Source organism: Gymnoscopelus microlampas (genome assembly GCF_963454915.1).
Source record: "Gymnoscopelus microlampas genome assembly, chromosome: 9".
Taxonomy (NCBI): domain Eukaryota; kingdom Metazoa; phylum Chordata; class Actinopteri; order Myctophiformes; family Myctophidae; genus Gymnoscopelus; species Gymnoscopelus microlampas.
The window spans coordinates 44601539-44673627 of NC_139946.1; the positions used below are offsets into that span (position 1 = coordinate 44601539).

The window sequence follows — 72089 nt, forward strand, 5'->3', positions numbered from 1 at the left end:
GGGGGGCAAGACGGTGAAAACACAGCAAATTCCTCAGTGCTTATGTAGCTACTTGTAAGTTGTAACTCTGGGAGTACACTCTCAGAGTTTTATTTATTCATCAGGGACAGTGTGCATTAATCAACATGTCAGTTTTCACATGCACGTACTGTAAATGAGCCAGAGTTAGCCTAAAGCTAATTTTCATCTGTAGTCCCTGAGCAGGCTGTTGAAAAGTGGTGATATAGCTATCCATACAAAAACAGACATCGATACAATACAAGACAAGTAGACGTAGTACAGGAGACAGAACAATTAGAGTAAAATATGAGAAATGACACCAATGACAAATAGAGCTGATAATTACCCAAGATTACAAATTTGGTTAGCTCTTTAAGAGCATCTCTTAAGGTTGAATTTGAAGGTCAAATAGTTGGTGGTCTCTCTTACTTCGGTAGGGAGACTATTCCAGTGACGCACCCCCATGTGACTCACGCTCTCATTGGCTGCTGACAGATCTCAGAGTGTGGCTGAAATCCGCCTGCCCCTGGGTGACTAATTACACTCCTCTGAGAGAAATACAGCAGCTACAGTCAAAAATAACACATCTAAAAGCATCTACACGACTTCATCTATTGGGATATCTAAGAATTCCATGTCATTTGTGCTAGCGGTATGGAGCATTCTTGTGGCGACCCTGTTCTCACTAATTTAACTGTACCACCCACTTCTCTACAATTGCTCATTCCTTTCTATTCTTCTTATTGTTATTTTCAAGCTGCGTTCGCTTCCCGCATTCGCGCGTCTTACTTGTAATTTAACACTTAGGGATTTACTGCATAGCAAATACCGTGGTAAGCCAGGCAGTAGTTTTCAAGATATCTTGTTTGGGACTAAAGTATTGGACAGACCAGCCAACATTGCCATCCTTAGAGCCTCTCCGCTAGCTCACTAAAAGTACCTTTCACCGAGTGCCGCGCTATGAGCTTGTAGATCTGCTATTGTTTGAAAAATCGTGAACATTTTGTGCAAACCTTTCAATATATATTTTTAAAGGAACAATCTTTGCTTCTGGGGGTCCCTGGCGCAAAATATTTTGAGATGGGAGTCCGTGGCCAAATACATATCATTTTGGGGGTCTTTGACACTAAAACGTTTGAGAACCACTGCTCTATACTGTACATTCCATCCCTCTCCTCCTCTCTCCATCCATAGACAGACACATCTGTCTCTTCACCGTGTGTCTCCATTCATTGTCCCTCACCACCATACACTCCATCTCCTTTCTCCTCTCTCTCTCCTTGGCTTCTCTCTCACTGTGTGTGTTCCACATCCATTCATCACCCAAATTCCCTCACAGAGCATTTAATGCCGACCGGGAGCCACATGAAAGCACTTGAGCGCTTTGCTGCAGCATTTGGTGCATGCATGTCTTTATGTGTGGTGAGACTTGAGTGCTTGTGTGTGTGTGTGTGTGTGTGTGTGTGTGTGTGTGTGTGTGTGTGTGTGTGTGTGTGTGTGTGTGTGTGTGTGTGTGTGTGTGTGTGTGTGTGTGTGTGTGTGTGTGTGTGTGTGTGTGTGTGCGCGTGTGCGCGTGCGTGTGCGTGCGCGTGTGTTGTGTGGGCATAACCACTGCCAGAGGGAAATGTGGAATTAAGGACTTCATCTGAAGTTACATACTCTCTCTCTCTCTCTCTCTCTCTCTCTCTCTCTCTCTCTCTCTCTCTCTCCCCCTCTCTCTCCTCTCTCTCCTCTCTCTCTCTCTTTCTCTCTCTCTCTCTCTCTCTCTCTCTCTCTCTCTCTCTGTTAGCCGCACACAGGTGTATATTAAGCATGGCTGGGCTTGCCAGCTAGCTAGCCACACAGCAGCAAACATCTTATTTGTGTGAAACACTAGATGACTTTCACTGTCTGCCCCCGGGTAAGGCCATTATCACATCATACTGTAATATCCTAGTGGTTTTCAAAAGATCCCCACTGGCCCCCCGGGTCACAAACTTAGTTTGAAGACTCGGGTAACGAAATGCACTCTGTTTTTTAAGCCATTAACCTACTAGCATGCAGTATGTTGAGCCTTTCATTGCTCCTATACCTCACATTAACACATAGCCTACCTAAAAGCTAAGTTATGGCAGCATAGACAATAGCTTTAGTAGGCTACGGCTACATACAGTAGTACAAACCAGAGTGTTAATGCATTTAGAGTTAAATTAACACTTTGGGTTTATGGAAGGTCAGAGACTAATTTCCTGATCCTCCAGAATGACCTATGACGGTGGTTTTCAACCAGTGGTCCGGGGACCACCAGTGGTCCTTGAGGGAGAACCAGGGGGTCCCCAGCAAAATTAGTTAATAGCGTCACAATCATTTTTAACCACTTAGCTTTGGCTATTCAAAAATAGCAGATATACAAGCTCATAGCGCGGCACTCGGTGCCGCGCTATGAGCTTGTAGATCTGCTATTTTTGAAAAACCTTGAAAAAGTGTGCATATCTTTGAATATTTATATTTTTCAAAGCGAAAATTAACTGATATCTTTGTTTCTGGGGGTCCCTGGCACAAAACATTTTCAAATGGGGGTCCGCGGCCAAATGTATATCAATTTAGGGGTCCTTGGCATGAAAAAGGTTGAAAACCACTGACCTATGAGGACGAATGGACGAATGGACCTTGTCCCACTGACTGTACCAGAGCTGAGTTGTGGCTTAATGCAGTAGTACTCAAAGTGGGGTCCAGGGACCTCCAGGTGTGCTTGAGGGTGTTCCAGGGGAACCCCCAAAAATGTGTTAATATTAGCCTAGCTTCAAAATCAGATTAACCACTTTAACCCTTTATACGTTGGTTATTTGATAATAGCCGATATACAAAACAATCTTGGAAACAAGGGAAAAATCAACATTTCACAAATCTTGTATTGGGGGTCCCTGGCACAAGATATTTCCAGATGGGGGTCTGCGGCCAAATACATATTGATTTGGGGTTCCTTGACACGAAAAAAAGTGTGATGTACCCCTTCTTCCCTGCTTAACAACCATAAGACTACTCCATAAAACATCAGGATGGGCACACACACACACACACACACACACACACACACACACACACACACACACACACACACACACACACACTTCCATGGAATTATATCGGTTTGCATAGCCTGGTAATACCTAGTTTTAAGGGAGGGGGAGAGACATGCAGATAAACATAGCATATGTGTGTGTGTGTGTGTGTGTGTGTGTGTGTGTGTGTGTGTGTGTGTGTGTGTGTGTGTGTGTGTGTGTGTGTGTGTGTGTGTGTGTGTGTGTGTGTGTGTGTGTGTGTGTGTGTGTGTGTGTGTGTGTGTGTGTGGGGGGGGGGGGGTTGCATGACTCTGCTCTGAGGTAAGGGCATTCCTGAAGAGCCGCATGTTCACGTGCGTGTGCGCGCGCACACCAGCCAGTAATAAATCACCTGAGCAGCAGCTCATCATGAAGCACAAAAAAATACATAAATACAACAAACAGTCACCTCTCTGCTCGCAAAATAGCATCTACTATATGTTTGAATTCAAAGACTTTTAATGACTTTTCAGTCATGATCATGCATTAGATCTGATGAGTCAGTTGTAATTCCGTTCCGCGATAGCATGCACACCACTTGTTCAATATCTTTAATAAATAGAATAGCCTGTACTGTATGTTTTTTTTTTTTGATGAAACAGGAGGAATTAATAACGCATGCAATGCTGCATGTTGTTATGCATTGAACTTGAAGTGCCTGCTTTATAAATAAACGACTTACCTTGAGGATGACAAGCGACGCAGCGAACAGCCTGGAATCAGTTCTGTAGGCTAAGGTTACTTACAGTGACTCTGCTGCGAGAAATGAAGATATAAACCTGGCTTTAACATAAACCTCGCTTTTTCTGGTTGCATTTGGAAAAGAATAATCCAGGAACAAAGTGAAATCACGGCTACGGGCTACTACACACCTTGTTTAACCTGCATGGTGGCAACACTGTCTACCTGTAAACCTGACCCCAACATCTGAGGATCTGACTGACAGAGAGAGAGAGAGAGAGAGAGAGAGAGGGGGGGGGGGGGGGGGGGGGGGGGGGGGGGGGGAGACAGAGCGCAAGAGAGGAAGCGGGGGGGTTCGTAGGGTAGCCATGGATCACACGACGGCCATCGTCTGTCACGACCGTCATGGATGAACTTCAACCTGGTGTTTGCACTTTTTCCCTTTCTGGCCCGTACATCTACATAACGTTCATATTTCAAATATAAAGCATTGACCCCATGGCCACAGATATTTCAATACTGTACGGGCCCTCGGAAGTACCTGTATCTTCCGTATTGTTCAATAAAAAGCATTTTATCGGTGACCATTTTCTCATAGAGCTATGTATCAGAGTGCAATACACCTCCCAACCGATAGGGTCACGTAATTGAAAGCGCATGGAAAAATGCGAAGAAAATGGCCACCAATCAGATTGAAATGCTTTTTATTGGACAATACGGAAGATACAGGTAATGTTAAGAGCCCGTACCGTATTGTAACATATCTGGCCATGGGGTAATTACTTTACATTTGCAATTTGAACGTTTATGTAGTTGAACGGGCCGTAAATGGAAAAACTGCAAACACCAGGTTGAAGTTCATCCATGACGGTCATGATATGACAGTCATGTATCAGGGCTTGATCGTGAGGGGTGATTTATATTAGTTGGGTGTCGGTGTCGCGCTCGCGCACCAAATAGCCGACCTGCAAGCTCACAACGCACCACCGCGCAATGCGCTGTGAGCTTGTAGATTTGTTGTGATTCATTGACATGTGGTTGTTGTGGTAAATCTATTTACAGGATCAGATGAGACACTTTAGAGGAAATGAAACTAAGTTAGGGATTGCTGACTGTAGGCAGTGGTGGAAAAAGTACTCAAATGTTTTACTTAAGTAAAAGTACCAATACTGCAATGTAGAAATACTCCATTACAAGTTAAAGTCCGGATTCAAAATGTACTTGAGTAAAAGTTCAAAAGTATTGGCATCAGGTCCCATTCACAAGTTTTGTATACAAATATTTTGAAAATAGCAGATCTACAATCTCACAATACATTTGCCATGAGACACATTGTGATGCTTGGCCGAAATGTATAGGACTGAAGTGGTTAATGTATGTTTTATAATAATCAAAATCTACAAAGTAACATAGTAATTATTAATCCAATTGTAGTGCAGTAAAGGTAGGCTACAATATTGCGTTTGAGGCGAGGCGTAGTGGAGTAGAAGTTAAATAATTGAAAATACTAAAGTAAAAAATACCTAGAAATTGGACTAAAGTACAGTACTTGAGTTACTTCGTTACTTTACACCACTGGAAATAAATCACTTAAAGATCCTAGTAGGCAGCTAGCATCAAAGGCAGACAGTTAAGCTAAACCATATAATTTGTAATGGTACAAAGTATCACACATTACCATTACATCATCACCATTATTGGTCTATAAAAAGTCCCCTCATGTCATCAAGAGAATATCTGATAATAATTAACTTAGTGGAACCATGGTTCTGATCAACCTGTCAACAGAGGCAGCTCCACGGATCATGTTCAACCCAGATTTGGCTCAACAAAGGGAATTAACTCGTCCTCATGCTATGCAACAAAAATGTGGAATGCCCTACCAAAAGGAGTAAAGGAGTGTAAAACTCTACTCACTTTCAAAACTGCCATAAAGAAACGCCTTAGGAGGCTGCAATTCGAAAATGGGCTGGCCCCTGTCAAAGTTTTAAACCAACCCCCCCAACACCCCCTCCCCGAACTTTTCCTTTTTTTTCTCTTGTACATATTTTTTATTTTTCATACCAGTAACCTGTAAGCTGATTGTATGACGGTCTGTATAGTAGTGTCAGTGTGTATATCTGTCTGTCTCTTATATGTCATCATGATTTGTGTGCGTGGGGATCTCATTTTAAACAAGCTTAGTGCTTATGAGTCTTCCAGTGTAGTAGACCTTGTATTGAATTTGTACTTCCATGTACTGTTGTTCTCATGTCTTACTAAATAAAGTACATCAATCAATCATATTTTTTTTCAGTCCAGGTAGGCTATAACTAGATTAGAAGACCTACCTCATCTCTTTCTCTGTTTGTCCACGCCTGCCCTCGTGTGGTAGTGCTTTGCAACTACCAAAATAAGCAGGTAGAGCGTTGTGATTTTCCAGTTATCGAAGGCACGACACTGTCCAAAAACCCCATATGTATCTATTTTAATGTGAGTGTGTAATCAGGTGAAACAAAAGTTTCATCAAAGTAATTTAGTTTGGAGTTCGGACAAAAAGGACACAGAGAAAAGACAATCGTGCAAAACTTTAGCCAGCCAGATCACACGATGGTCGTCAGTCACGGCCGTCATGGATGCACTTCAACCTCGTGTTTGCTTTTACTTCCTTTATGGCCCGTACATCTACATAAACATTGAAATGTCAAATATAAAGTGCTCACCTCATGGCCACAGATGTTAGCATTATGTACGGTACTCAAAAGTACCTGTACTTTCCGTATTATTCAATAAAAAGCATTTTAATCTGATAGGTGACCATTTTCTCCGTATTTCCTCCATAGAATTTCAACAACGCGACCCTATCGGTTGAGAGGTGTATTACACTCTAATACATTATAATTCAATACAAAAATAGCCACCAATCGGATTAAAATGCTTTTTATTGAACACTACGGAAAATACGGGTACTTATGAGGACTCTTACAGTATTGTAACATCCATGGCCATAAGGTAAGCCCTTTATATCTGACATTTGAATATTTATGTAGATGTACGGACCGTAAATGCAAAAGTGCAAACACCAGGTTGAAGTTCATCCATATGACAGTAATGTTTCAGGGCTAGCAAAGCATATACTTTATTTTCTTCTTCTTGTTTATGTTTTAGAAAATACGAATACAACATCTGGCATCTTATGCAACAAATAGTAATCTAAATATTTAAATGAAAGGTTAAACATAAAATATAACCAAAAATAGCGCATTTCAAAATGCTGAAGTATATTCGACTGGGCGGAGCCCGGTGGACGCCCCGAGAGGCCGATAACCAATGAGAACATTGAATTTAAAACAGACAGGAAAATAGACCAATGGGTGACGCGAGAGGGCGGTCCATAACGTTATTGTGGTTGAATGACCACTTCCTACTTTGCAGCGTGAGTGAGTGGATGGAAAGGGAAAACATAAAGCTGACAACAACCATATAACTCTATGGCAACAACCGATGTAGTTAATGACACAAGTTAACAGCTATTCAAAGTGTCACTACCTGCATTCACAGAACGAGCGTGAAATGGAGTCTATATTTTAAGTGTATTTTCTTCTGATTTGGACCAACCAACTCATCACAAGACTGCATGTGATATCGATTAGAGGTGAGACTAGACCCACCCACATACATAAGAGGAACAACAACAATACATTTATGTGTGTATAGTTGTGTATTTATGTGATATAAATACAGTTATCGCATGTGATATCGATTAGAGGTGAGACTAGACCCACCCACATACGTAACAGGAACAACAATACCTAGAATGTCAACGTATATAGTTGTGTATTTATGTGATGTAAATACAGTTATTACTTTAGGAGATCTACATTTACGGCCCGTACATCTACTTAGACGTTCAGATTTCAAATATAAAGTGCTGATCCCATGGCCACGGATGTGACAATTATTTACGGGCCCTTAGAAGTACCTGTATCTTCCGTATTGTTCAATAAAAAGCATTTTAATCCGATTGGTGGCCAGTTTCTTCGTATTTTCTCCATATGCTTTCAACTACGCGGCACTATCGGTTGGGAGGTGTATTGCACTCTCTGACACGTTATAACTATGAACAAAGATTGCCACCGATCAGATTAAAATGCTTTTTATTGAACAATACGGAAGATACGGGTACTTCTGGGGGCCCGTACATAATTGTAACATCCGTGGCCATGGGGTCGGGTTGGGTCAGTACTTTATATTTGAAATCTGAAGATGTACGGGCCAAAAAGGGAGAAAGTACAAACACTATATTGAAGTTCATGACAGTCATGACAGTCATGGATCGTTGTCTGTCTGTTTGACATTAAAGGCTGGCCGAGACGAGGAGAGAAAGAGGCTGCTAGGACGAAGTAACTGGAAACGTTATGGTTTGTATTATACCAGTGGTTCTCAAACTTTTTAATGTCAGGAACCCCCAAAATTAAGATTAGAAAATATTTTGTGCATGGGGAGTGGGGGACCCCCATACAAGATTAAAATGTTTTTTTCAAGATTCTTTTGAAAATAGCAGATCTACAAGCTCACAATGCTATTTTCAAATAGCCGATGTATAGCTTTAAAGTGGTTAAACTGATTCTGATGCTAAATTTAAAAGAAATTGCTGGGACCCCCATCACTTAAAAAGTGTCTTTATACAGTAACTGACTCTTAAAGGTAGGGTAAGTGATATTTTTGGGTTAAAACAAAAAGTATTTTGTTAAAAGGTTAAAATACTATATTCTGATAGTAATCATTGCTATAGAGTGTTTGTTCAGTAACAAGAGTCTCCCCGTCTCTCCAGCTCTTTAATAAACAGAAAATACATTTTTCGGTAGGTGTCAAAATCTCAGCCAATCAGGAGAAAGTACCCATTTTTAAGCTTAATTTGTATAGTGTTCCAGTTCCAATTTTGCATGCTCATTTCTTAGTGTCATCACTTCCAATTTCACTTGTTTAATCTGTATCCTGATTGAGTTCTCTGTCCTGGTTGGATAAAATTGGAAATGAAACTGAAACTGAAACGAAAATGCATTTTCTGTATAATAAAGAGGTGGAGAGACAAGGAGACTCCTAATACTGAACAAACACTCTATGGCAATGAGTACTATCAGAATATAGAGCTATTTAACACTTATTTTAACCAACGCAAATCACTTACCCTACCTTTAAGTTATGGTAGTTACAATGTGCTGTTCTGCTGAGCTTATAATGCATTATGATTGACCAGCAGTTATAATACGTCATAAATACATTGTTATACATTGTCATACATGGTTATACACATTTATAACAGAGTGTTATTAATGTATTATAAATGGAATAATGTAGGTTTAAATCGTAAACATTTTTAAACCGAATTTTCCTCCAGGAAGTCTTGCTGTGAAGCCTGGAAACACTGATCAGCCTTGAATGTATGGATTGTAGATGCTAGATTGGCACACCACCGAAATAGGGGGGAAAGAACTACATCACCGTGAAGCTAAATTCAACCACTGACCTAAGCCACTACTAGGGTGTGGAATAAACATGGTGCATGTCTACAACTGCCATCCATTTGCATCCCAGCACATCGTACAGGTCAGTAAAGGTTCTGCCTGCACTCATTTTAAAAGGGTGTTACTTTGCAATACACATTTTAAACAATACTGTCTGTCTGTCTGTCTGTCTGTCTGTCTGTCTGTCTGTCTGTCTGTCTGTCTGTCTGTCTGTCTGTCTGTCTGTCTGTCTGTCTGTCTGTCTGTCTGGACTCGACTCGACTCGACTCGACTAGATACGCTTTTTTTTTTTATCCCACGATCTTGTAACCCATTTTTCACCCAGTGCCAATTGCCTATAAGCTTGTAATCCTGGGCGCTACTCTCCTTCTGCCAGCCTGGGGAGAGCCCCGAACATACAGAAAGTCTAATATAATCTATCTATCTGATGTACTCTTCTTCAGGTGGAGCAGGAGCCCGGGCTGGTGTGCTGTGGCGGAGGAGCCCTGTTTGTTGTTGCTGCTGGAGGATGCAAGGTCTGTTTGGCTGTTTCTTTTTATTATTATTATGATGATGATTATTATTATTATTTGTTCATTTCAATACAAATATATTAATACAAACGATGAGCCCTGATACAGAATGAGTCGGCCATTTAGTGGGTGAAGACTATGGCTTGCATATCCTATATATGCACTGCTGCACATCATCATCATATCACCTTCCTCTAGATGTCTTGTACCCAGTGATATTGCCAACAAGGCATTTAAATCCTCATAAAGGCATAAACGCTCCTCAATGACCACACAGCCAGTGCCTTATGGCATCATGAGTGATCCATGCATGAGTTATTTTATGTCATTGGTCAAGGTCACTGATTCATCAAAGTGTTACTTTAGATATCTGTCAACCAGATTGACAAATCAAACACAAAACAAAGCCAGTACATCTCCATTATTGTATGTGTGATGCAAAAGCACGGAATGTAATGTCAGAGTCCATCGGTTGTTCTGAAGTCATAATAAACTGAACTAAACCAAGGTGGAGGCCTACAATGTGGACCAGGAGGGATGTCCTCTGATATGTCGCTTTGCCACCATGGGCACTGTGAAGAGCATCCACCACAGCAATATAGGTGCGTCTCTCTCTCTCTCTCTCTCTCTCTCTCTCTCTCTCTCTCTCTCTCTCTCTATCTCTATCTCTATCTCTATCTCTATCTCTCTCTTTCTCTCTCTTGTGAACAGGATGAGACAGTTTTCTACTTGTTTGTTTGTTGTGTCTGGGGATGGGACGATATGAATTACATGTCATGATTATTGTGGCGAAAATAATTGTGATTAACGATATTATCGCGATAATCAAAATATGCTTAAAACTTAAAATGCCACTTTGTTTTAACCACTTGAACCCCCAGCATCCCTATACTGGGGGGAACATTCACCAAAAATAGCCGATCTGCAAGCTTGCAACACGTTGTGAGCTTGTAGATCTGCTATTTTTGGAAGTTGTACTGAATTTCCAGCTCAACAAAAGCTAATTCACTTGACATAGTGTACAGTATGATGAAGGACAATTTCACGATAACTTAAAATCTCTGCAATACGATTATTGTGAGTGTTCTTTATCACGATAATAATCGTTATATATAACGATTATCGTCCCATCCTTAGTTGTGTCTCATGTTAAGCAGGGTATTAGACTTTGTTGAGGCTCTCGTTCAGAAACTGGATGACACCTTTTCCTCTTGAAAGTTCTATTTTTGGTCCAAAGTACAGCAGCAAGAGAAGAACTGTTATAACACTGGTAGATTTTGTGTATGGGACTGTTCCTTTAAACGCTCTCTCTGATCTCCTGCCTCTCTCCCCCTTTAGGAGTCACATAGCTAAATAGAAACTACATGACATAGTTTAAACGTTGAATGTGTCAGTGTGCTAGTAGGTGAGAAATGGTGGATTCATTGTGCTAGTGTAGTATGCGATTGAGAGAATGAATGAACACACTTTGGCCTAGTAGTATGAGTATCCCCTCTTCTTACTGAGTCCTGTCTTTTCTCTGCAAACTATCTAGGAGACTACTTGGTAACTATTGAGGAGAAGAACAACGCCACGTACCTAAGAGCGTACACCAATTGGCGGTGTCAGGTAGGCACTATGATTGTGTAAAATAGTGAATTTAAACTCCTACATTCTAAATCATCCCACTTTTATCATGGACGTAGCTCCAACATGACATTTTTTAAATCATTGTTAAATCCCAATCATAAACACAATACATGGTCTTTTCCCCTCCACTCTCTAGTTAGAAAATTACACTACGAAACTGTACTTTTGATCAGAGTCATGTACTGTATACAGTGTGTGGTATTTATTTATTTTTCGGCACTGGAAATACTGTGTTCTTTAAATTGTGTCTGAATAATCCCGTAAGGGATGGGCTGTGAAAGACAGCCAAACACAAAAATGAAATTATTCATCCATTCATTCATTCACAACATGATTGGGATGGAGGGAGACATACTGTATAATAATAGTCCAATAATTGAGCAAGAAGTCTTGTAAAGTAGCTCTTCCTCAGCTCTACTATAGCATGTTTGACTTCCCAATCATCTACGACAGTACAACACTGATGATGATGATACTACAGTGTAGATTGGGACCCCCAACACACATAAATGGTTGAGTCCCTGGCATATCTTTCCACTCAAACAGAGAGCGTCTCCTTCCCAAACCCCAATGGTTCTAATCAGCCCCCCGCCCACAGGAGTGGCCCAATTCACTCACAACTTGCTACAAAAATCGCTCATGAAAAAATATATAATCTCCTACATTCCATTTTCCACCTTCACATCTGTCTCCTTCTCTAATCAAAAAGTGCTATATATTTCATCTCGCACTTTACTTCCGGATGGTTCGTTTTGCACCTTTTTTTCCCACATCGGTCACGGGAAAGAAATAAGCGCTGCCGTGGTCTATGGAAACGAGCCCAAAAGTGCACCCAAATAAGCCCAAAATCGCTTATACAAACAGTCAGACCTGGCAACGCAGCCTACGCCAATCATGTGTGAGAGATCTACAAGCTATGGGGCAGTGACGCCACCGTATCTTAGCAACAACGACAGCGCTCACTCTCATTGGTCGTGTCATGCCAGGAGCAGTCTCCAGACAATGACATCGCAGAGAGCTTGCTGTAGCCATCACATTCAGTCACAGCAACGACGGACAGGGAGCTGTGATAGTGGCATGTAGCTAACGCTAACGTGGTTGTCATGCCTGCAGCGGCTGTGCAATCACTTTGTCAACAATGCACGTTCGTGTGGTGAATGTCAATATTGCTGCTCAGTTAGTCCATTGTAGATGGTGTATGTTTGTGTGTGTCTTCTGGAGAACTATGTCGCTCCACAGCAACTACAGTAACTAACGTAATGGCAGGACCGCCCCGTGCAACGCATGTTAGGCTGCATTATGGTCATGTAGTAATTTCAGATAATTTCGCTCCAATTAGAGCAGTGCTTATCAACCCTTTCAGGCCGCCCCCCCCCCCCCCCCCCCCCCAAATAAACGTAATTGATCTGGGCACCCCCCCATTTTGTTTGACTCCATTCCACAAGTAAATATTGTGAAAATAGCAGATCTACAAGCTCGAAACGCCTCACGTTGAGAGGCTTTGTAAGCTTGTAGATCGGCTATTTTCTACATGATTGCCTCTTTCTTAGATTATTTGACAATGTGGCCAATGCTTTTATAGTATAGTTTGTTCACTACTTTTGTTGCAGAAATGGTAATTTCCTTTACTTTCGTTTTTTTATTGTCTCCGCCAGGCCGAAAGGCATGGCGCAAGACCTGTCCGTCCGTCTGTGATAGCTAATCTCTCACATCGTTGACTTGATCGCAGCGAAACTGTGCACACACACTCCCTGGATGCCAATTCAGAACCTCTGCCCTATTTCTTTCACATGGCCCTGTTACAGTGCCACCAGGAGGCCGCTTTTTGCTAAACACCTTTTCTCACAGTACTCCTACATATTTTGCCCAAACATCACGCAAATCGGTACACAGTATCTCCACAGTCATTAAAAAATAAACCCTTTCAGATTTCTCATATTCCATCTTGATTGGCTAAAATGGCTTCCAAAGTCTGCAGGACTGCTCCGTTTGGACCAAAATGCCTCACATTATGAACACAGCATGCACTTTACGTGCAACTTTGCACCCACATTCCCACTATGCCGAGGAAGAAATTCCACTTGAGATTTCTCTAATCAGCCTCATGGTGGCGCTATAACAGCCCGATGTGGAGAGTCAGTGAGAGCTGGATAAACGAGGTAAAATGTGTCAAAAGGAGTCTGTACGGCTGTCGATAAATGAACACATGACGTCGGTGGGAGAGGACATATTGTGTCTTTTGGACAAACAGCAGCCTAATGTCAGAGTGTTTGTGTTGGAGCGTCTCAGTGCGGCTGCAGAGTTCATGTGCAACCTCTTCCAGAGAGAGACAGAGACACTAGAAACTCTGCTGGAGAAAAAAAAAACACTGCTGGGCATTGACTTTCATATGGACATTGATCTACACACTGCAGGTATATCTGCTACACACACAACATCAAACTACACACTACAGGTATGATGCAGCGTTTGCATTCCAGCCTGCATGCCAGCGTACTTCCCATATGGTTTCAAGGTGGGCTAAACCATATGGACCCCATGTCAGCAATGTCAGCGGCATCCACTTCAGTCCCAACTGCGATGCCCATGCAGGCTATAAGTAGCTTCTACCTGGCCCTTAGGTGGGCCCCAACTAGCCATGTTTATGTGGGACCAAGGCGGGTCCTAACTGGGTTTGCCCATGCAGGCTTTAACTGGGTTCTACCTGGGCCCTAGGTGTACCCTAACCAACCAGAGTGCAGTGCCCATCGCTCCAATTGTTGTGACGTCAGGGCTCTCAATACTGCACATTGGTGGAGGAGGAGGGGCCGCAGGGCGACCGCACACATCGCTGAACCAATGGTAGCCCACGGATGTTTCCTCTGGGGATTTACAATCTGCCCCTCTATGCCACATATCATCCGCACTACAGGGTCTTCACTGACCGAGCCACGGCCCCACTGGCCCTCAGGACGCTACGCCACTTATATGAGCTGCCAAGTGGCCGCGGGCGCTACGTGGGCGTGGCCGCGGGCTAGACGCTCGCCCCCGCATAGCGGGGGCGAGCTTCTAGTCTTTTCAACTGGGGGTCCGTGGGCTAATATGTGTCAATTTGGGGGTCCTTGACGCCAAAATGGTTGAAAACCACTGATCTACGACTATCTCCTCTTCTATTCTTGTGTCTTTTCCTCTCTCTGTATCAACTCAGGCGGAGGAGAAAGCCCGTGTCGGGGTGCGTTTGTTAGGACATCTGTTACGCGGAGCGTCTGTGCGGGGCGGGACTCAGATGGAGATCATTGAGATCCCCATGTCGGTGCGACCCCTTGCTGTGGCGTGCTGCACGTTAACTGGGGACCTTGTGGTGGGCTGTGCCGGCACCCTGGTTCTGTTCACTTTGAGGAGACAGAACCAGCAGAACCTGGTAAGGATGGGTTTCTTTATTGGGGAAGGGGGGTGCAGCAGCCAGAATAGTGGGAGGAAAAGCATTGTTTTCATTTGATGGCGTTAAAAAAAAGGGGGTCTAATAGCATGATTTTCTGTTCGGCTGACACGGTCAGAGACCATACCGGCGCCAATACGTCATTTTACGTCATTTTATACGTCAGTTTATTCACCATTCCATTTTCCTATTAATGGCTTTATTTGGGAATTTTGTATTTGTTTACATTAAAATGTTACCGAACCTACCAGATTAATTGAGTCAATGTTGGCTAAACATTGACTCAAAACACCATTAGTAAGTCATTTACGTTAGAATTTTGTTCATAATTCAGTATTTTTCTCCAGGGACTATTGTCAGCTAGACTTTTCATATCAGTCTGTGCTTTTAAATGTATTAAAAGCTGCACTAAGTTTCATGTCCTACCCTAGATTCTAACCCGGGTCTCCATGCGCAAGTGCTGCCATTTTTATCACTTGTTTGACATTAAAATATTGTAATGATATATCTTAACAAACAGAGCCAGCAGAACATTCAACCCCTTTGGCCGAGCTCCCAACAGAACTCCAGTCAGAGCCAAGGTAATTCACACGGAGAGGGTATATGCTGTACACCCCAAGTATGAATGCTATGGAACTGAATGCAGTTGTCAATAGATAAATAAATGACAGACAAAGCATAGGTCTTTATTTTTATTTGATCATCTGTGATAAAATAAAGCAATAATTGCTGTACTAAAGCAAATGGAATTAGGTCCTGATCTCAAACTGAGTTGCATCCGAGTTGTATCTGAACAAGTATGACTTAACAGAGAAAATACAGCTGACTCTCTTATGAGTATCTCCATTTTGGTTTCTGCTCCCTCCACCAGCCTGACCTCTCCTTGTTTTCTCCTCCTCCTAGGTCAGAACTCCAGTCCAAACCCCAACTTTTCTGTCCTGGATTTTGAACGCTCTGTCATCCTGCATCTTACTGGAATTTTACCTGATCAGGTCTACCTTCTCTTAGTCTGTCCTCTCCTCTCTGCACTTATGAGCAACATTTTGCCACAGCTCACAATTGCTGTATATTCTTGGAAGATCTATTTGTTTTTGTCAGGGACAGTACAAATAGACCTTGTGACATGTTAGCTGCTTTGCTATCGGTTATGCCAACATTTATTTGCCCTCCTTATAGGTGGCCCTGTGTGGCGCGTACGTGGCCGTTCAGGCAGAGCTAGAGGTGCTGGTCCTCAGACTAGATGGGACCCCTGACACCAAGAATACGGAGGAATCCCCAGAGAAATACCAAAGAGGTAATAGCACCTTTTATCACTCTCAGGAGGACCTTCATCAGCGACTACCCACAAAACGATGAGTTAGTAGCTACCCTGGCACACATGGTGCCTTCGTTGTGGATTATTCTAATCATTTCCCAAAGTGTGTTTGAGCCTGGGATCCAGATTAAATGTTCAACATGGTTGACACTACAGTATCATTTGTAATGGGCCTTCATGGCCTGTAGTTGCTTGCATAGGGCACAATGTACTGTTGCTAAAGACTGTTTCCATTTTTTGTGCTGTTTGTCTCCGCCAGGCCGAAAGGCATGGCGAGAGAGTATGTTTTCCCCCCTGTCCGTCCGTCCGTCTGTCCGTCAGTGGCGTTCCCAGAAATTACATTTAGGGCAGGCGAGATTCAGAGCACTCGGGGGGAGACAGAGCACTCGGGGGAAAATCTCGGGGGAAACAAGTTAACAACACAACAACACTACCTGACTACAAAACCGAAAAACGTTAATAAAAACAATAATAAGTATAATCAATGTATGCATTTTTATTCAAAAAAAAACAGCATTACAGAAAAGGCAAACATGATGTCCTGCACAAATGATTGACTCATTTCAACATTGCGATTACAACAGTAACAATAACAGCCAAATCAAATAGTTTTCAAGCATGTAGTGATGTCTCAAAACATGAGACGACGGGGCTTGCTGCCCTTGAAAATATCTATAACTGAATCGTAGTTCAGACCTTCAGTTAAATCTCTCTCAAACGCTAGGAGACACAGACTAGGCGAGAGGTTGTCATTGTACTTCTGCGTGTACTTTTTATGCCAGGTGAGTACAGGTGATGGCCCAGACCCCCACTCCTGGCACTCCTAGTACCCCATGAAGACAATGGCATACATGATTTGCATCACTATAGGCGCGGGTCGCTCTGCTGAATGGATACGGTAGTGATTGGCTGCCTGCCCGCGTGAATGACGGCCGCTGTCTGTCAGTCTTTTACTTTATTTTCTAGGTGTGGCGAGATTTTAGTTGGGCAGGCGGCCGCCTGCCTTGCCTCTATGGTGGGTAAGCCACTGCTGTCCGTCCTTCTGTCTGTCTGTCCGTCTGTGGACAGCTAATCTCCCGCACCGTTGGCTTGATCGCAGCGAAACTGTGCACACACACTCCCTGGATGCCAATTCAGAACCTCTGCCCCAATGTTTTCACATGGCCCTGTTATAGCGCCACCAGGAGGCCGCTTGTTGCAAAAAAAAAACATTTCACAGTACTCATACAGATTTTGGTCTGGTCTTCTGGTCTTTCAGATGTTTTATATTCCATCCTGATTGGCTAAAAATGGCTTCCAAAGTTTGCAGGACTGCTCCGTTTTGAACAAAATGCCTAAAATTATGAACACAGCATGCAATTTCCGTGAAACTTTGCACACACATTCCCACTATGCCGAGGAAGAAATGCCACTCGAGATTTTTCTAATCAGCCTCATGGTGGCGCTATAACAGCCCGATTCGTGTTTTTACCTATAACTACACCAATCTGTGTAAAACTTTGTATGCGCACTCCCTAGAGGTCAAGGAAAAACCTTTGCCCTGCATTTTTCACATTTGCCTTTTATAGCGCAACCTTTTATAGCCGCCTTTTATAGACTTAACATATTTCTTTACATTACTCCTTCCGATTTTATCCAAATTTCACGCAAATCATTACACATGATCTCTATAGTCATGTGATCAAGACGGATCTGTTTAATTTTTCATATTCCATCCTGATTGGCTAAGATTCACATCTGAAGTTTGCAGGAGTGGCCCGTTTTGAACAAAATGCCGCAAATCATGAACGCAGCGTCCGATTGCGGTCAAACTTTGCACGCACATTCACACTATGTTGAGGAACAAATGCTACCCTTTTAACATTTGCCTGTTATAGGGCCACCAGTAGGTCTAATTTAGCAAAACACATTTTTTGAACAAAATGCCTCAAATCATGAATGCAGTGTCCGATTGCCGTGCAAGGCCTAAGAAGAAATGGCACCCTTTTCACATTGGCCTATTATAGCACCAACAGGAGGCCACGATAACCTACCTGACCTGGCGGAGACCGAGGAGCAAATTTTCTTGTGTGTTCTGTTTTTGTTGATATTTCATGGCCGCGAGTTCCCACCTGATGTTGTGTGGGAGTTCAGACTGCTCCAGATTGTACTGAATAACTGCTAGCTTGCATAATGTCTTCATACTAGGACTAAAGTCTAAGACGTACAGATCATCAGGTGTCGCCCATCCTCCAAAGATCACGATACGATCTCCCACCAAGCAACAGCACATATCATGCATCCTTGAACAGGGGCCTTTCCCCTTGGACTCGACCTTCGTCCAGGAGAAGGTTTCTGGATTGAATCTCCACATAGCCTTGAAGTCCTGGTTCCTGCCCCAGCCACCAAATATGTACAATTGTCCCTTGTAGGCGAAGGCTGAATGCCCCCTGGGTGTTTCTGAAAGAAGCTGTGCAGAAGGTGTGCTCAGCCAGCAGTTGGTCTCTGTGTCAAACACTCTGATGTTGTTGTTGTAGACCCCCACATCCCCAAATACAAACATCTTTGTCCCGATGATGGTGGCAGAGTGACTTGATGAAAAAGGTGGTGGAGTTCCTCTGGTGTTAATTAGAGACCAGACCATTGTGGTGGTGTCCAACTTGTAGATGTCATTAGTGCGTCCAGTCAGCTGGGTGATTCCTCCATAGATATACATGACCTTCCCCAAGGCACAGGCTGAGTGGTACTCCCTTGCCACTGGAACAGTTCCAGAAACCTTGAGATTGAACCACATGTTGGTGTCAACATCGAATGTATAAATAATGTTGCAGTAAGGAAAACCTACCCAGATATACACCAAATCTTCTATCAGAACAGCTGTGTGGTTGTAGCACATGTTAGGAACTTCGACAGGACGTTCTCCTCTTCCATTTCTCACTGGGGGCAACTTGCTCCAGCACAAAGACACTGTGTTGAAGATGTGGACATCAATCTGATCACTTTTATTCAGGTTACTGTATCCTCCAAATGAGTACAGCTTGTGTCCTACTACGACAGCAGCATGGTCGAAATTCTCATGTCCTCCTTTCAGATGTATCGTCCAGCGAAACATTTCACACAACGGCACCACTGTGGATCAGTACAACTAATTTACAGAGCAAGCTTTTTGAAGGCAGGTCAATGTGTTGGTACGAGTAGCAAAATGATATTTAGTTTAATGGACAATTCATTTTAAAGGAAAATTAACGTTTGTGTGATGACGATTTTGTTATGTCATTGCGTGATGATGTCATTATGTAGAATATCTAATTGTCTCCGCCAGGCCGAAAGGCATGGCGAGAGTATGTTTTGCACCCTGTCCGTCCGTCCGTCCGTCTGTGTACAGCTAATCTCCGGCACCATTGGCCCGGCCGCTGTGAAACTGTGCACACACACACTCCCTGGATACCAAAGCCGAACTTCTGCCTGAATTTTTCAGATTGGCCTGTTATAGCGCTATAGAAACCATCATCGACTGATTCTTTAACCAGATCCCAAGCCACTTCGCGAATATGCTTTAGGCTGTGGCAATCGACTATTGCTGGAATCTCTTCGATGCTTCTCTCTCCGTTAGTGGTTAATCTCTCTCGGAGTCGCTGCTGGGACTGCCCTACCGAGGTGTGTCGAGCCTCTCTTATACTGCTGGCTTGCGGTCCTGACATCACTAGGGTGATGTCAAATAGTGTCAGACGTCTCCCTATATGGAGCTGCCTTTGTCAGTTATGCCCAAATATGGGACCATGACGTCAGTCCTGGACGTGATGGTTATGTCTATACATGGAGTTTCTGGGAAGGGTTCGCTGATGTCAGACTCCGTACATATGGCACGTTTAGGTCTCTATGACGACTTGCAGGTCGATTGTCTCCATCTATGGGGATCTTCATATATACTGTAGGCTAGTGCTGGCAAATATGCCCTGAATGTTTTCTACAAGCGCCACCAGAAGGCCGATTTGTGCAAAATACCTTTTTGGATATCACTCCTACAGATTTTGTCCAAACCTCACGCAAATCGGTACACAGTATCTCTATAGTCATGTGATTAACACGGATCTGTCTGATTTCCCATATTCCATCCTGATTGGCTAACATTGGCTTCCAAAGTTTGCAGGATTGGTCCGTTTTTAACAAAATGCCTCAAATCATGAACGCAGCGTGCAATATCCGTGAAATTTTGCACGCACATTCCCACTAGGCCGAGATAGAAATACCACCTTTTTCACATTGGCCAGTTATAGCGCCACCAGCAGGTCTAATTTAACAGAATACATTTTTGGAACAAAATGCCTCAAATCATGAATACAGTGTCCGATTGAACGGCCTAAGAAGAAATGGCACCCTTTTCACATTGGCCTATTATAGCGCCAACAGGAGGCCACAATAACCTACCTCCGAGGAGCACTTTCTCTAGTTTGATCTTTGGGTTCGCTCACGCTGACCAAAACCTTTTTTTAAATGCCCCCAAAACCCTTCACCTTTGTGTGTGTGTGTGTGTGTGTGTGTGTGTGTGTGTGTGTGTGCGCACGCGCACGCGCGTGTTTTACCAGTAGATCACGTTGAGGATCCACCTGACTTCCTGCTTCTCCCACGACACCAGGAGTTGTTAGGCGACCGAGCCAGAGAGAGTGGCTTATTGGTTACCATGGAAAAAACTGGGCTGGAGGATAAGGGTCAATATACACTGTCCTATGTTCTGTACAGGTGTGTCTGTCTGTCCATATGCTTTGATTAAGCATGGACAGTTTTAACATTATTTTAGTCAGTATTGCATGTGAGATATTGTAACTATTATTGAAAACAAGTCCCAAAAGTATGTGTTTTGTTTATGAGATTCATCCTGTCATTGTCTGCTACAGGCGTTTTGCTCCAGACTTCTTTCTGGGCTGCAGTGTGGAGGAAACCAGACTCCACTCCTTACAGCTCCACCCGCTGTTCACTAGTGAGTATAACACGAACGAGAGGTTTTACACCTGAACAATCTCTCAAATAACTTTCTGTTTTCCCTTTTTATTTCTCCCCGATTTTTACTGTAATTACAATCCACCCCTCGCTCTTTTCTCCTTTTATCTTGTCTCTCTGCCATAACCCCCACCCCCCCTTATCTCTTACTTTCCTCTCTCTCCATTTCTTCCTGTAGGTAAGCAGTCGGTGTGTGATGAAGAGCCAGCTTGTGTGTTCTGCTTCTTCTCCCTCCCCACCACTGGTTATCTCTACAGTCTGAGGGGTGGAGTCGAGCTGCTCTCAGCCTATCAGTACCCAGAGAAGGCCCTGGAGGCGGTGCTTACAAACCAGTTTCTGCATGTCATCACCAAGTTAGTATGATCTTTTGATCTTTTGATTGTGTTTCATCCAGCTTTTCTATGGACTCTGTCCACGAGCAAAAACCATGACTTGTAATAATGCTGTTTAACCCATTGATACCTGGAACGCATCTGTGCCACTTTAGATGTCTTTAGCTATTCAAAAATAGCAGATATACAAGCTCATAGCGTGGCACTGAGTGCCGCGCTATGAACTTGTAGATCTGCTATTTTTGAAAAATCTTGAAAAAAAGATTTTTTTGTTTTTTTTTCAAAAACTGTTAGGATTTAGATTTTTTTTTAAGAATCGCCCCAGGTCTTAACACATTGACTGCCAGACGCGTAGATCTACGCGAACCGATTTAAAGCCGCAGCGTGCCAGTCGCGTAGATCTACGCGACTCGCATTTCCCATGTTAAATCGAAAAAGTGCACTTTCCGGAATTTTTTTCGACCCATTTCCGGTTCCGGGGCCGACCGGAAACGGAATAATACTGGTTCCGTTTTTTTCGCTCGCATCCGTTTCCTGTCTAGGCATCAGCTTAGAATCGATTTATCTCCCTTGTGGTTTTCCTCACCGCATCGTCCTGTCTAACGTTCTCGCATGTAACTTCAAAATGGAGGCACGGATCGGCTCGCAGTTTTTTGTTTTTGTTTTTCACGGATCCCGTGTTTGTGTCGAACCAAATGAACGCGGATTTTAAACGGATTTAGCGGGGGCTATGACGACATGAAAAAAACAAAAAAACAACAAAAAGAGCTTGGCACTGGTAGGTACATTATGAGATTAACCTCTGGCAAAAATTATGACCAAGTATGTGCTATATCACTAAGGTCAAAATGATTAGTATTTCAAAATGTGTTAATTAATTAATACTCTCGCTCTCCAGATGTTCCCAGTTAATATGAAATTGATATTCATTGTGTGTGTGTGTGTGTGTGTGTGTGTGTGTGTGTGTGTGTGTGTGTGTGTGTGTGTGTGTGTGTGCGCGTGTTTGTGTGCATGTCAGGAATGCGCTGCAGTGCTTTTCAGTGCGCTGTGCAGCAGTTGCAGCCAGAGCTGAAGACCCCTACATTGATACCACCATGCGGGTAGGAGCTCCTAAACGATACTTACCTGGGGGATTGATTAACGTCTAGAAAGGATAAGGTTGTTGCTTTAAACATGTATTGGTTACCTCATGGTAATCAGGCAACAGTCAGGGCTGATAAGCCTAAATCCCCACTATGTTCTATGTTGTGTATTAAGTGTGCTTCAGTAGCTTTTGACTAGTGACAGCCGTTTTAGATAGTACTGTACAGCAACAACAACCATGTTACCTGTTTACTAGTAAGACCCCCAAATAACAGGACCAACAACATAATCTTCATTGTAATCGCTGCCTAGTGGACTTCACTGCACACTCAAGTTCTAGTAACACTTTCTAAAAAAACATGTTGTACTTGAATGCAAAATGTCTTAACCAGAAATCGCTTTACTGTTGCATATACCAGTGGTTCTCAACCTACCCACATCTTTTTGGGGGGGTCCCTAGATGACAGTAAAGTGACAATTTAAGGACGTTTAAGACCTTTTTAATAAAAAAAAAGACCATTACTGCATCAAAAGTAATCAACAAACTATAAAAACTGGTCAAACAATGGCCAAATTGTCAAATAATATAAGAAAAGGGCAAAAAAAATTGAAAATAGACGATCTACAAGCTCACAACGCCTCGCGTTGTCAGGCATTGTGAGCTTGTAGTTTAGCTATTTTCACAATATTTATCTGTGGAACCGAGTCAAACAAAATGTAATGCCTCCTACAATTCACTTTTTCAATGCTTGGAATTGCAGGGGAGGGGGTCCCCAGTTCAAATATGATTATTTTGGGTGGTCGTGGGCTAAAAATGAACATTTTCCTATACCATCATATAAATTCACAACTTTTAATAGGGTACATGTAAGACACTATCTCTGTTTTAATGTGCTTCGCCCCGCTGAATGCTTCTTTTTCTTTCACAAGGCCTGTCCGCCCTGCAGTCTGGAGGTGTGTGCGCTCAGGATGCAGCTGTTCATCGGCCTGCGCTCCGTGTGTGTGTACGACCGCCATGTCATCCTGTTCTCCGCCGCAGACACAGAGACACCGGAGGAGGCCGAACGCAACACACAGCGCAGGAGCATGTATGGCACACACACGCACACACACACACACACACACACACACACACACACACACACACACACACACACACACACACACACGCACACACACAATACACTGCAAAACACATAGAGGAACACACTTCTACATAAAGCATTGAGTTCTTATTCTTACGATGCGCTTCAGTTTACACTGAAGGTGTGAGCTTGTGTTTGTGTGTGCACGAACATGCATTTATTACGTGTGTGTTTTATCTAGGGTGTATGTGTGTGTGTTATTGTAGTGAGTTGAAAGAACACACCTTGCTGACCGGTATTTTCCTGGCGGTGGGACTCGATCCCTCGACCACGCCGGCTCTGGAGAGCCTTCTGTCTCGCCCCTTCTCGCCCTTCCTGTAAGAGCCCCACCCCCCTTGTCAGTTGCCACGTCCTGTCCAAGCTGCAACGCCACTCCGTCACCGGCCACAGTGGTCACTCTCCTTTGAACTGCTATGTATCAGTGGTGGAAAAAGTACTCAGATATTTTACTTAAGTAAAAGTATCAATACTGCAATTTAGAATTTTGTGGCTGAAACCTCCAATTAAAGCATTGATTGGTGACATTTATTGCAATCATAATGCACAGTGATAGTCAATTTATTGGTGATTACGTCAAGAAAGTGACACTGAGAAAATTATTCAGTTATAATAATTAGTTAAATATCCATAATCACTAAACTCGAAGATAAATGAATTCTGTTTCTGTCTTGTATAAGACCTTTGAATGAGTTTTAGTGTTTGGTATCGATCCCAGTAATCTTCTCTTTGTCACAAAACAGTGTTGCAAGATCATGATGTCCCCTTTCAGCACAAGAATGTACAACTGATAACTCTAGCTAAGCATCTCAAAAAGCCACAAATACTCTGATAGCAATAATGATCAAATCTTAGACACACATCTTTAGACTACATTTTTGTGATGTTTTAAGTGGTATTGTTTGACTTTGCAGCTTGGTCTAGAGACTCCCTGTTGTTTATAGTCCCAGCCTGCCCCGAGCTCAGTCAATCCTAACCTGCCTAACTGCCCTTGGCGTGCCGTGTGACTATGTACTCACTATAACTAATCACGTTTGGTTTGGTTGGTTTGGTCCTAACATACACTTACAGATCCCATTGGAATAGTGCACACAAAGACATACCGCTGCTTGGGCAAGTTCATAAAAGTTCATTTCACTGTGAGTCTTGTGACACATGAGACTCACGCACGCACGCACGCACGCACGCACGCACGCACGCACGCACGCACGCACGCACGCACGCACGCACGCACGCACACACACACACACACACACACACACACACACACGCACATACAGTACAAATTCTTCTCAAAGAGCGTCACATGAAACTGTTAATCCAATAAGCCAGTTAACAAGCAGCAGAGTTATAGCAGAGTGCTGCCTTGAGCCTCAGGCTCACTAACTGTTTGTCCGGTCATGTTGTGTTTGTAACTTGCTCGTTTATATGTTTTATGTAGCAGCATAAAACCTGTCTAAATACCTTAGACAGTGTTCTATCCTATGATGATGATGATTATGATAATAATGATGATTATCTGGTGTGGGGATAACATCTACATCATAATAGAAGTACCTGCAGTCACACTAAAGGCCCCTCTTCTCTGGTGTGGTGGCTTTTATTTAACAGTTGACAGTGCATTCTTTCTTTCACCTTTATTTATTCAGGAAGGACAATTGAGAGCCAGCTCTCTTTTACAATGACGACCTGATTACAGTGTACAAAGCATACTATTTAAACACAATACATTGCATTGTGTATGTGCTGACTAGTGTACAGTATATGTACACATTTTCTAAAACAACAACAACAGGGTATAACTTGGCTCAGATGATGTGTAATGTGCTCTATAAGTATAACATGTGGTAGTAAACCATATTCTATGTGTCCTGCAGACAATCTGAATGTCACCCTTTCAGTTATTAATTATAAAATGTAACGCCTGGAAGACGCCTAAATAATAGACCAGTATCATGTCTGTTCTAAAATAGCATTTATCTTCTATTTATTTGGTCATTCATGTACTACATTTCAATTATAATGACAGCATTTTAGATAGATTGACAGCAGTGAAATCTGAGAAACACAATCAACCTGTTGGGTGTTCATCCTTAAAGCTATAATCCGTAAGTGTTGTGTATCGCAGACAGAGAAGGGATAAGGATGTCCTGCTGAACACGCTGTCAACCCATTAAAACCGGGAAAGATTTTAGCGTTGGCTATTCAAAAATAGCAGATATACAAGCTCACAGCGCGTCACTTCGTGCCGCAATGTGAGCTTGTATATCTGCTATTTTTGAACATTTTTTTAAAATCTTGAAAGTGTTTGAAAAAGTTTGAATAATTTTGACATTTTTAACACTGTCACTAAACATTTTGAGATGGGGTCCGTGCAGCCAAATACATATCAATTTGGGGACCCTTGGCACGGAAAAGTTTGAGAACTACTAATTCGCTATTATCGGCCTCAGGTCTTAATGGGTTAAGCAGGTTGTATGTGTTGAGTATGGATTCTGCAGAGCCGTAAAAGACAGAGAGTCGCGTCACGCTTTGATCTCGCCGCAAGGCGGGCCTCTATGGGCTGTATAGTTCCAAACGTTGGAACTTCCTCATTGAGATAGACAGAGCATTTCCGCGTTCCATTCTTACAATGGGTGAGTCTATGCTAGTGACGTGCTAGTCTCTTATACGGCTCTCTGATTCTGAGACTAAAGGGTTAAACTCTGTGCATGTGATTGTACTTCCTGTTACCTGTCCTCTGTGTGTCCTCTGACTCCTCCAGGAGTAAGAAGTGGGCCAGCTCTCGTCCCAGAGAGGCCAGCAGTGTGGGGCACGGCTGGAACCTCTATGTCATCGACACGGTTTCCCCAATGGAACTCTATCATGAGATGGTATACACTCTATACCACCAGACTGACACACACACACACACACACACACACACACACACACACACACACACACACACACACACACACACACACACCCCAGCGCGTGCGCGCTGCTAAGACACTTGTGGACTACTTCTTAAACCAGGGGTCTTCAGCAGGGGGTCCGGGACCCCTAGGGGGTCCTCAGAGTTACTACAGATCTTTGTGTGATATGATTTTTGTTTATTTTTTACTTGAACCCTAGCAATCCCTTTTCTGAGGAGAACTTTAGCCAAAAATAGCCGATCTACAAGCTCACAACGCCTCGCGCTGCGAGGCGTTGTGAGCTTGTAGATCGGCTATTTGTTTGCAAAGAGGTATAGGTGTATAGGGAAAAAAGAGCAGACCAAGTAAAAAATAAGAAGTTTAATCGGAGACACAATTTTATACAATACAGTGGGGGTCCATGCTTCATCTCTCTCGAAGACCCTTGTCTTAATTAAACCATTGTTTAAGACTTCATTTTTTTTTAAGTCTCCACTAGTGTGAAAGAGTGTAATTTTGTTTGTGTGTAAATGTTTGTGTATACAATGTTCGTATTGTATTTCTCTGAATGTGTTCTAACGCCCAAGTGTCATTTTGTGCACACATCTGTGTGTGCGTGTGTTGTGTGTGTGCATGTGTGTCTCAGCTTGAATATAGCCAGCGTTACGCAGAGACAAACCCACAGCCCCAGAGCTGTTGCCACCTCCTCAGTGAAGCCCACCTCCTCCTTCGTGCTGCCTTGCTGGAGCCTCCCATGGCCAGCTCTGTGAAGCCCTCCAACACGCTGAAGAACACAGACTGCACCGATGCAGAGAGAGACACCGGCACGCAGATGGACGGACACACAGACCAAGAGACAGAAAGACGAGAACTCGAGGATGCCTTCAAGGAGAACTGCGCTCAGCTTGGAGACTGCTTCAGCAGGCAATACACTCTTAATTTAGCAAAATGGACCGATATACGTAGGCCAAGTTTGTACGATAACACTCAGGATTAGACGGTGTACACTAGAACCTGACCGTTTTTTTGACAACATCAGCATCTGCAATTATGTCCCAATCATTATAGGTGAAAACTGAAAATGTTCCAAAATTGTTGCTTTAAAAGCTCACACCACGTCACATTTGTGACGCGCTGTGAGCTTGTACTGTAAATCAGCAATTTTTGACTTTTTGAATAGCGCTTAGGTTGTTATTTGTGGTTGTTTGTAATTATTTGTTGGCTAGTTAAGTCTCCTCAAATACAAACTTTATTCAAATCCAAGTTTTTCTAATTGATTAGAAAAGTTCAGCAATCCTCTGACATAATATCGGTAATCGTAGTCTCGGACTCTCCAAAATTGGGATTGGCATGATCCAAAACTCTGCCGTGGGTCGGGCTCTGGTGTACACACAGCCATAGACACACACTCACACTGCCTTTTCTTTCTTTTTTTTTTGGAGCATGACGTTGACATCTCTCCTCGCTTTTCCTCTGCTCTGTTCTTTCCCCTAGGAGTGGTCAGAGGGACTGCCACTTAGCTCTGCCTTACTATAGGATGTCGGACCTGTCGATCACAGATGTTATCTCCAGGAACCGCCCCCTTCCCAGCAACCCATGTTCTTATGGCCCAGGCTTCCTGTTTTACCTGAAGCACTTCCTGTTAGAGGACGCAGACCAGATCCTCAGCCAGGTGCAGTACCACACACACACACACACACACACAAATTGTAACCTACCGATGAAATGTAACCGAAATATCAAAAAGGTAATATTCATGACATGGCATTTGTGTCTGCAGGAAGCAGCTGATGAGGTAATAGATGTCTTCAGCCAATCGGAGCCCTCACAGCTGGTGAGCGTGTGCGCGAGCCCCGGCATGGCGAACGCCAGTCCCACCACGGTGTTGATTCGGTTACAACACGTGGAGGACACCACAGGCGTGTCCGTTCCCCTGACCCTCACCATGGCAGCCATGGCCCTGCGCCTGGACAACCTACCACAGTACACACAGCTGATCACTAGGCATGCTGAGGTCAGTGGGGGGGGGGGGGGTAGGGTCTGTGGTGAGCATGTGACATTAATACAGATTTAAGCAATGTTGGGAATTTTTGATTCTTTTTCCAAAATCTTCAAAAAAGTTCGGCATTGGCAGCTTTAAAGCAGTTTTAACCCTGGGACTACACTGGAGCGTGTGTGCATGTTTACATGACTTGATTTTACAGTACTTATTTTACATACACGTACGTTAATTATACCATAGGCTAAAGTTTCTGATGTTCATGGACTACTATATTAACTGAATACACTGACTTTACCTGTTAATTGACTTTAGCAGCTGATAAAGTCAGTCAGTCATCATCTCATTTAAAATAAGTAGTAGGTCAGAGTGGCATATTGTTGGTTGCCTGAAATTCAAGTGCTTTTTCAAGATTCATGTTTTTGGAGTAGCCAACTAAGAAATGGCAATGCTTGGATGCATAAGCTCATACAAACAGACTCCTGTCTTATTTAGCAACCTACACTCTTGCGGCTGTGTTGATTGGCCAATGACCACAACTGGATCTTTCCGTACATATATGTTTCACACAGGGTAGGCATGGAGTAAATGTTTTTTCTGCCTTCCCCAGCCAAGAGGCAGCATTATTGTGGAAGAACGCAGATGGCCGGAACACCTCAGATACCAAACAGGCTCAAATTGTTAGGCTTCGCTATGAGAAGGCCAACAGACAATGATCTGTAGTGAGTAAGGAGACGGGCAGTCAGACAGACAGCATATAGGTCAGGCAGCAAATAATTTGATTTAATCAAACAAACAACATCCATGCATGCAAACATGATCAGATTAGTGTGTTGAGAATGCTGCTGAAGAGACATTGGCCCCGATTCATAAAGAGAGTCGTATATCTGGTGTAAATAAAGTTCCTAAAGGAGTTCGTATTTTTGGTACTCACAAACGAACGTGCAATGCAAAAAGGGGTTTGTATATGACAGAGACGTGCGTATGACCAGTGCGTATGACCAGGTGTGATGATTACTCTGGAAGGCTGAATCCAACAGCATCCAACTTCAACGTCACCGGGCTGAACCGTGCTAAACAGTGTTGCCATGTCCGCTCATTATAAGCGAATTTGGGCTTATTTTTCTGTAAAGTTGCTTGTAAATATTGGTAGCTGTGGGATAAGGTTTTTGGGGCTTGTTTCTAAAGTGTAGTTGGTTATTTGGGCTTGTTTCACAATTGTTTCATTGTTTTAACCGGTGGTTCTCAAATATTTTTATATTATATACCCCAAGTTAATATGTATGCTAATATATCCCTATAAGCCCCATCTGAAAATGTTTTGTGCCAGCTGGAGGCAGATTTGTGTTGTTAGAATGATAAAAAAAATCCTCCAAATCTTCCACATTTTATTACACGATTTTTGTTTTTAAATAGCAGATCTACAAGCTCACAACGGTTTAATTAAAGTGCTTATAATGGCAAGTGCCAGTTGCTTCTTTTGGGCTTGTTTTCCTAGACCTGGTTGCTTATTTCTCTCACAACATCTGGCAACGCTGATGCAAGTTTGAAGTTCAACTCCGCCTCGTCTAAAGATACCAGATGCGTTGTCGCATCGCCTTGACAACTGTTCTGTGTGGAAGCGGATCACGTAATAAATGCTCTCATGTGTAATGAGAATAAAGAAGTTTACAAGGTTTAACCCCATTACCAAATAAAAGGCTAATAAAACGTGGAAAGGATATTATAAGAGGCAAAAAGATTATGTTGAAAATAAATCCAGGGCATAGCGCTTTTATCCGATAATGGACCAGAGCTTATTGATTAAATTAGTTAATTTTGGATATCACTGTCCGTCGGAATGGGGAATAGTTCTGGACACAGCTTTCATCCACTTCATTTTTCCTCATCCAGTGGAACGCTGCTATCCGATTATGGACCAGAGCTTATTGATTACTTACTGATTAAATTAGTTATTTTTTGATTAATATATCACTGTCCTACGTCGGAATGGGGAATAGAAAAAAAAAGCGGTGGAATCTACATCATGTCTAAGCAATACATCGTTTGACATTTATTTTTTATTTTTTTATATATATGTGTTGACAAATGTTGGGCACATACATATTTTATTTGAGGTTTGCCACTGTTGTAATTGATTTTGACATGAAGAATAAAGCATTCTAAAGACATACGCACATTTCAGCCCTGGTACGCCAGCCTCGGGGCTGACCTGAGAACGTGCGCACCTGACGCACAAAACACAGACCAAAAAATCTTTATGCATCAGGTGGATATGTACGACTTGTCCTAAATGCCGGTACGTACAAAATATGGTCGCAAATCCCTTTATGAATCGGGGCCAATGAGCTGGTTTTATTCAGTGAAGAGTCAGCAGGCACCGACCAGCACTGAGTTCCCAAAAGGCGACATCACAACACATTTAACCCATGTAGTGTTTAGGAAAACAATACAACAAAACAACAAAAACACACTAATAATAAGTCATGATTTAGTTTATTGGTTTTGGGTGTATTTGTCACTAGATTTTGCACAGATGTCAGATGTTTCACGCGCTAGTTTTTGTTCTGTTTTTGTTCCCATACCCGGGAGATACGGGCCTATCGGTTGTTTGGCAAGAGCCAAGTTGCTATGGTTGGTCTCCCCTCGTCCCCTTTGATGTGGAGTGTGTGCAAGTGGTTGTCAAGTTTCAACTCGGCTCGTAAAACTATGACTAAATAATAAATATACTGACAATTTCGTCAACAAATAAAAACTAGACTAAAATGTTTGGGAGAGACGAGTGAAGCAGAGATCAAGTAGAACTAAGAAAAGTCATCATGGGTGCGCGTGGGTGTCACAGACCGAAAATAGCAGATCTACAAGCTCACAATGCGTCATAGCGCAAAGTGTTTTGAGCTTGTAGATCGGCTATTTTCGGCATGCAGCTAAGTGAAAATCTGCCATTTCGGTGCCATCACAGCCCTGCCAAAAATCTATTTTACTCGACTAAGTCAACTGTAGATTTAGTCGACTAAAATCTTATGATATTTAGTCGACTAAAACTAGAATAAAAGTAAAACATTTCAGGTGACTAAAAAATCAACACTGGTGTGTGTTTGTGTAGATGCTGCTGGTGTATGGCTTCATCGAGGAGCCCAGGCTGTTGCTACACGGTGGCTACTGGGGCCAGGACACACAGATGCAGCCCACGGCGTTGACCCGACACCTCACACGCACCCAGCCTGGACTGCTGGTGGCAGCCATGGTGGCTCTGCACGAGAACAGCAAAGTACAGCTGGAGCAGGCTGACCGCATCTTCAAGGTACAGTATATGGTTTCTGTAAAAAAAAGAATATGTAGAGTGTAGACAGTACTTTGTCCCATCATATCGTTGCTGTCGGTCAGAAACCTCAACTTTTCATGTTTCTTCTTCGTAAATGAACGCCCTACTTACTTGTAGATCTACTATTTTAGCAGTAACCATTTTGGCCATACAAGATCAGGTATCCACCCGACGGAGACGATATATGACAAATACATGGAGTATGCTAGCAAAATAAAAATAAAAAAACAGGAAATGGAATCCCCTGGATTATTTTAAGAACTAAAATGAATTGTTTTGGGAAACAACTAAACTTGTAGAGAACGGTCCTTTTTCACACCTACTGGGACAGGTGCGTAGGAGCAGGCAACCAGTGCAACATGAAACAAGAATTAATTGGATATAAACATATCCAATTTGACTGTGTGTGTTGTGCATGACATCCATGGCCTTACAGAAATATAGCACTGGCCGTTTCCTTTTTTACAGCCACGCCCCCTTTCCTGGGTATACAGTATAACTGTAAATGCACGGCTCTTTTTTGACGGCCGTCTATAGGACTGCGTGTTACACACACAGTCAAAAATGGAAGTCCCGCACACTGTCTTCACTTACAGCAGTAGTTAAATACAACGTTTCGGTCTAAAGGACCTTCATCATCAGTATCTCAACTAGACTAAAAGCAAACAAAGAAGAGGAAGCTTGTGTGTACCTTGTTTTTGATGCCACCGTTCACTATACCACTGGTTCCCACACTTTTTAGCTCAAGACCCAAAACAGAAATTAGACGTTTTCCCGGTACCCAAACTGGTAAAAATAGCAGTTCTACAAGCTCACAACACGGTGTGAAGCGACGCGTTGTGAGCTTGTAGAACGGCTATTTTCACTACCCCGTTTTACTTTGTTTTCTCTTATATTTTTTTTCATGAAATTATTTAGAAAAAACATTGAATTGGTTTTCTAATTCATGATTTTTTTTTTTATTGTTTTGAATTATTATTTATTTTTTTATGTTTTGAAATTTACTCGCACCCATAAAAATGTGTCCGCGACCCACAAATGGGTCCCGACCCACTGTTTGGGAAACAGTTGACTATACTGTGTGCTCTGCATGGTCCTGTAGGATCTGGGCTGTGAGGACGGGCTGTTGGTGGACTTCTGGGAGGCGGTGCTGATGGCCTCATCGCAGGACACCATCATCCAGGAGCTCCTCTTCCGACTGGCCTCCGTCTACATAGACCGGCTGACCCAGACGCAGCCCGACACGCGGTCCAGCCTGCCGCACGCAGCCCCCGTCTGCAAGTCACTGAAGACCGCCGAGGATCTGGTACAGTGGCGGATTATATATTAACCCATTAAAGGGATAGTTCACCCGAAAAAAATCTATGGATTAGTCACCCCATGGAGACTTGAATTCATGGATATGTTTTTGTTTTTGTCGAATTCCTAAGCCAATAATGTGATGCCCAGCGGGCCGCTAGGCAGCGGTTCCAGTAGGAGACCCAAAGAGAGACTGGTCATCAAATTATTGGCTTAGGAATGCGACAAAAACAAAAATATTGGGTGACTAATCGATAGAAAAAAAGTCATTTTGGGGGTGAACTATCCCTTTAAGACCTGAGGTCGATTCTACAAAGGCAATACAATAACCAGTAGTTCTCACAGTGTCAAGATTTTTCAAGAATGTTCAAAAATAGCAGATGTACAAGCTTGCAGCGAGGCACGAAGCGACGCGCTGTGCGCTTGTATGTCTGCTTTTTTTTAATTGTCATAGCAAAAATCTAAAATGACAGAGATGCTTTCACCGTTTTAATGGGTTAACCCATTAAGACCTGAGGCCGATTCTACAAAATGCCTTCTAAATCAGTAGTTCTCCTCTCTGCATTTGAATGACAAGGGCCCCCAAAATGATATGTATTTGGCTGGGGAACCCCATCTGAAAACGTTTTGTGCCAGGGACCCCCCAGAAGAGAAGATTTGTGTTAAAAAAAAATGCTAAATTATTAAAATAAATTCAAACACTTACTGTACAAGACTTTTCAACAATGTTCAATAATAGCAGATTTACAAGATTGCAACGTGGCACGAAGTGACACGCTGCAAGCTTGTGGATCTGCTATTTTTGAACCCCCCCCCCCCCCCCCAGAACCCCTGGGGACCCCACTTTGAGAACCAATAGTCTAGCCATCTATAAGAGGCATGTGTTTCTGGAGCTAATGTTTCATTGTGTTTGTGTGCGCGTGCGCTTGTGTGTGTGTGTGTGTGTGTGTGTGTGTGTGTGTGTGTGTGTTTTCAGATTAACTCGTGCTCTCACTATGGCGTGCTGTACCCTTGGCTCAGTGTTCTGACTCCAGCTCTCACTACCACTTCCCAACAGCAGGAGGCACTTCACAAATTACAGGTAATACTCAGTAATCTTTATCTGTCTTTCTCTTTCATTCTACCATCCTCTACGGCAAGTGGTTCTCAAACATTTTGTATACATATGTATTTTCAAGTCAAGGACCCCTACATTTATATGTATTTGGCCGCGGACCTCCCCATCTGAAAATATTAGGTGCCAGGGACCCCCATAAGGGAAGATATGTGTAACAAATTTCACAATAATTCTAACCTTTATCACAATTTGTCTAGATTGTTTATGGTCTATTTGCAAATTTGTCTGGGCACCCCCTGAAACCACCTCAAGGGCCCCTGCCCTGGGGGTCCACGGACCCCACTTTATAAGAACCCCTGCTCTACAGCTCTGTACTGTCTTAATTTGATATACAGAGTGCCGCGCTGTGAGCTTGTAGATCAATTCTTTTTTTAATCTTAAGAATTTGTGCAAATATTTGAATATATATCTTTTACAGCGAACATTTTTAACTCAAATCTTTGCTCCATGGGGGTCCCTGGAAATAAATATTTTGAGATGGGGGTCGGCGGCCAAATACATATAATTTTGGGGGTCCTTGACATGAACATTTTTTGAAGACATTTGTAGAATCCCCAGAAGCAAAGATGTGAGTTACAAATGTTTGCGTTAAACATGTATATAAATTCATGAGCTTGTATATCTGCTATTTTCTAATAGCCAAAGAAATCTAAACATGACTGTAAATGTCTCTCTCCAGTCCCTGCTGTGTGGTCCGTCTCTCTCTGTGGGCTCTGTGGTCCCTCTGGTGGACCGGGTGTCCTCTGAGGAGACCCTGTGGGGCCTCAGCCTGCACGTGCTGTGTGCCACCAGGAGGGGGCAGTACGAGAGCAGCATGGAGAGGCTGCTGGACCGGTGCCCTCAGGCCATCATACCCTACGCCAACCACCAGCTCCAAGACACACACATGGTCAGTGTGGTAGAGCAGGAACCCTGGACCATTTTCACCGTTGCTCCATGGTTCAGACTCCTTGTACACAATACCACATACCACACCTTAACCACTTAAATCCTCTTTACTTTTCATCATGTTTTTATGCCTGTCTAGAGGTCTGACACAGTACTATATGGAAGGTCTGGAGATATGCTGAGGTGGGGGTGGGGGGTGTCTATACCAGGGGTCTTCAAAGTTCTTCAGTCCAAGGGCCCCTTAGGTGCGAGAGAGATGAAGCAGGGACCCCACACTACATATTGTATAACATTGTGTTGCAGATTAAACTTTTTCATAGATTTGATAGATAGCTTCATAGACTCGTTTGACATCTCTTGTCAATGTGTAGCGTTACAGCACATTGACATACTACACAGCCCGTTACTACAGGGGGGGGCCCTCTGTAGTAACTCAGGACCCCCTGTTGAAGACCCATGGTCTATAGTGCGTACCAAAAACTCCTGAATGGTGCGTCAACAAGTGTCATTTGGTAGCGCGGACATCTTTTGTGGGGTATAAACCAGGTTGACTTAACATTGCCCCCCCCCAAGTATGTCTGCAGCTACTATGCCACGGCCCCCGTGGTGACGAGACGTTGGCACGCACTATACACACAATGTATCGATCTAATTGGCAGATTTTGGTCTGCAAGGATTGGAAATACTTTAGTAAAGTAAAAGTACCATAAGGACCCTCTTGTCTGCCTTTTGACTTATGGATAAAAGCTAATGTGTTTTGTCTTAACCTTTCTAGGCGTTATGGTGGCAGAAGCTCCTCCCAGAGCTCTGTGATAGGACCAGAGCGGCCTCAGACAACGCCATTCTACTGGCTGCTCTCAAAGGTACATGTGATTATTATTACTAGAAGTATGAACAAACTGGAGACCGGTAACTTTGTAATTGTTTCCATTATGTCTTAATGGGTTAACTCATTAAAACCTGGGAAGCACCTTCTGTGTCATTTTTAGATTTTAGCGTTGGCTATTGCCGCGCTGCGAGCTTGTACATCTGCTGTTTTTGAACATTTTGGAAAGATCTTGAAAGTGTGAGAAGTACTGATTTAGAAGGCATTTGTAGAATCGACCTCATGGTTAAATCTTAATGGTTGACAATTTAAATCAATTTAATAAAAATGTATTGCAATGCAAACAGCAGGGAAAAAAGAAGAAAGTACAGGATCTTTGTAAGAGAATTGATTAAAAAAGAGTATTTGCTGCTGTATTGAAAAGAGGATAAGAGAAAACACAGTATTGTAAAAAAAAAAGAGAAGAAAATACTGGATTTGTGTAAGAGAGGAAAAAATAGAAGGAAGATTTTTCTGTCATTTTTCTGGAAACTAATTTCGTGTTTAAAAAATCGTATCACAAACCTAGTATCGTGATTTGAATCGTTACATGCCTACTTAATGGGTTAAAAATCTAAATAGATAGGCCATCTAGGTGGTGCAGGGTTCAAGTATTCTACTCCACCATGGAGACTGGGGTTTCATTCCTCCATGTCACAGGGTTTGATTTGTCCATGTTGCAACGATAGGCTAGCAGAGACAGGGACCGTGTTGTGTTTTTCAGGAGAACTGGCAGACCAACTTGGGGAAAAAAAATTAAAATACATTTAGGAAGCAAGAGTTCTAAATAGTTCCTCTGTTAGTTTAACCCATTAAGACCTGAGGCGATTCTTTAAAAAAAAATCTAAATAAAATGTTTAAAAAAAACAAGATTTTTCAAAAATAGCAGATCTATAAGCTCATAGCGCGGCACTCGGTGCCGGCAAAGTGCCGGCACTTTGAATAGCCAAAGAAATCTAAAGTGACACAGATGCGTTCCAGGTCTTAATGGGTTAAAACAAAACAAAAATCAGTCAGTTAAAATAGATATAATTAACATATATAAATAACAATTGTGTGCTTTATTCATGATTATTGACAGAAACGCTTGTGGTGGTCGCCATGGAGACGAGCCCGACAGAGTTCCTGGAACTATTGCCTGACGATGGCACTGCCTTATACTTCCTGCCTCATCTGTTGGCCTGTAGCCAGAAACATCTATTGGCTTGACAAATATTTACAGACATTTTACTGTATAGAATAAATAGTATGCTTGTTAGAAATTCCATAACTCTTTTTTTGCCTTACTAGTGGCACTGACTTAATGCACATCCATGGTGTGCACTAGCATTGGCTTGCAATGAAATGCTTACCTCCAAAGTATTGCAGTATCTAAGGCCTTATCTTATTGCCATAAATGAGTGGTTCATGTCTGGTGATGTTAGTTTACTATATTAATTAGTATGCATCTAGTCTGCAACAGACTAGACATGTTTTCCTACCAATATGTAGATTATGTACTGTAAGATTGTCCTCTAGTGATGATGAATGCCAACAACATTATTGTAAATTTAATCTGATCCTGAGTCAGCAGCAACAGGATGTTCAGTCTATGGTGTGATGCATTCCTCCTCATCCATCTTCTGCTGAAATAAAAGAGGAATGAAAGAGAACAAAGCTGTATTGTTTGGTTTCACGTAGCTCTCCTCTCAGCCTCCAAGTTATTTTTTCTTTATCATACTCTTCCTTTTCATCATACCTGTTTTTACCTCGCCCATGGACCTCATTGCATGCTAGTACACAGTAAAAGCATCAGTGTTAACTCGCAGCGTACATATATTTGATTTGTTACGCTTTTGGAGTTACAAATGGTTAAATGAACACTGAGGCTTTTAGTGTGTTTGTCACCTGTGTTGTTGGAGCCGCCCAACAGTAGCAAAGTGGACAAAAGAGGTGCAACATTATTTCTCTGTCATTATAAATGCCTAAATCACTCTTTTTACCCTCTGATGGCAGCTTGGTTATCTGACTAAATTGAACATGGTGTAGAACTTGTACTATCATGTACTGCACGTGGCCACGTTGTACATAATCAAGGAGTATAACTCATGGTTGATCAACCTTTCAAAAACGAATAGAATACGCACATCACTTGGTTGAGGTGCTAGGTTGGAAAGTAAAAAGAATAAACCTGCACACTCATCTGCTCCAATGTTATTTATTGACAACGTTTTGAGCCAAGGCTGTTCATCGGGTCAAAACAATCTTTTTTGACCCGATGAAGAGCCTTGGCTGGAAACGTTGTCAATAAATGACATTGGAGCAGATGAGTGAGTGAGTTTATTCTTCATTTTCTTTTTCTTCATGAGCAACCTTTAAAGCCATCACATGTTTCACAAAAAAATGTCAATCTATTGACATGCTGGCCTGAGACGAGACAGGGCCGACCTGTCTATTACAGATTGCTGGAATCCGTTTTTGTGCAGTGAAACAGCATCTGCATACTTCCGCTATAGTATTGCTGATTAAGGCTTGATTCCTAATGGCTGTTATTGAATGTTCACTTGACATTCTGTCTCATACAAAGCAAGCTATTTTAGATAAGGTATAGAACAGGTCTGCTATGTAGCCTCCCTTAAGACAATCTATTTTACCAGGGGGGAGACAGAAAGTGGTCAATTTATCAATTGTGTTTCCTACTGTAGTAGGCCACCTACTACAGTTTGTGTTACTTTATAATCTTATCAATGTATTTATGTATAATGTAATGTATGTAACATGGAAATGGGTTACCTTTCTTATAGCATGAACAATAGTTTCTTTGTTAAATCATCAAGATGCTTCAAGAGTATTCTTGGAGAGAATTTGACAGGGTATTTTGGAGTGGACCTATGGCATGTTGGGGATTCATGTTTTTTGTCCTGTTTAGAAGGATGACTCAAACAGGCCTATAGGTCAGTGGTTCTTAACCAATGATCCTTGAGGGGGTTCCAGGTGGTCCCCAGCTAAATGATGGTGAGTTGGTAACCATATGGGCCCTTATTAGATCTTTAACTCTTGAGAGCGTAACATGAAACCAAATCGACCCTTACGGGTTAATTTGGTTTTCTTTTTATGCTCTCAAGAGTTGAATTATTGTTAAACATCTGCATTAGGCCTACTTCATTAAAGAATTGTTATTTTGATCAACATTTGCCTGTTATCTCTCCTATGGTGCCAACATCAATACAGCATGGAATTGTCTGCAAAATCTTATCCAATGGCAACAAAATATTCGAAGTCTTGGGTCTGAGAGGCTAAAATCTCATCAAACGGTGGTTCCGTAGCTCAAATGCCCAATAAATAATGGACCTTGATATGAAAAGGGTTGAAAACCACTGCTATACTGTAGGTGATAGATTTAGGAGGCTGCAGTTTGATCAGTGATGTGTGATGTTTGTCTACTGTCTCGTTTCAGTCGTGTGACCCTGTCCCTCTAAAGAGGGACTCCTTCAGTAACACCCATCAGTTCAAAGGTGAATCCATCTTTCTATCTGCAACACTGAGTAAACATTGTTGTGTTGACGTATTCTCACATAACATGACAAATTCCAGCGCTCTACAACACTGTGGTAGTGTCCAGTCCTAACTTTTCTTTTCCTCATGTTTGTTTTAATCCATAAAGACTCATAGCGCGGCACTGAGCTTGTAGATCTGCTTTTTTTTTTGTAAAAGATTTTAGTTACAAATGTTAGCTTTAAAAATATATATATTCAAAGTTTTACTCAAATCTTCCACAATTAAAAAAATAGCAAATCTATAAGCTCATAGCGCGGCACTCGTAGATCTTCTATTTTTGGAATAGCCAAAGAAATCTAAAAATGACACTTTCCCGGTGGGTCTTAATGGATTAAGAACCATACATTTTCTGCTATGTGAAGTCACATTTTTATTGTTTCCAATTCGGAATCTAGGAGATATGCCTATTAAGTAAGTCAAATGACTTGAGTTCATCAATGCAAGTATACCTCTGAACCAATCAGACTCTTAGAACACACCTCTGGACCAGACAGAGTGACCTGCTCTGGACTAACCAAAAGCTTCCAAACACAAACCTTTGAACCAATCAAAGCATGGGAACAACAAAGTTTTCTGCTTGGGTTAATCAGAGCCCAGCTGTGAGCCCAGCAGGAAGGCTCTGCTAGCACAGTCACCCTGGGAGATTTGAGAACACAGGTGGTAGTTAGTTAGGAAGGAGCAAGAGAGACAAACCAGTCTGTGCTGACAGGACTTAGAAGAGAGAGAGAGAGTATATAAGTGGTCAGGAACAACGAAAAAGAGAAAGGGGAAAAGGTGAACCGGATAGAGAAAGGATGAATTTTGAGGAGAAGAGGCCAGAAGTGCTGGTCACCACCACCACCACCACAGAGCACATTGAAATGGAGCTGTTCACCTCAAAGCATCCCTACCCTGTTCTCATAGAGGAGACTGTCGTCCTGCAGGAGAAACAGGAGGAGTCCAGCTCTGAAGAACAGGTAAGGCTGGACTGTAGTGTCTAGATTAGAACAAGCTAGATCAGGGGTGGGCAACTTTGATGATGAAGAGGGCCACTATATTTCCACACTCACTCCAGAGGGCCACATTGCACGTACTGTCGGGCCAATCTATGTCACACAAAAGTAGCAAAAATAGCCGATCTACAAGCTCAAAACGCGTCGCAGCGCGACGCGTTTTGAGCTTGTAGATCTGCTATTTTTTAATTGGAATCCAGATTTTTTTTTCTTGCTATTTTTTATTTGGAATCCTGAAAAGTCTAATTTTTAGTTAATTTCAAATGCATTTAGTTATACTTATGTTAACTTTGTGAACTAAATACAAATAAAAAAGACAATAGAAATGTAATACTAGTCATTAAGCTACTAAAATAGACTGAAGTAATTAAAGCGGGTCATGTTTGCATGTTTGGAATTGTAACAGCTGAAATCAATAATATATCAGTATTCCGATATTAACCTGGGGGCCGCATTAAGTGAAGGTGGGGGCCGCATGTGGCCCCCGGGCCGCCAGTTGCCCATGTATGAGCTAGATGTTTCTGGAGGTTTGAAGGAGGCATATGGAGTGTGACCCCCCCCCCCCCCAATATTGCAATGTAGAAATACTCTGTTACAAGTAAAAGTACGGAATTGAAAATTTACTAATTTACTTAAAAGTAAAAGTACTCATTATGCAGTATGTCTCATTTCACAAGTTTTATAGAATGTCAAAAGATCTTTTGAAAATGGCAGATCTACAAGCTCAGAATGCGACGCGTTGTGAGCTTGTAGATCTGCTATTTTCAAATAGCCAAAAATGAAATTGGGCTGAAGTGGCAGTGTTGATTTTGACAGCAGATTTTGATTTAGTTTTAGTCATAGTCTTTTGAATAAAGTTCCATTACATTTTTGTCATATTTTAGTCATCTGAAATGTTTTTGTTTATAATGGCTGATTTTACACTTGGTTGCGTGCTGAAAATGGCCGATCTACAAGCTCACAACGCGTTGTAGTGTGACATGTTGTGAGCTTGTAGATCTGCTATTTTCAGAGTGCAACACCCGAGCGCATAACAAGCATAAAATGGCTTGTCTTCTAGTTCTACTAGATCTCTTCTCTACTCATCCCTCCCTGATATTATAGTCTAGTTTTCATTTGTTGATGAAATTGTCAATATATTTAGTCATAATAGTTTAGTTTTCGTCAGTGAAAAAAGGTAGTCAAACATTTTTCGTCATAGTTTTAGTCGACGAAATCAACACTGCTGAAGTGGTTAATATATGTTATGTAATAATAATAAATCCATCTAAAAAGTAACTAAAGTTTTCTAATGATTGTAGTGGAGTAAAAAGTAAAATATTTGACTCTGAGATGTAGTGGAGTAAAAGTATACACAATTGGAAATACTACGGTAAAGTAAAAGTACCTCAAAATTGTACTTAAGTACAGTACTTAAGTAAATGTACTTAGCTTAACTAGATGTGATTTAAAGTGATGTGTTTTCGAAAAAGAAAATACATTTTTGGGTCTATATACACATTTTATACAATCAAGCGAAAATTTCTGGAGAAATGTATAGCCTACGGGGAGACCCCTGTTACTTAACAACAAACACTCTTCTCAATCTTTTCTTACACACCATTACATTTTTACTGATAGCTTGCTTCCAAAACACTTTGTAGTCTGTTGTTTATGATATTTATTATTAAGTGTTTTCCCTCTCTTCCTCTCCTAAACAGCGAGAGCATCCTTTGGTTCCTGACTCTGTCACAGAGGATCAAGAAGAGCTGCCTGTTCAAACCAAGCCCAGTAGACGGTCTACATTGGGAGTGTTTGAGGAGGGGGTCCCCACTATCCAGGCAATAGAGATAGAAATGGAGGTAAGTGGGGAAAGGTCCTACTGCACAACACTACAGACTTGTACCACCTGGACAATCGATCTAATTTTAGTTGCACCATGATGTCGCTTGCAGTGAATGACTGATTTTGAAGTGATGAATCACGCTTTAATTCAGCTTGAAAATCAGCGTTTCTTTATGAACACGTCTTTACAGCTCTTTAATAAACAGGAAAAACACGTTCAGGTGGGTTGCTTATTTCAGCCAATCAGGAGAAATGTGATAGTGTTCCAGAATCCAATTGTGTCTGCTCATGTCTTACTTCCAATTTCACTTGTTTAATCTGTATCGTGTGTGAGTTCTCTCTCCTCAATGGATACAATTGGTATCCAGACCTGAAAGTGCATTTGCTGCGTAAGAAAGAGTGAATTGTGCTATACCAGTGGTTTTCAACCAGTGGTCCGGGGACCACCAGTGGTCCTTGGGGGGGTTCCAGGGGGTCCCCAGCCAAATTAATAATTAGGAACCAAATTGATCCTTATATGTCTGTAACTCTGAGAGTGTACAAATGGAACCAAATGGACCCTAACGGGTCCATTTGGTTCCATTTGTACTCTCTCAGAGTTAAATGAACACTGATGATGATACTACTGTGTAGATTGGGACCCCCAAGGAATCAAAATGGTTGAGTCCCTGGCATATCTTTTCAAATGGGGGTCCCTGGGCTAATATGTGTCAATTTGGGGGTCCTTGACGCAAAAAAGGTTGAAAACCACTGTGCTATACAGATAATATTGACTTGACTTTTCTGTTTGGTTGTTCATTTGTGTCTTCTTTCATTCCCTTTTCTTCCCTCCAGGTGTTTCCTCCCATCAGGGTGTCTGAGAGCGAGCTGATGGAGATCAACTCAGACCATTCCTCTGTCGTGACCCCAGTAAGAGTTCTCACATTGTTCTTTTTCTTTCTGTGTTTGTCAACAAGCTCCTTGTGAGAGATTCTGTTCATGATGTCTCTCTGCATCAATAGGTCTCTCAAACATTGAAAGTCGTATTACTTCTGTGTTCATCCTATGCAGTATTCAGTAGTGGTTTTGCGTTATCAAGCGCCTTCCTGAAGGAACATTTTGTATTTGTTTTCCAAGACGCTATTGGACATGTTTCACTTTCTGTCTTTTTGTCTATCTGTCAACTTTTTACATGTATATTGTGTGCTCTGCAGCAGCCCTCCATGATCAGAATCAACTAAACAATCTCTAAATATATGTGGATGTATCATATCAATGCATCAAGCTAATACATATTGCTACTGTATAATTGTCTTAATCAGTGTTAATTTGGTCAACAAAAAAAAATGTTTTGTCGACTACCTTTTTACCCTGACGAAAACAAAATAAAAACTAAGCTATGATGACTAAAACTAAATATACTGACAATTTCGTAAAACAAATAAAAACTTGACTAAAACGTTAGAGAGAAGAGATCCAGTAGAACTAAGACAAGTCATTTTATGCTTGGTTGCGCTCTGAAAATAGCAGATCTACAAGCTCACAACATGTCGCAGCTTGTAGATTGGCATTACAACGCCATCAAGGCCAACCAAAATATTTTTTGTCGACAAAATTAACGGTACATTTAGTCAACTAAAATATTATGATATTTAGTCGACTAAAACTAGACAAACTTTTCAGATGACTACAATATGACTAAAACTGAATGACATTTTATTCAAAAGACTATGACTAAACTAAATCGACATTTGCTGTCAAATGAACACATGTCTGAATGGTGGTGTGCTCTTCCAGCCAGGAGGTCCAGTAGCATCTCAGAGCAGAGTTTGTCGTCCCAAGTGGAGGAGACCAGTCCTACAGACTACAGGACTGGCTGTCAAAGACGTCATCTGTTTACCCAGTGAACATTATATGGCACAGATAGACAGGTGGGTGTGTGTGTGTGTGCTGTTCATTGTTGATGTTGACATCATGTCGTTGTCTGTGCAAAAGCGATGATTATAAGCTGGTCTGCAGTGGCTCAGGAAGCAGAGTGGCTGATGGGAATTGGAAGGTTATACCGGTTCGATCCCTGACTCCGCCTGGCTTAATCCATTAAGATCGGGAATGCATTTGTTCGCCGGCTGTGGCTCAGGGGTAGAGTGGCCGGTGTTACGGCCAGATGGGAACCCCCAGAGTTGAACCCTATATTGCCTCCAATGAATCGGTTGGCACTAGCTTGCCACCATTGGTGTGGGAAAAGTGAGGACGCTGGCGTTGACTGTTAGCCGCTGCACCTCCCAATGTCCCCCCCCTGAATGAATTAACTATTGTTAAGCGCTTTGAGAACTTGGAAAAGCGCTATAAACATGCAATTCATTATCTGTGTCATTTTAAGATTTCTTTGGCTATTCAAAAATAACAGATATACAAGCTCATAGAGCGAAGAGCGTCACAAGGGCCGCGCTATGAGCTTGTAGATCTGCAATGTTTTGAAAAATCGTGGAAAATGTGTGCAAATCTTTGAATATATATGTTTTAGAGCGAACATTTTTACCTCTAATCTGTGCTTCTGGGGGTCCCTGGAAAAATATATTTTGAGATGGGGGGTCCACAGCCAAATACATATCATTTTGGGGGTCCTTTACATGGAAAAGTTGGAGCACCACTGATATAGTAATCTCTCAAGAACAGATTCTGCACTGCGTTGGAATCTGTCTTGAAGGTTCGTCAGAACGTGTACACACTGTGTGGGAGTGGGCGTGGCTTCAGATCAGGAAGCAGGCCGCACTTTATCCAATCAAATGTAGTGGGCGGGATTCACGTGTCCGTCATCCTTCCCGACTCGAAATAGCGTCCGCGGAGCAGACAACCACGGAAAGATATTCACATTTGAACTTACTCTGTCATCATAGAAACAAGTGGGCTTATAACCAAAACCATCCATGTTCTCTGGGAGAAGTGGTGTTAGTGTTCCGTGTAGAAATGTTATCTAGTCGGAATGAAAACGCAAGCTCACCACCGGAAGTGGAGCGGTGAAAGCAGACCCCGTTTCCTTGCGCACAGGTCCTTCGTTAGCATTGGGTCAGAGTCACACTGAGGAGGACGAACAGCAGAGGTCGCTGTTTTTCCTTTTCAGTGTGTCTCTGGGTTCCGAGATTGCTGATATAGCAACATGCTGTTAGGATTTAGAAAACATTTGTATTTGGCGGCAGACCCCCATCTCAAAAGGTGTTGTTCCAGGGACCCCCCACAAGCAAAGATTTGAGGTACAAATGTTCACCTTAAAAAATATAAATTCAAAGATTTGCACAAGTTTTCACGATTAAAAAAGAAATAGCAGATCTACAAGCTCATAGCTATGAGCATTGATGATACTGTTTCTAAAATGTTTTGGTTGACATATTCACTGTTGTTTATTAATCATTCTCTTCGTTCAACACACAGTATTCCACGAGATAAGGAGCGGTCAGCCCTGGCTGCCATGGGAATGACTGCTCGCATCACCATTGACTACGGCTGGTCAGCCAGCCAGATGCAGAATAGACTGCTAACACTTTTCCGGAGACAAATCTTGAACCAGCAAGGAAATAAATTCACTTTCACATATCTAAAGGTGTGTATGTGTATGTTTATAGACACACACAATCCTACTATAATTCTAGTAACCTCACGGTGGTGGTGGTGTCTTCGTTGGGGGGACTCTTGATCAAACTGCGCATGCGTCGTTGCCAGGTTTCGCGAGAGAAACAAGCAGCAAGGTCTATGAAAACGAGGCCAAACCAAACGAACCCTACAAGCAACGAGGTCTATGAAAAGAAGGCCAAACGCAGCGCCTTCACACATATACCTTGCCTATTGGAAAACAGCCGATCTACAAGCTCACAACGCGTCCCCACACCCACCTGCACTTTCACAACCAACGCCAAAACACAACACCAATATTGCCACTACAGCGCTTACAATATGCCTACATGGCAACTTAGCCTGCTTCCACACCATAGACCCCGCCCCCATTCTCTGACTGCATTCTGTGGAAACACAGCAGAGCAGACTTTTCTCGCACACACCATGCACATACGCACATGCGCACTTTTAGATCCAGTACTATTTTAAAAGTCTGCGTATGGGGGACTCGCGTATCCGCGCGCCTGGTGTAGCCGCTATCATTGATAATCACTTGGATCTAAACAAACGCGCTGGACGATCTCTCTCTGTGTGTGTGTGTGTGTGCGTGTGTGTGTGCGTGTGTGTGTGTGTGTGTGTGTGTGTGTGCGACGGGACGACGGGAGCATGTACCGTGTTGTGTGTGTGTGTGTGTGTGTGTGTGTGTGTGTTCGCGACGGGAGCATGTACCGTGGACTTTACTATATAACTTGGGGTCCAAGACATAGAAATGCCATTAAATGGGGGTCCATAGCCCTAATGCATGTCAAACTGGGGGTCCTTGAAATTAAAATGCTTGAGATTCACTGCTAGCGCCGTAAAAAAAACGCTCTTATGGGGGTCCTTGGCATATCTTTTCAAATGGGGGTCCGCGGGCTAACAAGTGTCAATTTGGGGGTCCTTGACATAAAACCGTTTGAGAACCACTCCACTACACAGTACAAACTCACTTCCTGTCTGTTCTCAGCGCATAAGCCAAACTGCACACGTTGGGTGCTCATATTCCCCTACGGGTATGGTCTAGTTAATTATAATTTAACAAACACTTTCTGCACTAACTCTTGTTCTACCTCTAAATTGAGACTTTAACTTTTTCAACCCAAAAGTTAATCATGTCTTCGGGGCAGCCCATCATTCTGATAATTCCCGACAAGTTTCGTGAATATCTGCCTTTCCATTCTCAAGATATCTTGCTAACAAACATGCATAAACAGACTGAAGCGATTACAATGCCCTGCCCTGTATTGCGGGCAGGGTCATATGAAATGACTATTGTCCAAGACAGCTGACTTATGCGCTTCAGTGTCTTGAAGACCAGTTCATTCAGACCCAGTCAGAAAGTTCATTCAAATATATGTATATGTATATGTGTCAATGTAAATGGGAGATTGCATTATGTTAACATGCATTTTCTCATAAAGATGTATTTTTAATTTGATTTTACAGTTAATTCTGTCATGCAGTAATTATTTCAAGAATATCATAGACAATCAACTTGATGTCGGTGGACATCAAGTTGATTGTCTATGATATTATTGAAGAGCCTTTGTGAATTCACCCACATTGTTTGCATGATATTGCTGGAGTTGCTACTTGGTGGCAAATTAATCTTAGATAATAGAGGTGTGTGTGTGTGTGTGTGTGTGTGTGTGTGTGTGTGTGTGTGTGTGTGTGTGTGTGTGTGTGTGTGTGTGTGTGTGTGTGTGTGTGTGTGTGTGTGTGTGTGTGTGTGTGTGTGTGTGTGTGGGTCAGTGTGTGCAGGGCTCTAGAGCATGGTTTGTCCCTGACTCCCCTGCTGAAGGCTGGACTGGAGAACACATCCTCAGGCTCACTGGACACGGACCTCTATATATCCTCAGTAACCATGACTACACTGAGGTAAACCACTGTTTTTCCCACTGTTTATTACATTTTTTTCTGAAGCAGTGCTGCAAAAACTATGAAAAAAATGACTATTGAAAATTAGAAATACATTTAATTAGATTTGTTTTTCGGCAAAGAGGTTTGGTGTAGGGGGGGAAAAGAGCAGACCAAGTATACGTTGTCTAAGAATTGAGTGGTTAACTGTCTGAAAATACTCCTTAGCATGAATCCAACACAACGCTACACATTCATAGTGCTGTCAAAAAAGCATTATGGAGCTATCTATGAAAATGTTTAATCTGCAACACAATTTTATACTAGTTGTGGGAGTCCCTGCTTCATCTCTCTCTCAGCCTGAAAAACCTTGAGGACCCCTGCTGTAGTTGCTCCCTGGAGGGAGGTCCCTACAGCTTTCAGTAGGGAGCTTTCCTCTAGCACCACCGTTAGGCCAAACCTAATTACTTCAAAATATAATGTGCAGATTTCTATGAAATTGCTGAGCTCAGAGGAACAGACTACAGTGCTCACTCTTGGTCTTGTTTATTTTACTCATAGCCCAACCTAAAATGTCAATATCATTAAAAAAAGGTTACTTTATAGTAAGAATAATAAAGTTACGTAGATTTGGCAGATGAGAGTCAAGCTTTTTGACCTTTGGTATATTGATCTCTTCGAACAGGGCCCAGACACTTATCAGACAAAATGTGGTTGGGCAGGAAGAATCAAGACAGAAGTGGTCGACCGGTAAGCAAGCACATACATTGCTTCCCTTACCGTTAACAAGACTAGAGGAGCTGCTGCGCCCCCCCCCCCCCATCTGAGTCAAACTAAGCAAAGTTAATGTTGTCTGGTGTGTACGTTTTCCTCATGCCAAAACAGAATATTCAATTTTACCAGGAAATATTAAACCTTTAGAGCAAATATTTATTTTGTAAATGTTTTATGTGCTGTAATAAGATTCATATACTGTATGTTCATGTTGACTTCAAATTACATTTGTTGTTTGTCAGGATGATGTCAGATTTTATATGCTAGCAGTCAGGTAGTTGCTTAAACCTAATTTTAGTATCCTAATGCATGTAGGGAATATAGTATAATGTAGACCTACCTATGAACCTAAAATAAGTAAGACAAATAAAAAAATGAATATTCTACACTGAGTGTACTAATTTACTTTGTAACTCTGTCATGAATTGTCATAGAAACATCAATGAGCCTTGGTTTGTTGTGCTGTACCAAACAATATATGTGTAAATATGATATACTGTAGCATGTATAGTCTGGGAATTACCTCACAAAATGTGTTCCAAATGAAATAAAATGAAACATTGATGACATAATGAAGTCTCCCGTCCAAAACCCTTGTGAGAAGAATGTTGACAAATGCAATGTTACTGCAAAGAAAGGTCGCTTGAGGAAAACTGCTTGTCTATAATGTGAATATATTTGATACATTTATTATGGAAACTAAGATATTGAATCAGGCTGAATTGAATATAGAAAACCTTTTTAATTAAATATTTACATCCATTTTACTTTCTTTTTGGCCAAGTCCTTACTGCAGAATGGAAAATAAAAGTGTTGGCTTCTGGCTTTGGCAAAATAAACTTGTCTTTGTGACCATAAATTGAGTGTAAATGAAATGATTTAGATCGTGATAATAAAGCATGATTACATGTTTTTGTTGTCCCTGTTGCATCTAGTGCAACACATCCTGGAGGAAGCTTGATAGCTCTTTTCCAGCTTTCTCAGATGCAACCTGAACCGCTTGCAATATTTATCAGTTCTTCAGGAATGCTATCAAGGTCAAATGGGCTTATGTACAGTATGTACTTTGTCTCTGTCATCTCTGGATCTCCATGCTGTGCAGACAAAGACAAAGGTCTTTCATGGCATTTATGCTTTTTAATCACAACACTGCCGTCTCCTCCTCAGGCCTGTTTTTAGTTTTTTAGATCTAAAGCCCCTCCCAATTGTCGTTTGGCATGTTCAATGAAGGGTTCATCTGAAGCTCACACCCCAAATTGAGTATGATGTCGTAGATCTGTGACGTCACAGTCTTGCCCAAATATGTAGTTCCATCCGGCCTGGCAGATATATGTGGTCCACTGATCATACCTTTTCTACTTAATGCATAACTATCCTGGTAATAACTTATCTATGGAAGATCCGTTTTATGTCGCCAAAGGGGAGGTCCAGAAGGCCCTGAGCTCTGCGCAGGGCCTTCGTCAGCGACTGAGCAAGCTTCTCAGTGACCCGGGTGGAGCTTCCGAAGAGGAGGTGGAGCGCACAACCAAGGAACTGAGAAACAGCCTGTGCTCCATAGAGCAGGACCTGGAGGATCTGGAGGGAACCATCGGTATTGTTGAGTCAAAGCCAAAGTTCAATCTCGATGCAGTAGAGCTATCGAAGCGCAAAGCCTTCATTACCGCCACTAGAAACACCGTTATGGAAATGGAAGAGCACATGTCGAGTCCTGTGGTGCCCGTGACGGACGAGAACAGACGGCATCTGTTGGGTGATGCCGGCTCTGAGTGGCCGCTCTATCAACCCGCTTCTGATATATACATCCATTTGAACCGACAGCTACAGACGGCTAACTCCCACTTCACAGAGGAACGGCAGATGCAACAAATGATGCCAGTGCAGCAGAATGAGCAGTTGGAGGAGTTGTCTGTGAATATTGGATCTCTGAAGAACATGTCTGAACAAACTGGCATGGAGCTGGAAGAACACGCCGTGATGTTGGATGGCTTTACGCATGAAATGGACGACACCCAGTCTAAACTGGACAACATTATGAAGAAAATGGCTAAGGTTTCTCATTTGACCAATAACCGTTGGCTGTGGGCCACCCTTGGGTCCCTGCTGGCCACTCCCTTTGTCTTGACGCTCCTCTTCTTCCTCCTTTTCTGATGCATTGACCCTTCTCACCTACATACCCGACCTACAGACCTTCCACCTACAACCAACCAACAGACCCAGCCTATGACCCACCCACAGACTGTCCATCTACAGACCCTCCACCTGTTGTACACCTTACAGACCCTGGGTGGAATGTTCCCAAGGCCAATGAAGAGGTCAGTTTATTAGCTCTACAACAATTTTTTTTAATATCATTTTAGTTTTTATGGCGTTGCTCTGTAAGAGGCACATCTGTCTGTATGTGGCTTATCTCGCAAACCACTGCACAGATCAGTGCTGGGTTTCCTGTGCCAGTAGGCCAAGGAAGTACCTCCACGCATTTTTATTTATATATCTTTTATATTTTTGAAATATCTTGCATTTTACACTTCATACTCATGTTCATGTTGCCAGTCGTCATAGTCTGGCCACATGAAGTCTGAGATCCCCAATGGCGCGTGTGTGTGTGTGTGTGTGTGTGTGAGAAACCTCTTCTATATTTCAACATTTTATATTTTTTCGTAGATTACTTACTTACTTCGTCATATAATACAACAGTGTCACACAAAAGTAGCAACATTTACCGCTTGTAGAACAGCTATTTGCTATTTTTGAATCCTGAAAAGTAACAGTTGTGGGTTTCCACCCGACAAGTTAGTTTGTTTAGATATTTATGTTAAATTAAATCCATACTGTTTCTCCATATTTTTGTCTAATCAGTGATGTATATCTAGGAGGTTGCTCTCATAGTGCTTTTGGCTGTAAGGTCAAATTCTTTCCTTTTTTGGTTGTTATTACTGTAGCCAAGTCTGAACTTTTGACATGCTTCAACAGCACACAGCACATCAACAGTGGTGTAAAGTAACTAAGTACATGTACTCGAGTACTGTACTTAAGTACAACATGTACTCGAGTACTGTACTTAAGTACACATTTGAGGATTTAAAAAATATATATTTTCAATTTTCTCTGAGATGTACTTTTATTTCTACTCCACTACATCTCAGAGGCAAATATTGTACTTATTACTCCACTATAATTATTTGACAACAGTTACTAGTTACCAGTAGATTTTTGTATGCATTTCATGCATTAACCACTTATACCCTATATACTTCGGCCATTTGAAAATAGCCGTTCTACAAGCTCACAGCTCGTCGCTTTGCAACATGTTGTGAGCTTGTAGATCTGCTATTTTCAAAAGATTTCAGACATCAGTATTTTTTCCACCGCTACACATCAACATAGAGGACTGAGTTCTGTCTGTCCTTAACGTCGACCTTTTCCTCACCCCTCTCTCTTCAGCTCACCCTCAGCCTCAGGGCCATTCTGATGCAGATCAGACAAGAGGACATGGACTGTGAGGCTAAGGCTTTGGTCCATGTGAGGAGGAGAGATTCTCCACGGCGTTCTGAACAGTGGCGTGCACAGACATTTTGAGGGGCAGGTGCTCAAGTAAATATACTTTTTTTTGTTGACTTGGTCTGCTCTTTTTTCCCTCTACACCTATACCTCTTTGCCAAAAGCAAAGAGGTATAGTGCTGTGAGACCCTATCCTGCTTTAGACGGCCTCTGGCACCTGTACAACATTTGCATTCTTTTGTCATTGTGCTAAGTTGATAAGTAAATTAGCTTGTCTGTTTTTGGGGGTGGCAGGAAGGACAGAAGGTCTTTTTGATGCTGTGGGAAGCGTTTGTTTCACTTGTATATAACCTGTAACAAATCAGTGTGTGCTTCGAGTTAAAAAACGTAATCAAAAACTTTCCAATGTGATTCGGTGCTGCCGAATTGTAATTCTGCACTCTGCACTCTGGTTGGTTAGGAGTTAACAAGGTCCTAAGACCATCGTTCCTGCACCGTTCGCCCAGACTTTTTTCTTTTGAAACAAAAAAAAGGCTGGTATTCCGAGACTAGTAGGCGAGTGATGCTCCTGTGATCGGTGGGCTTTGAAAAGAAGACACCGGGAAGAAGCAGGGGACTGAGATGTCCAGGGGAGCCTGGGTAGAGACCTCAAGGGGAAAGGGGTCTAGCCTGGGACTGCGCCCTGAAGAGGGAGGTCCAAAGGACTCGAGTGCTGTTGACTGTGTTTTTTTTGTACATGTAAGAACTTTTCCTTGTGCATTTCCTTTGGTCTTGTTTTGTGATTTTGTTGACTATGCGTATCGTAGGCCAAATTGGTAGTCGTGCTTCATCCGAGGTGGGCTGAGAGGGAATTTTCCTGAAATATTGAAGTTGACATGTTTGTGATATTGGGTTTTTCCCCTGCTCCTACGATGTGTAGCTTCTTTTGTCATTGTGCTTTTGTCAAGTTGATAAGTAAATTAACTCGTCTGTGTTTGGGGGTAGCAGGAAGGACAGGAAGTCCTTTTGATTCTGTGGGAAGCGTTTGAAGTCACTTTTATTATAACCTGTAACAAATAGTGTACAAATAGAAACAATTCGGTTCCATTTGTGTACACAGAGTTACAGACATGTAAAAGGTTCATTTGGAACTCCTATATAGGGTTCCAAATGCTATTGACTGTGTTTGTGTGTGTGTGTTTTGAACAGAAGGAATATTTTCAACTGATTGTTATGCTATATATATATATTTTTTTTTTCTTCTGGGGACCCCTGCCAGACCACTGGGTCAGCAAAGTATAGGGTTTTAGTGATTAAAATTGTAATCTTCAACTCGATTGAAACAAGTTACAAGTATATTATATTTGTTTTTGTTGAATGATGTTTTTTTTAAAATGTGTTTTTGTGCAACTTTTAGGAGGTTAAGACACTCCCCAAGGCTCTGGATAGGATCTCTAGCCTCACAGCCCGCAAATATAAAATGGATGCAGAAAGAACACCCGTCAGAAACAAGATGAATGCATCCATTAACGGGAGTTTCCTGCAAGCAACGCCTCGCAAATCTCGGCCTGTGCCAAAGTAAGTTTGTGGCTGTTGGGGATCCAGAACCGGATCCAACAATTTGGAACCGTTTCCGGAACCAGTTTTATCACACTGTCAGAGCCTCAAACTTTATAATTTCAATCATAACTCTGAGTTGTTGTTTCCAGAAGAACCTGGGATGATGGGACGGGTCATTGGAATATGCTGCCGTCATACAGTATGCCTTTAGCGCAATTCTAATTTCTGTTCAGAAAGCACTTTTAATTGGAAAAAGCTATAGTAGGTCTGAAGTCATGATTTGTGTTGATATGTTGACATACAGTACAGTATACATTTTAATCCATGTTTCTATTGAATCTTGTTCTTTAATCATGTTTAATCTTTGACCATTAATACTTCATTTCAACATAGTTTGCAAATGTACATGTATTTAACTTAAAGCAGTAGAATTCTCTTCTAAAACAAGCAACTAAGAGTATACCTAGCGCTAAGGTAAAAGTGCAATATATCAGCTACCTACTGTACTTTCATAAACAGATGAGACAAAATAGGAAAATCAAATGAGCAAGAGCTAAAACAAATAAGTGTATCGAATAAACAAGATCCAATAAGAGCTTGTACAACTAACCATTGCCATAACAAGTAGGTCAGGCAAAGAGGAAGGGTAGTGTTTCCTGAAGAGGTGGGTTTTCAGCCTGCGGCGAAAGATGGGCAGTGACTCTGCTGTCCTGACATCAGTGGGGAGTTAATTCCACCACTGTGGGGCCAAAACTGAAAAAAGCAGTGACCGTGTAGATCCGCCAGAAGGCATGCTTCTGTATACCTTTCTTGTATGTGCACCACAGGAAAGCTGAATACATGGGAGTGCATAATGCTTTAAAAAGTGCACACTTTTTTTTCTCTAATGTTTATCCCACGATTTTTGTGACCCATTTTTTCGCCCAGTGCCAATTGCCTAAGCTGTAATCCTATAGGCGCTACTCTTCCTCTGCCAGCCTGGGGAGAGCCCCGCACTGAGCTCATGCTTCCTTCAATGCATGAGGAGTGAGCAGGCCGCTGCTTATCACCTGACGGGGGAGTTTCCCCGGTAGGACGTAACGCGTGGAAGGAGTTTCCCCAGTAGGACGTAACGCGTGGAAGGAACACATTATTCCAACCAGTTCCTTTTCCCTCCATCAGGTGTCCCGGCTGACTAGGAAGAAGCAGTTTAGAGATCAGGATTACTGCATGTTTTTTGTGAGGGTACCTATACCCTAGGGGGACACGGGGAGAACATGCAAACTCCACACAGAAAGGCCCTTTCACCAACACATACTGAACCTGCGAAGCAGCATATTAGCCTGGGTATAAAGTTTGCGGCACTGTCTAGAGATATCTCTATCATCATGGAGATTATCAGTGAAAATGTGGCCAAGGTACTTGATTTCCTGGCACACAGAGAGACGACATAAGTGAAAGAATGGGAAGGCCAATTTATTGTCCTCATGGCTTCTCACTATCATGACACTACTTTTTTTTTTAAATTAAATTATGTCCTGATCATTGCCATAATTTGAGCACACTTTCAATGAGCAACCCTCCACTGTATGGACTCAGGACGACCAGGTCATCAGCGTACATAAGGTGATTGATGATAGAGTTACCTATAAGACGGCCCGTATTGCACTTATTTAATTCACTAGATAGATAATCCAAGGAAACGTTGAATAAAACAGGAGACATATACTGTACGTTTCTCTTGATTTGAAACCTCTATGTGTTAACCCTCTGAATGCGTCTCACTTTCACGGTGTGAGCTGTTCCATTCAGCTGGAGCCGCGCACTGATTAACTGAAAGGAGAGAAAACAGAAGAAAACCTTCCATTATGACATTACTTTTGAGTGTACAATAAGCAATAGTGGCAGAAGTATCAGGTGCACAGTATTAGGGTAACTATGGATTCCACTAAATGTGCGTATCCGGGGTATGAGTAACGCCCTTGTAAATACTCAAGTTGTGGTTCAGCGAGAGCTCTGCTGCTCCGAGCGGCCCAAGGTCAACAGCTATGTGGCCAGTAGGAGAGCAGGAAGGGAGAAGTAGGCTACTCCTGGTACTTTGGTGCTCGTCTATATGGCAGCTTGTTTGTAAATAATCTAAGGTAAGAAATAGGCCATGCAGTGCTAGCCTGGAAACCAGACAAATCTGCCAGCGCTAAAAAAGAGATCTGCCCTGCAGTGATATTAGTCTGGCCATGCCAGGTGAATGCAGTGCTTAATTAATGTCACATAACTCTACAACTGCTAAAACGTTATCAATATTCAATACTTAATAATAGGGACCGACTCCTTTGTGGGTATTTTTTGTTTGTTACTGTACATAGCCTACATGAAATGTATCTGCATTTAACCCATCCTAGCTATTTAGGAGCAGTTGGCGCTACGGAGGCAGCTCCAGGGGAGCAGTTAGGGCATTGGTTCTCAAAGTGGGGTCCGGGGACCCCCAGGGGTACTTGAGGGGGTTCCAGGGGGTCCCCAGCTAAATGATGGATAGGAACCAAATGGACCCTTATGGGTCTGTAACTCTGAGCGTGTACAAATGGAACCAAATGGACCCTAACAGGTCCATTTGGTTCCATTTGTACACTCTCAGAGTTAAATTAACATTGATTTTACAATATGAATTGGGGTCCCAGCGATATAAGTGCCATTACTTGGGGGTCCGTAGCCTAATGCATGTCAAACTGGGGGTCCTTGAAATCAAAATGGTTGAGAATCACTGCTAGAGCCGTAAAAATCGTCTCTTATGGGGGTCCCTGGCTTATATTTTCAAATGGGGGTCCGTGGGCTAATAAGTGTCAATTTGGGCGTCCCTGGCATGAAAAAGTTTGAGAACCACTGAGTTAGGGGATAAGTGTCGTGCTCAGGATCATTTCAACACATAGACCACGGCCGGGGCACGAACCGGGGACCTTCTGTTTCCCAGATGGCATCTCTACCGAATCAGCTATGGCCGCCCCCCTACAGCTATGGCTGCCCCCTACAGCTATGGTCTCATCTCAAGTGGTGTTTACTTGTATATGTCATGTTGTAGCTCTTGTGTGCTAGTGTGCATGCGGCATAAGACTGCTTCTAACGTATATTGGAATGGTCAAAGGAAATTTAGACTTTGTTTACATTTTTGATCAAAGGATACATACAGTACACTTATAAATGTTTTACCTCTTCAATCAGTGAAGTGATGGTTTCATTACTGAGTTCACCGTAGGAAGTCATCTTGATCTGCAGGTGTGCCAAGGCTGTGGGGCAATGAAAAGAGAAATACTCACTAAAAGCGGGACTCACTATTATACATTAAATATAACATTGTTTCCTTTATACTTATACAGCACATTCTGAACCCCTTTGCCTATTTAGTATTTGATGAATTGCCCCAAAGACAAAAACATTCACCAAACAATACAAACAGGAAGAGTTCTGTTTTCTTGAGCCCACCACGTAGTGTCTGTTTTCTTTAAATTTACTTAACTAATTTCTCTATAATCACCTTGTAAAGTTAAAGTGTTGTCAAATGTATTGTAAATCCCCTATAGTGTTTTTGCATTTGGAATTTCATGCCGCAGTGTGTGCTATGCTAATCCAAACTATTAAAATACATATTCCTACTTAATATGTGACTCACATACCTCCATTAATCATTATTGTAGTTGGTATTGGAGTCGTAGTGGATGGATCAGTTGTTGAAGTTGGGGCTGGAGGAGTGGTTGTGGTTAGAATAGCCATGGTTGTAGGAGTGGCTGAAGTAGTCATGGTTGTAGTTGTAGGAGTAGTTGAGGTAGGAGGAGTAGTTGTGCTTGGAGGAGGAGTTGTTCTTGTGGTCATAGGTGGTGGTGTTGATGTGGTAACAGCAGCTGTGGACTCTGGGGATAGATGTGTAATTTGGCATGAGATAACACAGTATTTAAAATGTATATTTATATATGGAGCTTCAGGTCAACCCAGCTTCTTTTCTTTTTTTACTGGACAGGCCACAACAGGTTGTTAACAGGTTGTAAATAGTTTAGAATTCAGTATGTTTCTTTTAGACACAGGGCTCCCATGTTTATGTTTTATTCCCGCTTCTCTTCTCTGTTTACGTCAACATCTCCTGCAGCAGTGAAGGAATGACTAATAAATGTTCCATTTACTAGTGTTAGGTAGAGATGCCATCAACAAGATGTAAATCCCATGTAAATGTTACATAACTGGCTGCAGTCGCATTTATCAGTGCTCTTGTTAGGTTGTCCAGTTCTGAAATCTCAATGATCAGTGCTGTAGTTCAATTTCTCGGTGATTCTGTTGCAGTGACCAGTGCTGTAGTTGCATTTACTGGTGATATTGTTATGTTTACTGGGGCTGTGGTTGCATTGACTGGTGATGGTGTTGCATTGACTGGTTTTGTAGTTGCATTGGGTGCTGCAGTTGTATTTAATGGTGATGTTGTTACATTTACAGGTGCTGTAGTTGCATTTATGGGTGTTGATGTATTTTTTTGCATTGACTGGTGACGTAGTTGCATTGACTGGTGTTGCTGGAGTTGTGAATGGAATTGTATAATGCTGACGATACTATTGTCAGTATTTGTCAATAATACTAGTAATTATCAATTCAGCAAGTAATTTCTGGAAGGCTGCAGTTTTATTCATTTGAATTACACTTTCAATTATTTTAGATGAAATAGTACCTGCTGGTGTATTCGTGATGATTGTTGTTAAAGGTGCTGCTGTAGTGGGTGCTTGTGTTGGCGGCAGAACCACTGTAAAAATACAACTTTCATATCATATACTTGTGCAGGCAATAATAATAATAACAAGAAAAATAAACATGTAATTAAAAAGGCACATTGTGAGCTTTTATCGGTTGAGTCAACCAGTGGCGTGCACAGACATTTTGAGGGGCAGGTGCTCAAGTAAATTATGCTTTTTTTTTTTGTTGACTTGGTCTGCTCTTTTTTCCCTCTACACCTATACCTCTTTGCCAAAAATAGCCGATCTACGAGCCACTACGCCACAACAACGCCTCGCAGCGCTTGTAGATCTGCTATTTTTGGCTAAAGTTCTCCTCAGAAAAGGGATGGTAGGTTTCGAGTGGTTATGGTAAAAAGAAAAATCATATCACATAAAGATTTGGCGGACCCCCTGTAGTAACTCTGAGGACCCCCGTTGAAGACCCTTGCTGTAAACTGAGAAAGAAAAAAAACGTATTTTTTTTCTTTTTTTCAAAAGGGCACTTCTGGTCAAGGGGGCAAAGGGCAGGTGCTCTAGCACCACCTAGAGTCTATCTGTGCACGTCCCTGACAGTAAACAATTTTTACCAGCGGCAACAATAGATGATGTGTTCACAGTCAGGGAGAAATTAGTGCTGGATGCAGCCTCCACGAGAGTATCAGTCACAGAAGTGGCATCTGGTGCTGTGGCATTTGCCTCTTGGTTGAATATTAATTCAGCCTGCACCTGTACTGATCCTGAGCTGTAAAATTGATGTTGAAAAGAATGTATTTATTTTCATAATTATTATTATAAGTATTATTATTGTTATAATTATTAATTATATTGCATCAAAGTTTTTGTTATGTATGACTACATTACAGGTGCAAATCAATTATATGTTAGTCAATTAATAAAAAAACATAGATACTTAATATAGTGAACACCATTGGTGCATACCTGAAGCCGGTTACAACGGTGCGATTGAAATTAGAAAACTTTGCCTTATAGACGATGTCCATCTGTAAACAGAAATTCAGTCACTGAAATAATTACAGGAATAATTCCAGAGGAACTGTTAAAGAATGATTATTATTCCACCAAGTTCATTTCATGGTTCATGTATTAATAGATTTACATTCAATTAATGACTAAGAATGTTCTTCTCATGTTGAGGAAGTTGTTTGTTAACATCTATAAAACTTCGATCATTTTAGGTTGTTTTGTTATTTCGTAATTGTACACTAAAAGCAAAACATTTCCATACAGTATGTTTCTTTTTAAACATCATTATTATACATTTGCCAGAGATAAATAATCTACTAAAATGCATAATAGGAGGAATCACTGAAGATATGGACATTTTTTTTGACAGGCTTTGCATCCTCATAATGGACTTACCACTGAAGCTACTTGGATTGCTAAGTTCTGGAATGCGGGTGAGGATGTGTTTGCAAGTTCAGCTTCGAATGTTTGCTGTATTTTGAATTCCAACACAACCTTTGGCTTTGCTGGTGGAGCAGGTGTTGTAGCTGCACGTGATACATAATGGGTAAAAACAGTTAGTTGCAGTTATATTGAATGAGTATAGCTGAACTGAGTAGTGATGTATTCAAAGGGATTAGTGGTAAGGTTCTTTTGACTAAATGGTTCAGTTGTTTCACCTGGGGTAGTAGCTGCAGTGGTGCTGCTTTTGGTCGTAGGTGGAAGAGTGGTGCTGCCTGTGGTCGTGGGTGGAAGAGTAGTGCTGCCTGTGGTCGTGGGTTGAAGGGTAGTGCTGCCTGTGGTCGTAGGTTGAAGAGTGGTGCTGCCTGTGGTCGTAAGTGGAAGGGTAGTGCTGCCTGTGGTCGTAGGTGGAAGAGTAGTGCTGCCTGTGGTCGTGGGTTGAAGAGTAGTGCTGCCTGTGGTCGTGGGTGGAAGAGTAGTGCTGCCTGTGGTCGTGGGTGGAAGGGTGGTGCTACCTGTGGTCGTGGGTGGAAGAGTAGTGCTGCCTGTAGTCGTAAGTGGAAGGGTGGTGCTGCCTGTGGTCGTAAGTGGAAGAGTAGTGCTGCCTGTGGTCGTAAGTGGAAGAGTAGTGCTGCCTGTAGTCGTAAGTGGAAGAGTGGTGCTGCCTGTGGTCGTAAGTGGAAGAGTAGTGCTGCCTGTGGTCGTGGGTGGAAGAGTAGTGCTGCCTGTGGTCATGGGTGGAAGAGTAGTGCTGCCTGTGGTCGTAAGTGGAAGAGTAGTGCTGCCTGTGGTCGTGGGTGGAAGAGTAGTGCTGCCTGTGGTCATGGGTTGAAGAGTAGTGCTGCCTGTGGTCGTGGGTGGAAGAGTAGTGCTGCCTGTGGTCATGGGTTGAAGAGTAGTGCTGCCTGTGGTCGTGGGTTGAAGAGTAGTGCTGCCTGTGGTCGTGGGTGGAAGGGTAGTGCTGCCTGTGGTCGTGGGTTGAAGAGTAGTGCTGCCTGTGGTCGTAAGTGGAAGGGTAGTGCTGCCTGTGGTCGTAGGTGGAAGAGTAGTGCTGCCTGTGGTCTTAGGTGGAAGGGTGGTGCTGCCTGTGGTCGTGGGTGGAAGAGTAGTGCTGCCTGTGGTCGTAGGTGGAAGAGTAGTGCTGCCTGTGGTCGTAGGTGGAAGAGTAGTGCTGCCTGTGGTCGTAGGTGGAAGAGTAGTGCTGCCTGTGGTCGTAAGTGGAAGGGTAGTGCTGCCTGTGGTCGTAAGTGGAAGGGTAGTGCTGCCTGTGGTCGTAGGTGGAAGGGTAGTGCTGCCTGTGGTCGTAGGTGGAAGGGTAGTGCTGCCTGTGGTCGTAAGTGGAAGGGTAGTGCTGCCTGTGGTCGTAAGTGGAAGGGTAGTGCTGCCTGTGGTCGTAAGTGGAAGGGTAGTGCTGCCTGTGGTCGTAAGTGGAAGGGTAGTGCTGCCTGTGGTCGTAGGTGGAAGGGTAGTGCTGCCTGTGGTCGTAAGTGGAAGGGTAGTGCTGCCTGTGGTCGTAAGTGGAAGGGTAGTGCTGCCTGCGGTCGTAAGTGGAAGGGTAGTGCTGCCTGCGGTCGTAAGTGGAAGGGTAGTGCTGCCTGCGGTCGTAAGTGGAAGGGTAGTGCTGCCTGCGGTCGTAAGTGGAAGGGTAGTGCTGCCTGTGGTCGTAGGTTGAAGAGTGGTGCTGCCTGTGGTCGTAGGTGGAAGGGTAGTGCTGCCTGTGGTCGTGGGTGGAAGACGAGTAGTGCTGCCTGTGGTCGTAGGTGGAAGAGTAGTGCTCCCTGTGGTCGTAAGTGGAAGAGTAGTGCTGCCTGTGGTCGTAAGTGGAAGGGTGGTGCTGCCTGTGGTCTTAGGTGGAAGACCACATTTAGCACCACTGCTTGTGGTCGTGGGTGGATGGGTGGTGCTGCCTGTGGTCGTGGGTCACACATACACCGTTATTATATTGCATTATACTATGATTATAATTCACTATAAATGGTCATTGGGTGTTAAGTAAAGCTGTGGAAATTACATAACAGTGCAATGTTTCTGCCTGTACCTCCAGGATTATTATACATTACTTAAATTACCACTTATAGTGACTTAAACTCACATTCTAATGCATTATAACAATTATTATAATAACATTTTAATACAACTACGAGAATTATAATACACTATGATCTTGGCCAAAAGAAAGACTCAAGTTTGACCAGTAATCATGAAGTATTATGATACATGATGTTATAAGTCGTTATTAAAAGATATATGTTAAATTATATTATGAATACTTATGAGTGCTTATAACTAATTACAGTGTTATAAGCAGATTACGATGCATAATACTTGCCTTTTTAAGGCCTCATAATAAAGCTTTATAATAATAATCATAACACATTAAGCATTTTATTAGTATTTATGAATTCTTATAGCTATAATTATACAGTGTTATAAGGTCGTATTGCATTATAAGTGTATTTATAATGTGTTACAGACATGGCCTTCATATGAAGTGTTAACCAAAATGTATGTGAGTGCCCAGCAATGAAGTATTAAGTATTACGAGTAAGGTGGCATTGGCTCAGGAGGTAGAGTGGAAAGTTCCCGGTTCGATCCCAATTTCCCCCTGGGTTAGTGTCAAAGCAATCTGGGATCCCATTTCAAATAAAAAGGAAAAACAGCGCCCCCAGCGTTTTTCACTTTTGCATTTGACTCTGGGGGGAGTGATTAGACCGACGATGACTGGAAACCGGCGTTTGGTCTCTGCCCTCAGCCCTCCACTTCCGGTGGTGCGCCTATGTTTTCATTCCCACTAACAGTATTTCTCCACGGAACACTAACACCATTTCTCCCATTGAACATGGATTGTTTTGGTTATAAGCCCACTTGTTTCTATGATGAAAGTTAAAATGTTACTAACTTTCCGTTGTTTTGTCGGCGCCGAGGACGCTATTGTTAAATGAGTTTGTTTCCAGTGGGAAGCGAACGCACAGTTGTAGGCCAACGCTCAGACGTTCTGAACGGGGCTCCCGACAGATTCAGTAGCGCAGCTCTGAATCTGTTCTTGAGAGATTAGTGTCAAAGTGTCCTTGCATCTGCTGTCAGCATGTGAATGTGTGTGAATCAGTGAAAGTGATGCACATAGTGAAGTGCTTTGGATGAAGGAGCTATATAAATGTACCATTTATACCTTTTATTTGATTGTATTTATTTATTTTACCAATTTTTCTCCATGATTTAGTCGTTGCCAATTGATTCCTCCCCGCACGCATTTCTCTGTGTTGTCACTGCTGACTGACCTACCAGTGAGGAGCCCACCAGGAGTACATAGAGCCTTGCCTACTCCTCCCGCCCAACACTCCCTTCTGACAGGTCCCCCCCCGCCCATAGGTGTACAGTACATGCAGTGACAACAATCACCCTCCCCGCCCAGCTTCCCCCGCCTGAAGACGGGCAATTGTGTTCGTATACAGACGCTCCATGGTGGTATAGCTACTTTACCACTGCACCACGGGCACCTACCATTTATCATTTATGATATTGTTTCCTCATTGTTTTCCCTCCAATACAATTTGCCAATACAAAGAATGCCTGGGTGCTTAATAATGTATTTGTTTTTATCTGAATAACAGCTTTCCCCTTGTTTATAGTTTAGACATTGCAGCTTCCATTCAACTTTCACATAGAAATGACTGCATGGTGTAATCATTACACCATGCAGTCATGTAATGTACCAGATCACCTAAAAAATGCAATATACTGACTCAAATCCCCACAATAAGAAATTAAATGTTTTGACAGTGATGTAACGGCAACTGTAATGTATAGTGTCATCTGACAGCTTTCAGTAGAGCAGGTTGTTGTACATTCAATTCAATCTAATTGGCTAGTAACCATTTAAATTACAATGAAATGAATCGTGGAAAATTATTGGTAATTTTTTGTCACAATTTTCATATTGATTTAGATGAAGGTGGAAATCACCAAAATTTGATGTTTGTCACATAAGTTAAGAAGCAATCAATCAATTTCTAAAGTATATCACAAAGCAACACTTGGATAATATGAAAGAGTGGAATGACAATTAAGTGAAAGTATGCCCAATGGTACAACACAAATACATTAATAAATATAACATTGTAATTATGAAGCATATATCGAATACTTACTTTCCCCAGATGATATATAAAAATATCCAGCTAAAAATATCAAAGAAAACATTTTGCTTCGCATTTCAGTGGATGAAGGAGATCAAGATTGACTAAATTAACTCTGCTCTTGGTTTGTAAATTTTGCTTCTAAGATCCTTGAAGATCAAGGCTCCTGTATGTGCTACTACTGTAGGTTACTTTCAAATGACCTATAAAACAATGGGAATCACAGCCTTCAACATGAGTTTACAAAATACAATGCCCACATGTCATTGGACAGGCTGAAGTCAAGCCATTACTGGAAGCTATGACAATTATGGTCAAACCAGTTTCCATGCTGTCAAGTGCTTCTGTATTAGAAAGCCAGTATACATCATGCATGTCAGTGGTGTATCTTAGAGTATATTACAGTATATGTATTATGCTGAAAGATTGGTATGCAGAATGATATCAGAAAGACTTAGCAGTAAAAACTAGGGTGAAACCCTTTTCTCCAGTCTCCTCGGACTTGCAATACAATAAATAAAATAAAACCACAATACTTCAGATAACTCACTAGATATTTTCAAAATTATTATTATTATTTAAAATAAAGATGAAATACTTAACCTCAAAGCAGTTTACCTATATACCTAAACATTATGTTTTTCTTCTTTTGGTGGTTATTTTCTTTTTTTGATCATGTGTACAAAGGAGGAAGGTAGGAGTTAGTGTTTAGTAAGTAAGTGTGATTCATATGATCACCCCCTTCTGTGTGATAGGCTGGGGGACTAAGTGGACACAGGTGGAAACACTGACAAATCACAAGACTGGTTAAACAAGGCAGGTACAGAACTACAATGGCATGGCAGACTCAGACAGGAGGTCACAGAATATACTACAAAATATGATACACAACAGCAAGGCAACAAGCAACAACAGAGTAACAGAAATACAAGACTAATACAGAACAACAAACAAGGGAATGAACTCTTTCTCATGCTATTCAACAAAAATGTACCCAAAGGAGTAAAGGATTGTAAAACCCTACTCACTTTCAAAACTGCCCTAAAGAATCACCTCCAGGAGGCTGCAATTCCAAATTGGCCCCTGTCAAAGTCTTAACCTACCCCCCCCCCCCCCCCCCCCCTCCTAAAACTGTCCATTGTACATATTTCTTGTTTTTCATACCAGTAACCTGTAAACTGATTGTATGACGTTTTGCATACTTGAAAAAATCATGAAAATCATGAAAAAAAAGAAGATTTTGTTTAGTTTTTACGTTAATGTAAGAATACAAATCTAATATTTGTCTCATGTCTTAACCTTAACCTAACGGTACACATGATGTCTATAGTCATGTGATCAAGACGGATCTGTTAGATTTTTCATATTCTAGCTCGATTGGCTAAGATTGGCCCTGCCTCTGCCATAGCCTGTGCCACACCCATTCCCCCTGTGCCCTGATGACTACTTGTTTTCACCTGTGTTGCTCACCTCACCTGTTCCCATTTCCCATTCAGTGTTTAGTCTAGATATAGACCTTGATGCATGCCTTACCCTTGCTGAATTACATGTTTGCTTTACGTGTCCGTTTGACACTGCCCTGTTGTAAAGTTGCCTGGGCCTTCAGTAAATTACCATTTAAATTCATACCTTATTTCCTGAGTCCTTGTTATTTCTGCATTTGGGTCCTACCTGGTTTGGAGTCCTGACAGGCCCACAATAACCTACCTGACCTGGGCACTTTTTCTAGTTGTCTCCGCCAGGCCGAAGCCATGGCGAGAGAGTATGTTTTACCCCCTGTCCGTGTGTCCGTCCGTCCTTCTGTCTGTTACCAGCTAATCTCCGCCACCGTTGGCCCGGTCGCTGTGAAACTGCACACACACACTCCCTGGATGCCACACATTTTTCACATGGGCCTGTTATAGCGCCACCAGGAGGCCGATTTGTGCAAAACACATTTTTGGATATTACTCCCACAGATTTTATCCAAATATCACGCAAATCGGTACACAGTATCTCTATAGTCATGTGATCGAGACAGATCTGTCCGATATTTCATATTCCATCCTGATTGGCTAAAGTTGGCTTCCAAAGTTGGCAGGATTGGTCCGTTTTGAACAAAATGTCTCAAATCCTGAACGCAGCGTGTGATTTCCGTGAAAATTTGCACGCACATTCCCACTAGGCCAAGGAAGAAATGCCACCCTTTTCACATTGGCCTGTTATAGCGCCACCAGCAGGTCTAATTTAGCAAAACACATTTTTGCAACAAAATGCCTCAAATCATGAATGCACGCTCATTCCCACTAGGCCGAGGAAGAAATGCCACCCTTTTCACATTGGCCTATTATAGCGCCACCAGGAGGCCACAATAACCAACGTGACCTGGCGGAGACCTGTGCTCCGAGGAGCACTTTTTCTAGTTGAATTTGAAACCTGAAAAGTAACAGTTTTGGACATACATGTACAGTAATGGTAATGGGTTCCACCCGACAAGTTAGTTAGTTTAAATATTTATATCAAATTAAATCCATACATGTTTCTCCATATTTGTGTGTAATCAGTGATGTGTATATATATCTAGGAGGTTGCTCTCATAGTGCTTTTGGCTGTAAGGTCAAATTCTTTCCTTTTTGGGTTGTTATTACTGTAGCCAAGTCTGAACTTTTGACATGCTTACAGCAGACAGCAGGACAGCACATCAACAGTGGTGTAAAGTAACTAAGTACATGTACTCAAGTATTGTACTTAAGTACAAATTTGAGGATTTTTTTTACTTTACTGGAGTATTTTACATTTTCTGTACTTTTACTTCTACTGTCTCCACTATACATCTCAGAGGCAAATATTGTACTTTTTACTCCACTACAATTATTTGACAACAGTTACTAGTAGATTTGTATTATTATTACAAAACAGGACAAGCTCACAGTGCGTCGCTTTGCGACATGATGTGAGCTTGTAGATCTGATATTTTCAAAAGATTTTTAGATGTTTTGAGCACTTCAGAAACGGGACATTCTTCATAATGAGTGCTTTTACTTTTGGTACATTTTGATGCTAATACTTTTGTACTTTTACTCAAGTACATTTTTAATACCGGACTTTTACTTGTAAGTATTTCTGCATTGCAGTATTGATATTTTTACTTAAGTAAAACATTTCAGTGCTTGTCCTTAAGGTCAACCTTTTCCTCACCCCTCTCTCTTCAGCTCACCCTCAGCCTCAGTGCCATTCTGCAGTTCAGACAAGAGAACATGCAACATTGCAGGCGTGCAATGCTCCTGGGCCCTTATTTATCAATGTTGCGTACAAACAGAAATGTCTCCTGCATATCTCCTGTATGTTGTGGCTCAGGATTAAAGTGTCATCTGAAAACTTAATGTCACCAGACCGGCTGCTTGTGCACTCATTTGTGTACAATGTGAACAAGACGGGAGAATTCACACATCCTTTTAGTGTTAATTTAACTCTGACAGTGTGGACACACACACACACACACACACACACACAGACGCGCTGCCTGTAGTTGCCTGTAGGCGGCCATTGCTGCGGTGTCGCGTCCGCGTAGCGTTGACACCGCAGCAATGGCTGCGCACAGGGCAGCGCTCCGTGGATTCGTGTATAGACCTTGATGCATGCCTGACCCTTGCTGAATTACATGTTTGAATTACGTGTCCGTTTGACACTGCCCTGTTGTAAAGTTGCCTAGGCCTTCAGTAAATTACCATTTAAATTCATACCTCATTTCCTGAGTCCTTGTTATTTCTGCATTTGGGTCCTACCTGGTTTGGAGTCCTGACAGGCCCACAATAACCTACCTGACCTGGGCACTTTTTCTAGTTGTCTCCGCCAGGCCGAAGCCATGGTGAGAGAGTATGTTTTACCCCCTGTCCGTGTGTCCGTCCGTCCGTCCGTCCTTCTGTCTGTTACCTGCCACCGTTGGCCCGGTCGCTGTGAAACTGCACACACACACTCCCTGGATGCCACACATTTTTCACATGGGCCTGTTATAGCGTACAAACAGAAATGTCTCCTGCATATCTCCTGTATGTTGTGGCTCAGGATTAAAGTGTCATCTGAAAACTTAATGTCACCAGAATGGCTGCTTGTGCACTCATTTGTGTACAATGCGAACAAGACGGGAGAATTCACACATTCTTTTAGTGTTAATTTAACTCTGAGAGTGTGGACACACGCACACACACACACACACACACACACACACACACACACACACACACACACACACACACACACACACACACACACACACACACACACACACACACACACACACACACACACACACACACACACACACACACACACAGAGACAGTAAACCCTTTTCTTATTTCCCCATAGCTACAAGGTTGTACCAGTGTTAAGCTGCTGTCTCACAGTCTATGTGACTGGGTGTCATGCTGTGGCTGTGGGGTCCCTGGTGTCTATTCTGCCTGCTCTGCTGACCTCCCAGCCATAATCGCATTGTCAAACACTACATCTACCACAGGTGCAGCATGCACACAATATACTACAGTACACATGCTATGCACAAATGCATGCCCACACACATGCAGGCACACTGCAGTAAGTAACTATGCACGTAAAACCATGTTCTTTTCTATAGTATAGACACTTCAATCATACGTGCACATGTACACACGACATACTTCATTGCTTCTTACCATTCATGTAATTATAAGACAAATTGTGAATAAACCACTTTTAAATGACTCTTTTTATCTGGTTAATGTGAATAAAAAGATCCTTATAAAAACATGAGAAAAAACAGACAGTCAACACAATCACCGTAGCAAAGATTTACTCAAAAGCAATGCAGTTAACCTGATTATAAATGAAACAAGTTGACTATCATTTTAATTTCTTGTCAAATTAAATGTACCTATAACAATAACAAGTAGTTCCACTAGGCTGCATCAAAAAAATACTTTTCTCAAGTTTTCTATGAATGAAATATGTTCTATTCAAACCGCTCTGGATATAACAAAAGATGAATTAGAGCCACAAGTTGGTTCTGGGTCAACAACAGCAAGAGGACTAGTCTTACTGTCACGATCATACTATTTTACTTGGCGAGTAATTGTCATACATATAATTGCGATTAACGATTATGACTATTAAGCAAAGATAATTGATTATCTCAAATAATTGTGATTAGGTGATTATGTAATCATTGTGACAGGCCTCCAATTCTACTACTATAGGGCACCAGTGGTGGCCATTTTGTGCTGCCACATATAGAAAACCCATACATTTTTCCCATAGAGATTTCTGAAAATATTTATATAAATTATTTTAATGTGCGTGCAAAGTTCCGCCGCAATTGGACGCTGCATTCATGATTTGCGGCATTTTGTTCAAAACGGGCCACACCTGCAAACTTTAGATGTCAATGTTAGAACATCAGGATGTAATATGAAAAATCAAACAGTTCCAACTTGATCACATGACTATAGAGATCATGTGTACTGATTTGCGTGAAATTTGGATAAAATCTGAAGGCTTAATATCAAAAAATGTGTTTTACATAAGTCGGCCTTCTGGTGGCGCTATAAAAGGCAAATGTGAAACATGCAGGGCATATGTTTTTCCTTGGCCTCTAAGGAGTGTGCGTGTAAAGTTTCACGTAGATCGGTGCAGTTAAAGTTAAAAACGCAAATTGTCCTGTTATAGCGCCACCATGAGGCTGATTTGAAAAATTGTGGGGCATTTCTTCCTCTGCCTAGTGGGAATGTGCTCGTGAAATTTCACGGAAATCGCAAGCTGTGTTCATGATTTGAGGCATTTTGTTCAAAACGGACCAATCCTGCAAATTTTGAAAGCCATTCTTAGCCAATCAGGATGGAATATGGAAAATCGGACAGATCCGTGTTGATCACATGACTTTACATTACATTACATTTCAGTCATTTAGCAGATGCTTTTATCCAAAGCGACTTACAATAAGTGCATTCAACATAGGTAGGGAACGAAAACTACTAATCTAATCACCAGAAGTCGTAAGTGCATTTTCTGCAAAAACAAGCAACCAATAGTATACCTAGCGCTAAGGTAAGTGCAATATATCAGCTACCTATTTCCTTAAACAGTTGAGTTGTCCGAGTTGATGTCACCACAGCACTATAGAGATACTGTGTACATTTGAGGCATTTTTTTTCAAAACGGACCAATCCTGCAAACTTTGGAAGCCATTCTTAGCCAATCAGGATGGAATATGGAAATTCTGACAGATCCGTCTTGATCACATGACTATAGAGATACTGTGTACCGATTTGAGTGATGTTTGGATAAAATCTGTAGGAGTAATATCAAAAAATGTTTTGCACAAATCGGCCTCCTGATGGCGCCATAACAGGCCCATATGAAAAAATTGGGGCAGAGGTTCTGAATTGGCATTGAGGGAGTGTGTGTGTACAGTTTCGCAGACACCGGGCCAACAGTGGCAGAGATTAGCTGGTCACGGACGGACAGGACACACGGACGGACACACGGACACATGGACGGACACGCGGACAGACAGACGGACGGACAGGGGGTAAAACATACTCTCTCGCCATGCCTTTTGGCTGGCGGAGACAATAACACATTATTAATTAGATTAACTTTCATTGAGGTGACATCATAAGGGTTTTCTATGATAGTATTGACTAGTTCGAGTATTGACTAGGACCTCCAGCCGTGGTGGTGTGAACTCTTCTCCCCCCGGAGAACGGTGGGCCGTGGGGGAGAGGGCGGAGGGGAGGGACAGTGTTTCTGGCAGAGGGAAGGACAGTGGTGCTTTGTGGTGAGAGGGTCTCCTCAGACGGACTCCCCAGAGAGCAGGCTGTGGTACAGAGCAGACAGCTTGTTCAGTTATTTAGCAGCTTGTTTATAAACATTCTATTAATTTGTATGCATAAATAGGTTATGTAGTAACTAAATATAGACTTATTTTTCATCTATAACTGCTATTTTACATTTTAGATTTCAAAATGTGCTCCTGTTCAAACAGCCTGTTTTGTCTCAGTCCAAACAGGCACACCAGCTGAGACTTGAGTGAACGTACCTTTGGACACGCCCATCTTTGTCTTATTTTTCTTTTTGGTGTGTACGCAGCTTCCCACGCCAGCATGTAGAGAAGCAGCAAACCACCAAACAAGAGCTGCTCAAAGTTACATCCTCCCTCCAGACCACAGGCCCTCACACCTACAAATGATCAAGTACTTCCCTCTGTCACTAAACACACTATCGTTGCTGTCAGGTGGAAACCTTGTATGTCTACAGCAGTTTATTTAAAAAAATATATTGCTATTATGTTTTATTTTAAACGTGTCACATCGAGACACACTGTGATCTTGTAGATCTGCTATTTTCACTATTTTTGTGTGACACTCTTGTATGATGAAGTAGAGCATTAATTTACAACAAAATATTGAAGTATGGAGATAAGAGGTTTCTGGCCGACAGAAAAAATATCAATGTTTATAATACTCATCTCACACACACACACACACACACACACACACACACACACACACACACACACACACACACACACACACACACACACACACACACACACACAGCACACACACACACTGACCATGCAATCAGGAGCAAGTTAGTGTCTTGCTCAAGGACACTTTGACACTAACTCAGGGGGAGTCTTGGGATCAAACCGGGAACCTTACTGATTCCTAAGTGGCCGCTCTACCTACTGATCCACTGCCTCCCTTTAAATGTATAATTTCATTACAAACCAACCTAAAAATGCTGTCTGTTTACCACCAGTTCTGGCCTCCTTTCAGTGGCCTTTAAAGACACTAAAACCACACAAAAAAAGACAAACAATACATTTTTGATTGATTGAATATTTTATTAGGCAAAAAAATTAAAACAGCACAGTTACATTTAAAATACTTTGTCTAACAGGTCTGTTCATAAAAGTCCTTGCGGACTTGTTTCCAATGAGGGCCTTGGTATTCAATTCATAGACATAATTATATAGTGGCACCAAAGTTCGAATACTGGGCCAACAGTGGCAGAGATTAGCTGGTCACGGACGGACAGGACACACGGACGGACACGCGGACAGACAGACGGACGG

General features: G+C 42.2%; 3 protein-coding genes across 6 annotated transcripts; 2 read left to right on the top strand and 1 right to left on the bottom strand.

Moving 5' to 3' along the window:
- The first annotated feature begins 7180 nt into the window (after nt 1-7180).
- hps3 (HPS3 biogenesis of lysosomal organelles complex 2 subunit 1) lies at nt 7181-37722 on the top strand. 4 transcript variants are annotated; one of them, XM_084067947.1, is made up of 25 exons: nt 7181-7395; nt 8104-8161; nt 9142-9350; nt 9712-9783; nt 10289-10382; nt 11315-11388; nt 14597-14809; nt 15348-15408; nt 15731-15819; nt 16004-16121; nt 20708-20861; nt 21017-21099; nt 21298-21472; nt 22470-22551; nt 23465-23622; nt 26441-26549; nt 27220-27497; nt 28068-28245; nt 28354-28587; nt 31679-31876; nt 33000-33203; nt 34173-34277; nt 34993-35202; nt 35977-36064; nt 37148-37722. In XM_084067947.1, the coding sequence occupies exons 3-25, from the start codon at nt 9300-9302 to the stop codon at nt 37273-37275; spliced, it is 3156 nt and encodes a 1051-aa protein (XP_083924073.1). In that variant the 5' UTR covers nt 7181-7395; nt 8104-8161; nt 9142-9299; the 3' UTR covers nt 37276-37722. The 4 variants fall into 4 exon arrangements, with proteins under 4 accessions (XP_083924073.1, XP_083924072.1, XP_083924075.1 ...); XM_084067946.1 differs by lacking the exon at nt 8104-8161; XM_084067949.1 differs by lacking the exon at nt 8104-8161 and having other exon boundaries at nt 20711-20861.
- Nucleotides 37723-50069: 12347 nt separating this feature from the next.
- LOC311051550 (syntaxin-6-like) lies at nt 50070-54888 on the top strand (the record flags this gene model as incomplete). The annotated part of the gene is made up of 5 exons (XM_084066129.1): nt 50070-50755; nt 50863-50989; nt 52119-52196; nt 53572-53732; nt 54876-54888. 5 exons carry the CDS (start codon nt 50070-50072, stop codon nt 54886-54888), a joined length of 1065 nt encoding a protein of 354 aa, XP_083922255.1.
- On the bottom strand, nt 53885-60448 carry LOC311051241 (uncharacterized protein). The gene is made up of 8 exons (XM_084065723.1): nt 60082-60448; nt 59819-59949; nt 59378-59439; nt 59026-59180; nt 58396-58467; nt 57359-57592; nt 56895-56971; nt 53885-55526 (listed from the first exon to the last, which is right to left on the bottom strand). The coding sequence occupies exons 3-8, from the start codon at nt 59437-59439 to the stop codon at nt 55449-55451; spliced, it is 678 nt and encodes a 225-aa protein (XP_083921849.1). The 5' UTR covers nt 59819-59949; nt 60082-60448; the 3' UTR covers nt 53885-55448.
- Between the last annotated feature and the right edge of the window lie 11641 nt (nt 60449-72089).

What these genes read in the sequence shown, in the direction of transcription:
- hps3 (XM_084067947.1), top strand. Translation starts at nt 9,300, where the DNA reads ATGGTGCATGTCTACAACTGCCATCCATTTGCATCCCAGCACATCGTA. An exon ending in CATCCCAGCACATCGTACAG is followed by an intron (nt 9,351 to 9,711) that starts GTCAGTAAAGGT and finishes ACTCTTCTTCAG; the next exon opens with GTGGAGCAGGAGCCCGGGCT. An exon ending in GAACTCCAGTCAGAGCCAAG is followed by an intron (nt 15,409 to 15,730) that starts GTAATTCACACG and finishes TCCTCCTCCTAG; the next exon opens with GTCAGAACTCCAGTCCAAAC.
- LOC311051241 (XM_084065723.1), bottom strand. Translation starts at nt 59,439, where the DNA reads ATGGACATCGTCTATAAGGCAAAGTTTTCTAATTTCAATCGCACCGTT. An exon ending in CATCACGAATACACCAGCAG is followed by an intron (nt 57,593 to 58,395) that starts GTACTATTTCAT and finishes ATCTATCCCCAG; the next exon opens with AGTCCACAGCTGCTGTTACC. An exon ending in TCACTTCACTGATTGAAGAG is followed by an intron (nt 55,527 to 56,894) that starts GTAAAACATTTA and finishes CTCTCCTTTCAG; the next exon opens with TTAATCAGTGCGCGGCTCCA.